Source organism: Heptranchias perlo, chromosome 35 (assembly GCF_035084215.1).
Source record: "Heptranchias perlo isolate sHepPer1 chromosome 35, sHepPer1.hap1, whole genome shotgun sequence".
Taxonomy (NCBI): domain Eukaryota; kingdom Metazoa; phylum Chordata; class Chondrichthyes; order Hexanchiformes; family Hexanchidae; genus Heptranchias; species Heptranchias perlo.
Genome location: NC_090359.1, coordinates 15,977,849 through 16,033,477, shown reverse-complemented (window position 1 = coordinate 16,033,477; position 55,629 = coordinate 15,977,849). Strand labels below are relative to the sequence as shown.

At 48.3% G+C, this 55,629-nt stretch overlaps 1 long non-coding RNA gene and 1 pseudogene across 1 annotated transcript; one reads left to right on the top strand and one right to left on the bottom strand.

The window, feature by feature from the left end:
- Positions 1–7,976: 7,976 nt before the first annotated feature.
- Positions 7,977–45,157, top strand: LOC137302368 (uncharacterized). Its single transcript, XR_010958444.1, has 3 exons — positions 7,977–8,925; positions 14,677–14,766; positions 40,593–45,157. It is a non-coding gene; the product is annotated as an uncharacterized lncRNA (long non-coding RNA).
- Positions 27,724–27,895, bottom strand: LOC137302573 (U2 spliceosomal RNA; annotated as a pseudogene).
- Positions 45,158–55,629: the final 10,472 nt, after the last annotated feature.

Sequence of the window (55,629 nt, the reverse complement as noted above, 5' to 3'; positions counted from 1 at the left end):
TTTATTATCCTCGTCCAGGATGCACTCCAGCCCCTGCGGTGCCCACCGGCCGCGGAAAGCCTCGAGCGTACCGGCAGACACCGCGTGCTCCATCTCCAGGGCCACCCGGGCGCGGAGCATTCCGCGGAAGAGAGGCAGACAGGCCGAGCGACCGCCCCCACGGACCACGATCATCCTAGACCTGTGGATGGCCACCTTGGACAGGCCCAGGAGCAGGCCCACGAGAACGTCCACCGACCTGCCCGCTCCCCTCCTCACCGGGCGGCCAAAGATCAGGAGCGTGGGACTGAAGTGCAGCCAGAACTTGAGGAGCAGCCCCTTCAAATAATGGAACAGGGGCTGCAGTCTCGCACACCCAGTGTACAGATGGAACACGGACTCCTCCAGGCTGCAGAAATCACAAGCGGCCTGGATGTCCGTGAAATGGCGTAACCGCCGGTTGCACGCGACTGCTCCGTGCGCCACCCCCCACCCCAGATCCCCAAAGTAACACGGGAGGACCCCTGTATAGAGAGCCTCCCAATGGGGACCCCCGTCTCCGCCGGACGGCAGGATGGTACGCCAGGGCGTGTCCGGCCGAGAGACGAGGGCGAGGAAGTGGATGGTGTGCAGGAGCAGCCCGTACAGGAAATCCCTCCGCGCGGTGTGAAACGGCACGGAGGGAATTTCCGAGAGATGGCTCAAGTTGTGAGGCGCGGCCCCCCGAGGGAGGTTCCGGGGTTTGGCGCCGAGGAGGAACTCCGTCCGAACGGGGGTCAGGTCGGACGGGATGGCTCCGCACGCCTGAGCCGCCTCCACATCCCGAGTGGAGTCAGGGCCGAGCGCCGATTTCAACGCCTGGATGGCGATGGCCGCGTCCCCGGCACGCCACGAGGACATCCGTGCGGCGAGCGCCCACGGCTCCAACCAACCCGACCCACCGCCATCCAGGACGTCCCTGACTCTGGTCACCCGACCGGCCACGGCCCTCCGCACCGACAGCCGCGAGTGGCCGAAGCCGATATCGCGGAGGAACGGATTCCCGAGCAGCGGCTCCTGCAGGACGGCCGCTACCCCTGACGGGCGAGAGCTCCGACCGGAGGCGACCATGTTCCAGACCCTGAGCAGATCCTGGTAAAAGACAGGCAGCTCCTGCAAAGACGTGCGGCCGTCCACCAGCGAGACGAACAGGAGCTGCGTGTCGTAGTTCAGGCCGTGCACCTGGCGGAAAAAATACGTCGCCAGCGCACGCCATCTAAGAGGACGCTCAACGTACAGGTATCGCCGCAGCGTCCGAAGGCGGAAAGTTGCCACCTGGGTGCGGACGCACACCAGCCCCTGACCGCCCTCCCTAAGCGGGAGACTCAGGACCGCGGCAGCGACCCAGTGTATCCCTCTGGCCCAGAAGAAGTCGACGAACTTCCTCTGAATCTTGGCGACAAACTCGGGGGGTGGGGTCAAAGTGACCAACCGGTACCACAACATGGCGGCCACCAGCTGGTTTATGACCAGCACTCGACCCCTGTAGGATAACACTCGGAGCAGTCCTGTCCAGCGCGCCAGGCGAGCGGCGACTTTGGCCTCCAGCTCTTCCCAGTTCGCCGGCCAGGCTTCCTCGGCAGGGCCGAGGTAGACTCCCAGGTACCGGAGGTGCGTGGTACTCCAGGCGAAAGGCCTGAGCTCCTCCGGCAGGGAGTCCATCCGCCACTGACCCACCAGAAAACTAGACGAAACTGGAGTGCATCCTGGATATCCACAGGTCCAGGATGCTCGCGGTCCGTGGGGGCGGTCGCTCGGCCTGTCTGCCTCTCTTTCGCGGGTTGCTCCGCGCCCGGGTGGCCCTGGAGATGGAGCACGCGGTGTCTGCCGGTACGCTTGAGGCTTTCCGCGACCGGTGGGCACCGCAGGGGCTGGAGTGCATCCTGGACGAGGAAAATAAAATTTTAATTTGATGCCTGGTTTCGTTTTATTTGGTTTTTAGTACTTAAGCACACCCTACACCGCCCCCCCTTCTTATAAAAGGGGGGCCTAAAAAACACAAAAAAAAAGAGGAAAAAAAAGGGTGCTGGTTGGTGGGTAAAGTGATAGTTGAGTTATTTGGTATCATGGGGGATTTTGCAGTGAGAGGTTTGTTCCCGGTGCTGGTGTTAGTTGGAGCGGTTTGTTGCTCTGATATTTGGCAACAGTTTAGAGGCCAGAGATTTCCATGGAGAAGAGTAAAACCCACCCCTGTGCCCCAGAGAGTCCCTCCCCCTGTGCCTCCCTTTGGTTCCCATTTCAGTGTGTCTGAGGGGAGAAGTCTGTCTCCACTGCAGACTGTGATGGTGCAGTGTGGAGAGCAGAACCTGCTGGTGATGGGAGACATGGATTTATTTAGAACCAGGCACCTGATTAAAGCTGCTGACCTGACCCTGGGGACAGCAGGTTGTTGGCCAACTGGGATCTACTCTCAGAACCACACTGTCCTCTTTGACTATGGGCTCCATGAATGTGGCGGCAGATTGCAGGTAATGTGATTCCTCAACTCTTGCTCCAATTTCACTGTGCAGATTACTGCCCACTCTGAACTCATTAACATCGGGTGAAACTCCAGCCACTGAGGAGATCCCTGAATTAAATCTGTGTATAAATTTTTGCCCACTGTGAAGTATCACCCTGTGTGAAACTACTTCTTTATGTTGACATGTCAATCTTCGCTTTATATTTAAAAAGAACTTCAACTTGTCACTGAGGGACTGCATCTTTCTTAAATGGGTCATTGCTACTCTCTAACTCTGAGATTCAATTCTATTGACCTTGAACCTTCACCTGCATTTCTCCAAACCACTCTGTTCTTTTGTGCCTCAATTGATTTATCTTTTCCGTTCCTTCCTGTGGATATTCAGGCCTGTTGCCTCAACTTGTGGTCAATGAATGTTCAGTGTGGAAGTTCCTGTTGAGACTTCCCTTGAAAGATGAAACAAGTGGAACAATAATTGGGATACAGTGTATTAAAGGGGAACTCCACTTTTGGTTGTTACACCTGCCAATACCACTGATTCCACGGACACAGATGAGATTTAAAAGTGATGTTGTGTTTTGTGCTCCATATCAGGGGTAACTTGAGCCCCTTAAGGTGAAAGCTCTAATCTATATGGGAAAGAATGCTCATCAAATCTGGCAGTGCCAATCATTTCAGGGGTTTCTGACTGCAGGCCTGAAGTCCCCTGTAACAGAAGTTGGACTGAGCAGAGTAACAGAGGCTGCTCCAGGCAACTTCCACCAATGGTGGAGCTACTTCAATCATGTGTCATTGAGGAGCAGCTGAAACCCCTTAAACTGCTGCTTAACAGGGCAGGAAAATGACCAGAAATAGCTTTTGTTCAATGAGACCAGCTCTTCATTCCTTCACCTGATGTCTTTCAGATGGCTGGAGATTTCCTGGTCGACACCACCCACCTGAACCACACCCGAAATGCTCGTGGATCTGTTATTGTGAGAACTAATGGAGCAGTCATTCCCATTGAGTGCCACTATTTTAGGTGAGAATCTTTACTCTTTTGCAAATAAGGTCTACAGCAGGTGCAGTTCTGTGAAGTTGTCCTGAAATTACTGTACTGTCCTTTCAGGAAGGGCAATGTGAGCAGTGACCCTATCAAGCCCACCTGGATCCCATTCAGCTCGACCAAGTCTGGAGAAGGGCTTCTGTCATTCTCACTGCGTCTTATGAACGGTATGTGATGGGTGGATGGGGAGTGCTTTTCTGTCGTCTCCCACTGGGAGTTACACCCACTGTCTCCAACCCTTTTCCTCTTGTACTTTAGATGACTGGCTTACAGAGCGCACCTTGACTGTCTACTACCTGGGTGACCTCATTCACATTGAGGCCTCTGTTTCAATGACCAACCACATGCCCTTGAAGCTCTACATTGACAGCTGTGCAGCTACATTGAGCCCAGACAAGGATTCCACCCCAAGATACAACATCATTGACTCCCATGGGTAAGGAGCTCTCTGCTTTCTCCAGCTGGTTCTGTCTCAATCGGTTCACTTAATTCACTTTGTCCCTTTTTAAATCTTTCTTCAGTTGCCTCCTGGACAGCAAAGCTGAGGACTCCTTTTCAACCTTTGTGTTGCCAAGAGGTGAACGTGAGCTGGACAAACTCCAGTTTGACCTGGATGCGTTCCGCTTCTTTGGAGATGACCGTTCCTTGGTAAGAGGAAGCCAAACATTGGGTTCCCCATGTTGGGAGGAGGTCACTAAATAACAACTTGTATTGAATGTGTCCCTCAGATTGTCATCACCTGTCACCTGAAAGTTGCTGCAGTGGATCGGAGAGATTCCATGAACAAAGCTTGTACTTTCCAGAATATGCAAGTTCCCTCTCTCGTTCAGGGATGTGTTGTATTAAAGGGTGATTGACAACCTGGTTGATAAACTGATTCTCTGGTTGAGCTGGACCCCATTGGAAGAATCGACCAATGACGTGTGTGCCTGTTGTCATCTGGGCAACTGCAGTGCCACAAGGGATTTCCTCGTTGATTCCAGAGGAAGGAGGGATCTTGTATCTGGACCTGGTAGGACATTGATCCTCTCTATGTTGGAGGTCACCCTTTACCCTCTAACTGGAATGTTTGATATTGCAGAGAGTGATGCTGAGTTGAAGTGGGAGGGTGAGGCCTCACTTGGACCCTTGGTCATTCTGGATCCTGATGTGACAGACCTGGCATCTGAGCCCCTTAATGATGTTGAGCAAAGGATGCAGGAGAGGTCTCCAGGTGGTGAGTTGGCCGACTGCTAGTTTCCATTTTCCCCTCAGTATTTCCTTCACCAACCATTGGTTTCTTGTTGCTTTTATAGGTGTGGCGTCTGAGGTGGTCCTGATCTTGGCCCTGACTGTGAGCGCTGTCTCTCTGATCTCTGCTTCTTAGATTGCCTTGTTCCTGAACAGGAAACACAAGCAAACCCAGTTTAACTAGTTATCAAATGACCAATAAAGCAGTGACCACTTGTATCTTCTAATGGCTGGTTGCTCATTTCTCACTGTCTCCAGTCAACGACACAATGAGTGCTCAGTACCGTGTTAGTAACACACTGCACTCCTCCGTCAGTTCCTCCTGTTAGTGAAATGGGTTGAAATGGGTCCATGTAACTCGTGGCAGAATGGCTGGTAATAGTGTATCCAGGCCCAGTCCAGGGATGGCTGCAGCAATGGGTGAAGGCTTGCCAGGCCCTCATTGTGCAGGTCAATGAGCTCTGAAGGGACAGTGGGACTGGCCTGAAGTCCTGGTGCCGGGTGGTTGACTGCCCAATCATTCCCTTGGTGCTCTGTGGCCATTGATCACTCGAATCCGCACATGGGCTCCAAACTCCTAAACTTTCCCATTTGGAGCTCATTGTCCAAACACCAATAGGATTGAAAATGGGTGGACTTGAACTCTCTTCCAAGATTGAAGATCTCTGCCCCTGGTGTGAAGATCTTTGTTTTGTTGAGCTGGGGCTCCAAGTAAATTTCCAATGCCCAGTGTAAAGATTAATGTTCACAGGGGGCAATGTTGTGCTCATTGGGTACAGGCACAGAGTGCGAGGGACGGGGAGCCCAGCGGTTGTGATTTAACTCTGTTGGATTTGAATTTCACCTGTCTTCTCGTGAGCACAGACTGAAGTTTCGTTATCCTCAGCTTCCTCTCACGGCAGGCCCTCAGGATTGTATTGTAAGTAGTTAGTCCTATTTTTCAGATTACGTTATTGTTTATCATTCACTATATTTGAGGGGTGGCAATAGGAACAGGAGTTGGCCATTTAGCCCCTCTCGCCTGGTCCACCATTCAATGAGATCATGGTTGATCTGTGACATAACTCCATATACCTGCCTTAGTCATATCCCTTACCTTTTTGATTAACAAAATTTTAACCTGAGATAATAGATTTAACAATTGAGCTAGCATCAACTGCCATTTGTGGAAGAGTGTTCCTAACTTCTCCCACTCTTTGCATGTAGAAGGGTCCCTTAACTTCATTCCTGGAAGTCCTAATTCGAACTTCGAGGTTATGTCCCCTGGTCGTTAAACTGGCTGTGTCTTTATAACTTTACAGTGAATTGGGTACAATCCATGTCTGGGACAACCTTGCCTTTGAAATACTGAAATTTGTTCATAAAATGTTCTTCAGATTTATAAGAGCATATTTGTTTATCTTTACTGAGCTGGGTTTTTCTTTTTGGTAAATCAGACATTCAGAGGGTCTATTCAACAGGATGGGAGCTGTTAGCAGTAAACACCCTCGCTTCAGACAACATTCTTTGGCAGGTGGAAACCACTTCTCCACTTAAATCAAATCATAGTAATATTTTACTTGAGCTATAATCACTGAAGTTTAGTGTTTAAACATAGCAGGAGATCCAGGCTCGTTCTGTTGCAGTAGAATCACAATAAGTTAGTGGGAACTTTTAACAATAGCAATTCATTTCTGCTCACTACACACAAGGTGATTTTTCTTCCAGTGGAAACTGCAGTCAGATGGCCCCTCCTCACTTTCACTGAGCTTCCTCACACTATTGATGAATAATGTTAGGAAACATTAAACCCAATAGATGACAATACATTGCAGTGCAGTGTAGGGCCATCCTACCCTCTTCTGACTCTTGTCTGATTTACATGTAAACATTTCAGGGAGGCTTTACAAACTGGATATACTGGCCAGGACACCAGGTGAACTACTTTGGGGTATTTTTAAAATGTTGCAACAAAATACCATGTAGAAATGCTTCATGAATTCATTCTCAATGAAGCTTAGGATCTTACAGGACAGAAACAGGTGACTTTCCTCTCGCCCCCTCATCCAATTTAATGTTCCTCTGTTCCAAGGTGCCTCCACTATTATTCCCATTTAAAATAATTCATGGAGTCTGTGTGAACAACATTTTCGGGCAGAACTCTACATTGTCCCCTCCCTATAAAGATATTTTTTTGAACCGTAGACATGTATCTTTTGCCATGTTACATTTGAACCTGGGGGTTATAGAATCATAGAAATTTACAGCACAGAAGGAGGCTATTCGGCCCATTGTCTGTGCCAGCTGAAAAAGCTATCCAGCCTGATCGCACTCTTGGTCTTAGTCCGCAGCCTTGCAGGTGACGGGACTTCAAGTGCGCATCGAAGTACTTATAAAAAGCGATGTTGGTTTCTGCCTCGACCACCCTTTCAGCGAGTCAGGTTCAAACCCACACCACCCTCTGGGTGAAAAAAATTATCCCCAGATCCCCTCGAATTCTTCCAATTATTTGAAATATATGCCCCCTGGTTATTGGCCTCTCTGCTAAGGGATATAGGACCTTCATATTCTTTTTTTATTTGTTCATGGGATGTGGGTGTTACTGGCAAGGGCAGCATTTATTGCCCATCCCATTTGCCTTTGAGAAGGTGGGGGTGAGTTGCCGCCTTGAAGTGACGCAGTCCGCGTGGCCCCCAATAATTTTATACACCTCAATTAAATCCCCCCTCAGCCTCCTCTGTTTCAATGAAAACAACTCCAGCCGATCCAATCCTTCCTCACAGCTAAAATTCTCCAGTCCTGGACCATCCTTGTAAATCTCCTCTGGACCCTCTCGGGTGCAATCCCATCTTTCCTGTAATGTGGTGACCTGAACTGGACACGGGTTAAATTTATTAGTCCGCCTGTTCCCACAGGTCCCAGTCGAGTTTCTTCATTCCTCTCCTTGGTTCAATCCGTCATTCACCGATTGGGTTTATGACCGGTCACCACCTCCTGTGATTTCCCCAATTGGCTGCCCCTCTTCTCAGAGATTCTCTCGCTCCACAGACCACCTGCACTCTGTCGGTTCCACCAATCCGGGAAGCTTCACCTGTGATTGGATGAACTCGGTGACCCGGGCTCGTCATGGCGGCCGGATCTCCCACAATGCAGAGCGGCGGAGAAAAGGCCCCATCTGTGAGACGGGCCGCGCTGCACTCTGGGAGAATGTTCGCACATGCGCACATCACCCGCCGGATCAGTGGCCGCTTCCTGTTGTGTCGCGAGACAAACTTTCCGTTTTTTCGGTTGAGAACGAGCGGTTTTTATTGTGACGGAAACTGACGTCACTTTTCCTTTGAATCGCGCGGTTTGATTTAAATAAACGGCGCACATGCGCAGTGTGGCGCGTCCCTCTTAAAGGGCCCTGGACCGGCCGAGAGTCCCCGAGCCCGGGGACAGGACCGAGAGACGGGCAATGGGATTAGAGCGGAGGGCGGCCCCGGGGAGGGGGAACTTGCATTTCTCCAGCGCCTGTCACATCCTCAGGACGACCCAAAGCCTCGCAGCCAATGGGGGGGCTTTTGAAATGAGGTCACTGTTGTCATGTGGGCAGCCATTTTGTGCACAGCAAGATCCCACAAACAGCAATGTGATAAATGACCAGATAATCTGTTTATAGGTGTTGGTGGAGGATTAAATATTGGCCAGGACACCGCGGAGAACTCCCCTGCTCTTCTTCGAATAGTGTCGCGGGATCTTTTACATCCACCTGAGAGGCCAGACTGGTTTAATGGCTCGTGCAAAAGACGGCCCCTCCGACAGTGCAGCATTCCCTCAGTCCTGCACTGGAGTGTGAGCCGAGATTTTGTGCTCAGGTCTCTGGAGGGGAGCTTTAACCCACAACCTTTATGATTCTAGAGGTGAGAGAGTGCGACAAATGAGCCAAGGCCGACACCGAGTACTTCAGAAGGGTCGTTAATTCTTCCGTCCAGTAACACGATGTGACTTTCTTCCAAAGGAGAATTCGTGCCTGAACTTCCAGGAGTTTTGAGGAAAACCACACTGGATTTGAAGCAATCTGCTGGAAAATACTTGAGGCCGACTGGAAACCTCTTTGGATGTTCACACGGCCGGGAGGCACCAAGACAATTCGATGAGACTGTGAAGGATGTCAAGTGAAATCAGGGACATGGCGAGCAACGGTGTGAAGGTAACTGGGGGATCCCCAGGGTAATGTCCAGTCTGTTCAGGTGGGCTGTTTAAAAGGAAATGGAACAGTGCGGGGAGAAAGTTGTCTGGGGACCGGAAACAGAGGGTCCGGGTTAATGGGAGTTGCTGAGATTGGAGAAGGGTTGGAAGTGGTTACCCCAGGGGTCAGTGCTGGGCCTACTTTTATTCGGCTCAACTGGTCTGTGCTGGTGTTTATGCTCCACACGAGCCCCTCTCACACCTCTCTTCATCTGTCCCTATCCGTATATCCTTCTGTTCCTTTCTCCCTCATGTACTTATCTAGCTTCCCCTGAAATACATCTATGCTATTTGCCTCAACTACTTCATGTGTTAGCAAGTTCCACATTCCAAGCACTCCCTGGGTAAATAAGTTCCTCCTGAATTCCTTACTGGATTGATTAATGACTATCTTCCATTCATGGTCCATAGTTCTGGTCTCCCCCACAAGTGGAAACATCTCGATGTCTCATCTATCAAACACCTTCATAATTTTAAAGATCTCCACCAGGTCACCCCTCAGCCTTCTCCTTTCCAGAGAAAAGAGCCCCAGCCTGTTCAGTCTATCCTGATAGTTATAACCTCTCAGTTCTTGTATCATCCTTGTCAATCTTTTTTGCACCTTCTCCAGTGGCTCTACATCCTTTTTGTAACATGGAGACCAGAACTGTGCACAGTACTCAGTGTGGTCTAACCAAGGTTCTATACAAGTTTAACATAACTTCCCTGCTTTTCAGTTCTATTGCTCTGGAAATGAACCCCAGTGCTTTGTTTGCTTTTTTATGGCCTTATGAACCTGAGTCACTACATCTAATGATTTGTGGATCTACCCCGAGACCCCTCTTTGCTCCTCTATCCCATTTGGACTCTTATTATACAGGAAGTATGTGGCCTCCTTGTTCTTCCTACTAAATTTGTACCACCTCACACTTGTCTATATTGAAATTCATTTGCCAATTACACGCCCATTCTGCAAGGTTATTAATGTCTTCCTGTATTTTATCGCAGTCCTCTTCAGTATTAACGATATCCCTCAATTTGTCCGCAAATTTTGAAATTGTTCTTCCGATTCCCAAGTCCAAACCGTTGATGCAAATGGTGAACAACAGTGTTCCCAGCACCGATCCCTGTGGAACACCACTTCCCACCTTTTGCCAGTCTGAGTGACTATCTTTAACCCGTGCTCTCTGTTTTCTGTTTTGTTATCAGCTTGCTATCCATTCTGCTACCTGTCCCCTGACTCCACAAGCTCTGACCTTGGTCATGAACCTACAATGCTGTACCTTATCGAAGGCCTTTCAAGATCTTTCATGATTTCCTTCTTCAGATATTGATTCACTTCCCTTTTAAATTCTGCTTCCCTCATTGTTTCTGGTCGGACATTCCATTGTCCTAACAACCCTCTGCATCAAAAAGAAAACCAACCTCTCTTAATTTTATGGCCTCCAGTTACCGACTCACGAACTGGGATGTGGGCATTGCTGGCAAGGCCAGCATTTATTGCCGTTCCCAGTTGCCCTTGAGAGGGTGGTGGTGTGCCACTTATCTTGAACAATTGAGTGACTTGCTAGGCCATTTCAGAGGGCGATTAAGAATCAGCCACATTGCTGTGGGTCTGGAGTCACATATAGGCCAGACCGGGTAAGGACGGCAGGTTTCCTTCCCTAAAGGACATCAGTGAACCAGATGGGTTTTTACGACAATCCGGTAGTTTCATGGCCACCATTACTGATACTAGTTTTTTTTAAATTCCAGATTTTATTTAATTAATTGAATCTAAATTTCCCAGCTGCCGTGGATTTGATCTCATGACTCCGGAATATTAGTCCGAGCCTCTCGGATTACTAGTCCAGTAACATAACCACTGTGCTCCCGTACCCGTACTAGTGGAAATAGTTTTCCCTCATTTACTTTATCAAAACCCCCTCATAATTTTGATCCCCACTCTCTGATCTTATTTAAACTTCTCTGCTCTCATGAAAAGTTATGTCAAGACTCTCATCCTTGGGATCATCTTAGTGAATCTCTTCTGCCCCTCTCCATGGCCGCGACATTCTTACTAAAGTAATGCACCAAAAACTGGACACAATATTCTGACTGTGGCCTGACCCATGATTTGTCCAGGTGTAGCATTAACTCTTTCCTTTTATACTCTATGCCCCTATTTATAAATCCTAGGATCCCATGGGGGTTTTTGTAAAACAGCTTTATCAACTTGTCCTCCCACTTTTTTAAAGATTTGTGTATCTGAATCCCTAAATCTCTCTGCTCCTCTACTCCTTTTACAGTTTTACAGTATAGTGTCTATTTCCTCTCCTTATTCTTCTCACCTCACATCTCTCCCCATTAAATCCCATCTGACATCTACCTGCCCAATCTGCTCACCTGTCTGCCTCCTCCTGAAGTTGTCGATAATCCTCTTCATGGTTAATCTCACTCCTTATCTTTGTGGCAGCTGAAAATTTTGATATTGTGCCCCCTACACCCAGGTCTAGATCATTTCTATCCACAGATATTGAGAAAAGCACTGGTGCCAACACTGACCCCGGGGATCACCACTGTTTAAATCCTTCCAGTGCAAGAAACATCTGTTAATCACAACTCTCAGTTTTCTGTCCTTTTATCCATGCAATCTCTCATTTCTCTCCAACTTCTCACATTTCTATCCCTTAGTTCTCATGCACAAACAGGCTCTCTTCCCCTTTCCTCTCTCTCTTACACACAGACTGTTTCTCTTTCCTGTCTCCAATATTCTCTCTTGCCCGTTCTCACAAACCCTTTCTCCCTCTCTGTCTCCCTCCCACCCTACCTCTCAGACTCTCCTTCATCCAGATGCAGACTCTCCGAGACACACTCTCAGACTCTCCGAGACTCATTCCCTCTCTCACACAGACTCTCCGAGACTTATTCCCTCTCTCACACAGACTCTCCGAGACTCATTCCCTCTCTCACACAGACTCTCCGAGACTCATTGCCTCTCTCACACAGACTCTCTGTGACTCACTCCCTCTCTCACACAGATTCTCCGAGACTCATTCCCTCTCTCACACTATTTTACCCACTTTTCAGAGAAACTTACAGAACAGAAGGAGGCCATTCATCGTGCCTTTGAAAGAGCTGTCCAATTTAGTCCCACACTCCAGCTCTTTCCCCATAACCCTGCATATTAGTCCTCTTCAAGTATATGTCTAATTGCCCTTTCAAAATTCCCATGGAATCTGATTCCACCACCCTTTCAGGGAGTGCGTTTCAGATCTTAACAACTCTCTGTATGAAGAAAAACTTCTCCTCATTTCCTCTCTAGTTCTTTTGCCAATTATTTTAAATCTACGACCTCTGGTTACCGACCCGCTTGCCAGAGGAAACAGAGCAAGTAGGGAGAAACTATCAAAACCCCTCTTGATTTTGAACACCTCTATTAAATCTCCCCTTATCCCCGGCTCTAAGGTGAACAATCCCAGCTTCTCCAACCTCTCCACATAACTGATGTCCCTCATCCCTGGTACCATACTGGTAAACCTCCTCTGTACCCTCTCCATGACCTTGACATCCTTCCTAAAGTGTGGTGCCCAGAATTGTCCACAATACTCCAGCTGAGGCCGAACCAGTGATTTGTAAAGGTTCAGCATGACTTCCTCGTTTTTGTATTCAATGCCCCTATTTACAAAGCCAAGTTTCCCATACCCTTTCTTAACCATCTTATCAACTTGCCCTGCCACCTTCAAAGATTTGTGACTATGTACCCCAGGTCCCTCTGTTCTTGCACTCCCCTCAAAATAGTCCCATTTAGATTATACTGCCTGTCCGCTTTGTTCCTCCCAAAGTGCATCACTTCACACTTGTCCGTCTTAAATTGCATCTGCCCTGTGTCTGCCCATTTTACCAGTCTGTCTATGTCCTCCTGAAATCTGCTGCTATCCTCCTCACTATTTACTACGTTGCTAAGTCCTGTATCAGTCGCAAACTTTGAAACTGTGCTCCCGAAACCCAAATCCAGGTCATTTTTATATAACAAGAAAAGTAATGGTCCTAATACTGACCCCTGGGGGACCCCACTGCGTACTTCTGTCCAGTCAGAAAAACATCCGTTCACCACGACTCTCTGCTTCCTTTCCCCAAGCCAATTACGTACCCAAGTTACCACCAATTTTTTCCTTTAATCCCATGGGCTTCTGTTTTCCAAATAAGTCTGTTCTGTGATTCTTTATCAAATGCCTTTTGAAAGTCCATACATACAACAGCTACTGCACTACCTCCATCGACCCTCTCTGTTACTTCATCGAAGAATTCAATCAGGTTAGTCAGATATGGTTTGCCTTTAAGAAATCCGTGCTGGCTGTTCCTTCTTAACCCATGCCTCTCCAAGTGAGAATTAATTTAGTCCTTGACAATGGTCTCTCGTAGTTTTCCCACCACTGATATTAGACTGACTGGCCCGTAGTTACCAGTTTTATCCCTCTCTCCTTTTTTGAACAGGGGTGTAACATTTGCAATCCTCCAGTCCTCTGGCACCACTCCCATATCCAAGGAGGATTGAAAGATTGTGGTCAGAGCTTCTGCTATCACCACCCTTGCTTCCCTCAGCAGCCTGGGATGCATCCCACCTGGACCGGGGGACTTGTTAACTTTGAGTGATGCCAACCTATTTAGCACCTCCTTTCTATCTATTTTGATCCTATCCAATATCTCTACTCCCTCCTCCTCTACTGCGACATTAACTTCATCCTCTTCTTTTGTGAAGACAGATGCAAAGTCCTCATTCAGTACCTCAGTCATGCCCTCTGCCTCCACAAGCAGATTTCCTATTTTATCCCTAACCGGCCCCACCATTCCTTTTATCCTTTTCCTTTTTATATTTTTATAAAAGTTTTTGGGTTCCCATTTATGTTACTTGCTAATCTTTTCTCATATTCTCTCTTTGCCCTTCTTATATCCTTTTCAATTTCCCCCTGCACACTCTCCTGGTTGTGTACTGTATTCTGTACCTGACAGTGGTCATAAACCTTTTTCTGTTTTATTTTAAGCTCTATTTCCTTTGTCATCCAGGGAGCTCGAGCTTTGGATGCCATATCTTTGCTCCTTATGGGAAAATCCTTGGTTTATACCCGAACTATCTCCACCTTGAAGACCTGCCATTGCTCATTTACTGTTTTTTGGCCAATATTTGTTTCCAGTCCACCTGTGCTCGATCCCTTCTCAAATCACTGAAATTGGCTCTCTTTCAGTTGGATATTTTCACCTTTGATTTTTCTTTGTCCCTTTCTGTAATTACTTTAAACCTAATTATATTATGATCACTATTACCCAGATGTTCTCTCACTGAAATACACTCCACTTGCCTTACATCATTCACTAAAACTCGATCCAGCACTGCTTCCTTCCTCGTTGGGCTAGAAATATACTAATTAAGAAAGTTCTCCTGTACAAATTTTTCAAATTCTTCACCCTCTCTCCCTTTCAATTACTATAATCCCCTGCGTCTGTCTTTAAGGGACCACATTACTCTGAGTCACCTTCTTTCTCTTAATATACTTGTAAAAACCTTTAGTGTTGTCCTTGATATCCCTCACAAACTGGAGTTGGCAGCTGATATTGTGAGTGAATTTAATCCATGTAAAGAGCGGAAAGAAAAGAACAATTTAATGTTAAAGTAAATCAATCAAATGCCATTAATGACAAATATATTCAAATTAAATATAATCATCGTCTCAAAAATAGTCCTGTTGTATTCCAGTGACAGATTCTGGAATCTAATCAGCCGCGAGGAGATGTCGGACAGCTGCCCAGTGAGACTCGGCCTGTGATGGTTCCTCCCTTCCTCAGGGTAAGCACCTTGGCCAATATCGCCTTTAATGTCGTAAAACACCCTCAGGTGATTCACAGGCGTGATTATCAATCAGAATTTAACACCGAGCCACATAAGGAGGTATTAGGACAGGTGACCAAAAGCTTGACCAAAGAGATAGGCTTAAGGGACGTCTTAGAGGAGGAGAGAAAGAGAAGGAATTCCAGAGCTTAGGATCAATGCAGCTGAAGACACGGCCGCCAATGGTGGAACGATTAAAATCGTCGATGCGCGTGAGGCCAAAATTAGAGGAGCGTGGAGATCTTGGAGGGTTGTAGGGCTGGAGGAGGTCACAGAGATAGGCAGGGGTGAGGCCATGGAGAGATTTGAAAAGAAGGATGAGAATTTTAAAATCAAGGTGTTGCCGGACTGGGAACTAATGTAGGTCAGCGAGCACAGGGGTGATGGGTGAACGGGACTTGGTGCGAGATAAAATACGGGAGTTTTGGACGAGCTGAAGTTTATGGAGGATGGAAGATGGGAGGCCAGCCAGGAGAGTATTGGAACAGTCAAGTCGAGAGATAACAAAGGCATGGATAAGGGTTTCAGCAGCAGATGAGCTGAGGCAGGTGTGGAGACGGGCGATGTTATGGAGGAGGAAGTGGGCGGACTTCGTGATGGAGCGGCTATATGGTCAGAAACTCATCTCAGGGTCAAATAGGACACCAAGGTTGTGAATGGTCTGGTTCAGCCTCAGACAGTGACCGGGGAGAGGGATGGAGTCGGTGACGAGGGAACGGTGTTTTTGGTGGGGACCAATTGAGCCAAGTGTTACTGTGGACGCTGCACGTGATCTGCTACAGAAAATGGATCAACTGATTTAGCAAATGAGATCACCTACAATTCAACATAATAAATGCCCTGAATCTCAATAAAATGAATAATCTGTGAATCAAAATAGCTGAGATAATCTTAAAGAATGGCTGACCTGCAGCATGAACACAGCTGTGTGTGGGCCTGTCTGTCTATCTACCTGTCTGTCTCCCTTTCTGTCTCCAACCTGCCTGTTTGCTTCACTTGCTCACTCACGGTCGGTCTGTCCCTTGACCTCTCTCACTATTCCTGTTTCCCCTGCTTTTGTGCCGCCCAGTCTCTGCATGCTGGTTTCTCTCACTTCCTCCTTGTCCCATTTCACTTGCTCCGCATCCCTCTCCCTTGCTCCCCATCTCCTATTCTCTCCCAACCGAGTTCTCATCTCTGCGTCCACCTTACTCTGTTTCCTTACCCCTCCCTCTCTCCATTCCTTCTCATCCCTCTCTGTCATCCCCATCAATCGCTCTTTACCCTCTCTCTTCCCTCCCACTCCGTCCCCATCCACTTTCTCTCTGTGCCTGACCCTGCTCTCCTTTTAATTTCTCGGACACATTTTCGACACAATCCCCGTGTTTTGCCCCGTCCCTAGATCTCTCTGTCTGCAGTCCATCCCTTTCTGGAGGAGGGCCAATTTCAGTGGGATGAGAACAGATCTGGCCCGGGTTAATTGGAATCATAGATTGGCAGGGAAAACTGTAATTGAACAGTGGGCGGCCTTTAAAGAGGAGATAATTCGGGTACAGACAAAGTACATTCCAATGAGGGAGAAAGGTAGGGCAACTAAAGCCAGAGTTCCCTGGATGACAACGGAGATAGAGAATAAGACGAAGCGGAAAAAAGTGGTGTATGGCAGGTATCAGGTTGATAAAACAAGTGAGAACCAGGCAGAATATAGAAAGTTCAGAGGGGAAGTGAAAAGGAAATAAGAGGAGCAAAGAGAGAGTATGAGAATAGACTAGCGACCAACATAAAAGGGAATCCAAAAGTCTTCTACAGATATGTTAACAGTAAACAGGTAAAACGAGGAGGGGTGGGGCTGATTATGGACCATAACGGAGATCTACTCATGGAGGCAGTGGGCATGGCTGAGGTATTAAATGAATACTTTGCATCTGTCTTTACCAAGGAAGAAGATGCTGCCAGAGTCTCGGTAAAGGAAGATATTGTTAAAATACTGGATGGGCTAAAAATTGATAAAGAAGAGGTACTAGAAAGGCTGGCTGTACTTAAAATAGATAAGTCAACTGGTCTGGATGGGATGCACCCGAGGATGCTGAGGGAAGTAAGGGGGGAAATTGCAGAGGTACTGGCCATAATCTTCCAAACAACCTTGGATACGGGAGTGGTGCCAGAGGATTGGAAAATTGCAAATGTTACACCCTTGTTCAAAAAAGAGTGTAAGGATAAACCCAGCAATAACAGGCCAGTCAGTTTAATCTCGGTGGTGGGGAAACTTCTGGAAACAATAATACTAGACAGAATTAACAGTCACTTCGACGAGTGTGGATTGATCAGAGAAAGCCAACACGGATTTGTTCAAGGCAAATCGTGGTTAACTAACCTAACAGAGAGGGTAGATGAGGGAAATGCGGTTGATTTTGTGTATATGGACTTTCAAAAGGCGTTTGATAAAGTGCCACATGGTAGGCTTGTCATCGAGGTTGTGGCCCATGGAATAAAGGGGGCAATAACAACATGGACACAGAATTGGCTAAGTGACAGGAAACAGAGAGTAGTGGTGACCGGTTGTTTTTCGGGCTGGAGGGAGGTGCATCGTGGTGTTCCCCAGGAGTTGGTTCTGGGACTACTGCTTTTCTTGATATATATTAAGGACTTGGACTCGGATGTACAGGGCACATTTTCAAATTTGCAGATGACACGAGACTTGGAAGGGTAGTGTACAGTGCAGAGGATAGTGATAGACTTCAAGAGGATATAGACAGGCTGGTGGCATGGGCGGAAACGTGGCAGATGAAATTTAACCCAGATAAATGTGAGGTGATACATTTCGGTAGCAACGAGGAGAGGCAATATAAACTAGAGGGCAAAATTCTAAAAGGGGTACAGGAAAAGAGAGATCTGGGGGTATTTGTGCACAAATCGTTGAAGCTGGCAGGGCAGGTTGAGAAAGCGGTTAAAAAAGCAGATGAGCCCTGGGCTTTATAAATAGAGGCTTAGAGTACAAAAGTAAGGAAGTCATGATGAACCTTTATAAAATACTGGTTCGACCACAACTGGAATATTGTGTCCAGTTCTGGGCACTGCACTTTAGTAAAGATGTGAAGGCCTCAGAGAGGGTGCAGAAGAGATTTACTGGAATGATTCCAGGGATGAAAGACTTTAATTATGTGGATAGACTGGAGAAGCTGGGGTTGTTCTCTTTGGAACAGAGAAGGTTGAGAGGAGAGTTGATAGAGGTATTCAAAATCATAAAGGGTCCAGAGAGAAACTGTTCCCATTGGCTGAAGGGTCAAGAACCAGAGGGCATAGATTTAAGGTGATTGGCAAAAGAACCGAAGGTGATATGATGTAAAACGTTTTTACACAGCGAGTGGTTATGATCTGGAATGCGCTGCCTGAGGGGGTGGTGGAGGCAGATTCAATCATGGCCTTTAAAAGGGAACTGGATAAGTAGTTGAAAGTAAAAAATTTTCAGGGCTACGGGGATAGGGCGGGGGAATGGGACTAGCTGGATTGCTCTTGCACAGAGCTGACATGGACTGGATGGGCTGAATGGCCTCCTTCCATGCTGTAATCTTTCTATGACTCGAAGAGTAAACCGTATGACTCTGCCTAATCATATTTTGATTTTCTAGGTGCCCTGTTACTACGTCCTTAATAATAGATTCCAGCATTTTCCCTAACTATTGATGTCAAGCTAACTAGCCTATAGTTCCCTCTTTTCTCTCTCACTCCTTTCTTAAATGGCGCGGTTACATTTGCTGCCTTGCAATCCACGGGGACCATTCTAGAATCTGGGGAATTCTGGAAGATCACAACCAATGCATCCACTATCTCTGCAGTCACCTCTTTTAAAACCCGAGGATGTCGGCCATCAGGTCCAGGGGGTTTCTCGGCTTTTAGTCCCATTAATTTCTCCAGTACTTTTTCTTTACTAATATTAATTACTTTAAGTTCCTCACTCTCATTAGGCCCTTGGTTCCCCACTGTTTCCGGTATGTTTTTTGTGTCATCTGCTGTGACGACAGATACAAAATATTTGTTTCACATCTCTGCCATTTCCTTACTCCCCATTATAATTTCTTCTGTCTCTGCCTCGAAGGGACCCACGATTACTTTCACTCATCTCTTCCTTTTCACATACTTGTGGAAGCTCTTACAATCTGTTTTTATATTTCTTGTTGGTTTACTGTCAGATTCAATTTTCTCCCTCTTTATGAATTTTTGGTCATCCTTTGCTGATTTCTAAAACTCTCCCAATCCTCAGGCTAACTACGCTTTTTGACTACATTGTAAGCCTCTGCTTTTCATCTAATATTATCCTTAAATTCTCTAATTAGCCACAATTGTACCACTTTTCCCGTGGAGTTTTATTCCTCAAGGGAATGTATATTAGTTGAGAATTATGAATCATTTCTTTAAATATTTGCCATTGTTTGTCTGCCGTTATATCTTTTAATCTAATTTCCCAATCTACCTCAGCCAACTCGCCCCTCAAACCTACATAATTGGCTTTGTTTGTTTCAGACCCTAGTTTCGGACTTAACCACATCACTCTCAAACTGAATATGAAATTCTATCGTATTATGTTCACTCTCCCCCAGAGGATCCATTACTATAAGTTTATTAATTAACCCTGTCTCATTACACAATACGAGATCTAAAATAGCCTGTTCCCTGGATGGTTCCTCTACCAATTAAGTACTTTTAAAGTCTAGTTGCTGCTTTACTGTAGGAAACACGGCAGTACATTGAACACAGTAAGGTCCCACAAACAGCAATGTGATAATGACCAGATCATCTGTTTTAGTGATGTTGGTTGAGGGATAAAAATTATAATTGAATTTAAAAGACCGGTCCAGCAGTAAGATACGGGTTTTCACCCACCTGCCATGTTTCTAAACCCGACCTTACCACTGGGGAAGATACCAAGCAAAGGCTGGGCCAGGGAGGCAGGGACTCTCCACAGGTGGTGGGGGGAGATCAAGGGAGAATTGCCCAGGTTGCTCTGACACCCTCTTCTAGTGGCTGGATTCAGACCAGCAATGGTGGAGGTCGAAGACCCAGAGAAGGGGAGAAACGGCCTCAGATATAGAAATGACCGAGGCTCAGTGTTCATCACTGTGGAGTAGTTTACAATTCAGCAAATATATTGTCCATACGGAGAAAATTGTCCACCACAGCCAACTTATCAGGCGGGTAGAAGTGAACTCTTCGAGGAGTCGCGTTTCCCTTAAAAACTCTCCAGCCAAATGGTAATGTCCCTTTAAATTTACAATCCTGTCACACCAGTCATCGCCAGCTTGAATGTGTTGTGTCAGATCCTCTATCCAAGCAGTTTTCTGCTCCTGTCACTGTGACTCATTTCTATTATACACCAGAGAGAGAGAGAGAATGTACTGCAAGTCTATTTATAAATCTCAGCCCATCTCCCCATCACTCACTGAAACATTGTTGGTGCAGAGGGGTGATTAAACAACACATATTTCTCTCTGTACCTTTCTGCCAGCTGAAATGTGTCCATTATAATGAGAACAGGTGATGTGCCACATAAGTACAGTGCCTGGCATGTGATCCTTGGCACATTTATACACAGAGGCACCCTCAGAAAAGGTGGCAAATACCATGGCACTATTTTGGATGGAGAGGGCCTGAAGCTTAATTGCGACAGGCCTTTCCCCACAATATATGTGTGAGTGACAGGAGACACAGACAGAGACACGGGAGAGACAGACGGGGAGAGACAGACGCAGATATTAAAACGTACTCTTGTTTTCGATGGAGTATGACTTAAAAGCAAAGTAATGCATTGTTTCATTGACCAGTAATGTGGTGAATAGTTACTAATAGACCCGAACTCATTCATAACACCTGCAAGAATAACTTGCAGTTATAGCTTTCCCTCCAGTGGCACATGTGGACTATCATGCAATGTGAAACAGGGTGATTTTAACTCTCCCTGATCGCAGGAGCAGTTAAAATGGAGCAGCTCCATTTCCCGCTCCATTCCCATCAATCGGCCGTTTTAACGCCACTCATCTTGGCTTTTAACGAGTCTCCCGCTGGACTCCTCGGTCACATCATAACCCCTGAAATTTAACCCACTTCTGAGCAGGGAGGCCACCCCGCAGGGGGAACCTGTCGAGAAGCCTGCAAGGCACACTGAGGTAAGTTTAAAAAATAAACCGACCTTTGAGTAAATAAGGAGAAATTGTTTCCACTAACAGGAGGGTTGATAACCAGAAAAAAACAGATTGAAGATAATTGACATCTGATCCAAATACATTGGGCCCGGGGTTACCAGGGCTGCGGGTTCTCGGCGGGGGGGCTATCGGGCACGTGGGTAACGCACCCGGCGAAATCAGTCAGCTCCCCGCGCGATCGTAGCATAAATGGATCCACTTACCTGGTCTTCCGGGATCCCCACTGCTGATCTGCCCGTCGGGCGGACTGCGCGTGCGCAGTCAGATCCGTCAGCTGGAGGAGCTCTATTTAAAGGGACAGTCCTCCACTGACAGATGCTGCAACAAATAGAAAAAATTACAGCATGGAGCAGCCCAGGGGGAAGGCTGCTCCCAGTTTAATGTTGCCTCACTCCAGGTATCAATGCATGGGGTGAGGTGGAGGGGGAGGACCGAGATCTTCCCCACCCACCCCCCCCCCCCCCCCCCCGGCGGGTGGGAGGAAGCGGCCTGCCTCTGCCACCAGGAAGGCCTGGCTCGAGGTGGCAGAGGAGGTCACCAGCACCACCAACATATCGCCCACCTGCATACAGTGCAGGAGGCGCTCCAATGACGTCAGTAGGTCAGCCAAAGTGAGTACACTGACTCATTCCCCTACACTCCATCTGCCACATCACTGCCCCCACCCCACATCTCCTTCTGCACTGCCAACACTACTCTGTCACATCACCCCTCATACCCACTCAAACCTCATCCTCATCTTACCTGCACCTACTCACCTCGCCAGTACTCATCCCGCCACTACCACTCAACCCAATCCTCATACAATCTCATGGCTCTATCTCATACTCACCCTCTCATGCATCTCTTTCACAGTCAGCCTCACTCAACCTGCCACTACCTGTGCTGCAGCCACAGGGCATGCATCACATATGTGCAGCAGGAAGCGTAAGGCAAACGTGTCGTGAGCATGAAGGGGATGCACAAGGGTGTTTGAGGGTTTGTCATGGTGTTTACCTGTATTTAATTTCTGAGCAACTCACATCACAGATTATATTGGCACCACTGCTGCCATGTCTTCGCGAATCTTGTCTGGTTTGTGCAATAATGCCCTTTCCTGAGGATCACTATGAAGACCCACAACTGATGCCATCCATTGTGTCACTGCAGAGTGGGTGTAGGTGTATTTGCAGGGCTTTTTTGTGCAGACGGCTGAGAGACGTCGGCGATGTCCCCGGTTGCACCCTGGAAGGATGCGGAGAAGTTGTTGAGGGCAGTGGTGACTTTGACAGCGACAGGTAAGAAGATGGTGCTCGGGCCAGCCAGGAGCAGCTTGGCATGAAGGAGGCTGCAGATGTCCACGACTACATGTCGAGTGACTCTGAGCCTCCGTGTGCACTGCTGCTCAGAGAGGTCCAGGAAGCTGAGCCTCGGTCTGTGGACCCTGTGGCGAGGGTAGTGCCCTCTGCGACGCATCTCTCTCTGCGGTAGCCCTCCCTCCTGCTGTACAGGTGGATGTGTCACAGCGCACTGTTGTGGAGCTCCACGTGTCAGAGGTGGACGGTGAGGCTGGTGATGCTGTTCGCCCTCCGAGGAGGTCATGACTGCAGCTACGGCGGCCCCCATCCGGAAGATGTACATCTGAGGGGGTCCGCAAGGTAGGTACATATCTCTGGACCCCGGGGTAAGTGTGCAAGTTGGTGACTTTGGTTGTCAGGAGGAGGGTGGTGGAGGCCAAACTTTGTCCCAAGTGACTGAGTGGCCTCCTGCAATGGGTGAGGGTCTCCCCCACCCCCAACCTGTCAAATGGACCTTTGCTGCTGCCACAGGCTGACAGCTGCAACAGGTCCATTTGAACTGGGAGTGTTTCCCCCAGTGTGGGAAACAGTCCCAGTTTCCTTTAAAATCCCACCCCTCCTCACATAATCCCTGAATCAGGTCAGTTAATGACCTGAACAAGCAAAATAAATACGTTCAAGTGGCATCCCGCTGGCTATAATTGCCTGTGGGATTCCCACCAGCGGGGGCTGCGCGCGCACGCCGGCGCGTTAGTGGGGAACCCGGAACTGCGTGGTCCCACTCCGGGATTTCCCGATTTTCGGGGCCCCCCCGCCAGGAACGCACCCGATAGCGGGTGCTAAAATGCTGCCCATTATATACAAGATGGGTAAAAAGAGTTAAGATACAGATTAGCCATGATCTAAATGAATGGCAGAACAGAATCGCGGGAATGAATGATCTACTCCTGAGGGTGAGCGTGCAGTTCAATGGGCCCTTCCTCTCACTTGATTCAGTTCTATGGGCGCCTACATTCACAGGGGTACAGTTCCATGGACCCTGACAGTCACTGGGGGACAGTTCCATGGACCCTGACAGTCACTGGGGTACAGTTCCATGGACCCTGACAGTCACTGGGGTACAGTTCCATGGGCGATGATTCTCACTGGGTACATTTCCATGGGCACCTACTCTCACTGAGGTACAGTTCTGTGCACTCTGACTCTCACTGGGGTACAGTTCTGTGCACTCTGGCTCTCACTGGGGTACAGTTCTATGCACCCTGACTCTCACTGGGGAACAGTTCTATGCACCCTGACTTTCACTGGGGAACAGTTCTATGCACCCTGACTCTCACTGGGGAACAGTTCCATGAGGACCTACTCTCTCAGTTCCATGGACATTGTCTGTCACTCGAATACTATTCTGTGGATCCTGACACACTCTGCGAACAGTTCCATGAACACTGACACTGGGATACAGTTTCATGGACACTGACACTCACTGGGATACAGTTCCACGGACACTGACACTCACTGGGATACAGTTTCATGGACACTGACACTCACTGGGATACAGTTCCACGGACACTGACACTCACTGGGATACAGTTCCACGGACACTGACACTCACTGGGATACAGTTTCACGGACACTGACACTCACTGGGATACAGTTCCATGGACACTGACTCTCACTGGGATACAGTTCCATGGACACTGACTCTCACTGGGATACAGTTCCACGGACACTGACACTCACTGGGATACAGTTCCACGGACACTGACTCTCACTGGGATACAGTTCCATGGACACTGACTCTCACTGGGATACAGTTCCACGGACACTGACACTCACTGGGATACTGTTCCACGGACCCTGACACTCACTGGGATACTGTTCCACGGACACGGTCTCTCACTGGGATACTGTTCCACGGACGCTGACACTAATAATGAAATACCATGGATGAATAAAGAGATAAGATCAGAATTGAAACTAAAGAAAAAGGCATACACTCAGCACCTGGACAATAAAGAAGAGGATGACAAAAGGGAATATGAAGAGGTTAGGAAATAAGTTTAAAAAACCTATTCGGAAGGCAAAGAGGAATTACAAAATTAAATTATCAAAAAATACTTTTTAAAAAGTAAAGTATTCTACAGACACATAAATAACAAAAGGAAAATCATGATAGGGGTAGGGCCAGTAAGGGATGCACAAGGTAAACTCACAGGTAACGGCAGAAATGTGGAATCATTACTTTGCCTCAATATTGACACTAAGAAGATGGATAAGACATTAGAAGCAGAAATCAAAAAAGTTGTAAAGACATTTATGATAGAAAAGGGGAGATAATTGATAAACGAGTCAAACATAGCAAAGAATAGAAGGATGTGCTGATAGGTTCAGATGAAGTACCTGAACTATCTCCTCCTTGAAGGCCTCCCTTTGCTCTTTAACTGTTTTACCTGTTAATCTTTGTTCCCATTCCATAAGGGCCAGATCCCTTTTCAACTCACTGAATTTAACCCTCTTCCGGTTAAGTATCTTCAACTTTCATTGTCCTTGTACTTTTCCATAATTACTCTAAACCTAATCATATTGTGATCACTGTTTCCAAAACACTCTCCCATTGAAACTTGCTCCACTTCATTCCCCAGAACTAGATCCAGCACTGCTTCCTTCCTCGTTAGGCTGGAAACATACTGATCAAGAACCTCAGACATTTACAAAAGCTGAAACTATCCCAGCAGCTCAATCTAATACAGCACCTCCAACTAACCCAGTAACTTAAGCTAAAACTGCACTTGCAGTAAATAGATTACCTCAAACTTAAGCTGCTGCCCTAAGTAATCCAGCACCTCAACATAATCTAATACCTCAAGCAAAAACAGCACCTCAGACCAGCCCAGAACCTCAAAATAACCTAATACTTCAAAATAATACAGCCTCCAAACTAATCCAACACCTCAAGCTAACCTAGCACCTCAAGTTAGTCCAGCACCTTAACCTAACCTAGCTCTTCAAGTAGTACAGTACCTCTAACTGGCCCAGCACCTCAAGCTAATACAGCACCTCAAGCTAAGACCATGTATCTCTGAAACTGACCACAGCACCCTGAAACTGACTCTGGTACTGCAAACTGTGTTCAGGGACCATAACTGAGGCAGTGTTCAATGACTGACTATCCCATCTCCCCAAATGAGTCAGCATCCTAAAGCTGTCCACATTACGCCCCAAACCAATCACATCATCTGCAAAAAAACACAATACCCAGAAACTGACCCAGTCCCCACACACTTACCTCACCATCCACACATTGATCAAACACCCAAAGCTAACGATCGCATCACACATTGGGCTTCTGCCTCCTGTAAAATGATAACTGCACTGTCACAGCAAACCACAGCATCTGTAAACGGACCTGAAACAGTGCACATTACCCCAATACTGAGCAGAGAAACCCCAAACCACAACACCCACAAACTGACACAGAACAACAAACATAGACAACGATCTCTGATGACTCAACACGCCCAGACTGATGCCAACACTGAGGGATTGTAGAAATCCCTGACGCTCAGCCTTCGGTCTCAGCCTTGTCATGTGGGTTCATTCTGGGTTCGAGATATGTTTCGTGCGTTGAATATTTTTAGGCTGATGAATCAGTGTAAGACTTTGGTTCAATCTTGGATTCTGGGCTTGTTTTCAGTTTCAACACAAATTTGGGTTCTTGGCTTTTCTTTGTTTATAATTCATTTTACATGAGTTGGTCACTTTAGAATTGGGATTGGTTCAGGGTCCCAGTTCAGTTTTATATTCTGGGTTAGTTTGGTCAATTTGAGATTCTGTGTTGTTTTGAGTTTCTGGCTCAGTATCTGGTTGTAACATACTGCACTCAAACTGACCACAAGAGCTCCAATTAACTCAGGACCCTCAAGACTAACATTCTCCACGCATCCAAAAACACCCAGCACTGCAAAATATTCCACAGGACCCCGGCAAAGACTGATACTCACAGACTGATCTCGATGATCCCTAACATTACATCATATCTCAAAAACAGCAGAAGAGCCTGAAACAAACTACAGAACCAACAAGTGAACCAGTGGAGTCAGCTGGGGTTCTGGGCCAGGTCGGGTTTCCAGGTCTGCTTGGTGTTTCGGGTCTGTTTCGGGTTTGCTGTATTTTAATATTCTGAGTCCGTTTAGGATAATGGATCAGTTTAGGGTTTAGATCAGCCTGTGATTCTGAGTTGGTTGCAGTTTTGCTTTGGTTCAGGGTTCCAGGTCAGTTTAGGATTCTGGAACAGTTTAACGTTCTTCCACTCTGAGAGGGAAATCCAGAGGACCGGAGCTCTTGGATTGACTCGAGTTCCTTTGGAACTGTAACAATTTAGGCTACGGAAAGTGTCAGTATGAGGGTCTGGGTCAGTTTATGTTTCTGTACAGGTTTAGGGATTATCTTCGATTTAGGGCTCTGGATCACTGGGTTTTGGGATGTTTAGGGTATCCAGTCATTTCAATTTACATATTAATTTGGGGCTTAATGTGAGTTTAGAATTGTGGGTTACTTTGTAGTTATGTTGAATGTAAGATTCTGGATCATTTTCAGGTTCTGATTCAGTATTTCGTTGATGGTCAGTTTAGGGTACCTGTCACTTTTGGGATTCTGGATCAGTTTGGGGTTCCAGGTCAGTTTAAGTTTCTGGGTCACCAGGGGTTCGTGAGCTGATTTAGGGTTTTGTGCAGCTTAGTGTTTTTGGTCTCTAAAGTACTTTGGATCAGAGGGTCTCAAGAAGGGCAGAGGGCTCTTGTTCACAGGGAATTCTGTGTATGTTCAGGATTCCAGGGCACTTTTATGTTCCAGATCAAATTGAGGTTGTTCAGAAGTTTGGGCATTCATGTTCAATTCAGTTTAGTTTGGGTTCAGGTAGGGTTGTGTCTCTGGGTCATTTTACAGTTCCTGGTTTATTTGAGGTTTGTATGTGAGTTTAGGGTCTTCCAGTGTTGGGCACCGTGTTGTTTCGGTTTGAGGATCTGATTGAGAGTTGTTGCTTGTTTTGTTCAGAGTCATTGTTGGGTTCTGGTTAAGTTTAGGTTTGTGACTCGCTCTGGTTCTGCTTCAGTTTGGGGAAATGGTTCAGCGTCTGATTAAGGGTTAGTTTGGGGATTTAGGTCAAGTTATGTTTCAGTGTCAGTTTTGGATTGTAACATTGTGTGTTTGCCTTGTCGTGCAAGTGTCTGCAGGAGATTGGGGTTCTGGGTCACTTTGTAATTCTGGTCAGTTTAGGTTTCAGGTCCAGTTTGGAAATCTTCAACATCATTTCCACCTCAATATTTATCTAATTAATCTTCACAGCTTTAATTGAGGATTTATTCCACATTTTTTTTAAGTACAAAATATCAACTTTATTCTCAGTAATAATACATACAGAGACACTGGAAAAACCTGTTTTTCATTTTGAATATCTCCCCACAGGGAGGTGCACCGTTCCCAGAGACACTGCAATACTGGGTCGGTGCGTGGAGTGGACGGAGCAAGCCCCTATTCCATCTCCCTGTTCCAAAAATCAAATTAATATACGGTCCCCAGATAGGGGACGTATCAGATATTAAACTGATAAGAACAGATTTTTTTTTCAAAAAATATACTTTATTCATAAAATTTGTCACAATACATACAATACAGTTGTCATATCACATTTCAAACATACACAATACAGAATATACTTTTTGCAAGATACATAAAGTACAGTTCAATTATGATTCCAACAATACAGTTACACATTGTTCATAATTACAGTTCATGACACTCGAGGGTGCCTTATTGCATTACAATCAATAAGCTTATTGATTACAGATTAATTACAGGTACATTACATTTTATTACATAAATTTGTATTTTACATTCTGCCCGAGGTGGGTTTTCCCTGATTGCAGCCCCTCGGTTTACAATGGCGGGAGAGCTCTAAACGATAGCCTTTCCCCACAGAGCCTTTGCGGCGGCCGCACCCAGCTTCAGTGCATCCCTGAGCACGTAGTCCTGGACCTTGGAATGTGCCAGTCTGCAACACTCGGTCGAGGACAGCTCCTTGCGCTGGAAGACCAGCAAATTTCGGGCAGACCAAAAGGCGTATTTCACCGAGTTGATGGTCTTCCGGCAGCAGTTGATATCTGTCTCAGAGTGCTTCCCTGGTAACAGCCCATAAAGCACAGATTCATGTGTTACAGAACTGCTCCCTTGTGGGAGAAACTCGAACCAGTTTAAAAATAAGGGGTCTCCCATTTAAGATGGAGATGAGGAGAAATTTTTCTCTCAGAGGGTCGTGAGTCTGTGGAACTCCCTTCTCCAGAGAGCAGCGGAAGCAGGGTCATTGAATATTTTTATGGCTAAGTTATATAGATTCCTGATTAACAAGGGAGTCAAAGGTTATCGTCGGTACATGGGAAAGTAGGGTTGTGGTCACAATCAGATCAGCCATGATCTTATCAAATGGCAGAGCAGGGCTCGAGGGGCCGAATGGCCTACTCCTGCTCTTAATTAGTATGTATGAACCTGGACAGATACCACTGCATCTCTCTCCAGATCTTCTTTGCAAAGGGACATTCCAGGAGGAGATGGGTGACGGTCTCGTCCCCATCGCAACTTCGTAGTGGCACTGAGAGGTCAGGAGTGCATGAAGGATCTGGCGGGAAGGGCCCTTCTCACCACCAGCTAAGCTACGTCTTGGTGCTTGTTTGAAAGCTCTGGTGATGAGGTGTTCTGTCAAATGACTTTGGCAGAAAGCCTCATCGCCACACAATGGGGGAATCCTTCCAATCGAACACGAAGGATTGTTAATGTTGTATCCACATCACGTACTTCTGTGCCCCAATAGTTTGTTGTGACACGCAATCCATTTCTCTTGTTGTATTTTATACGATTACTGTGCGCGTTTCTGTTCTTATGGAGGTGTCTGTGGGTTCCTGTGGGCTTGATGTTGGTAATTTCAGCCTCTAATGCCTGTGTTTGAATACAGCCCACACTGACAGGAGGTAAATCTGTTCTACCTGCTGCTTGTAAGGATCCCACATTAAATCAGTCTGGGCAGCATCAATCCATTACTTACTGGGAATGGGCCCACTGCAAAAATTGTATTTAATTAATGATCTCACTCAGATAAGATCAGAGCAGGTGGAGTCGGGACAAAGAGCAGAATTATTAGCAAGCTGGGTACAAAACAGAAAATAGAGAGTAAGTGTTAAAGGTAGTTACTCAGACTGGCAAAAGGTCTGAGTGGTGAACCACAGGGATTGGTGCTGGGACCACTGTTCTTCACCATTTATATAAACGATTTGGACTTGGAAATTGGAAGTATAATTTCAAAATTTGCGGACAACACCAAACTGGGGGGTATAGTTAATACTGAGGAGGAGTGCGACACAATACAGGAAGATATAAATAAATTTGCACAATGGGCGTGTAACTGGCAAATGAATCTCAATATAGATAAGTGTGAGGTTTTAAATTATGATGGGAAGAATAAGTGGGCCACTACTTCAATAATGGGGTAAAGGAGCAGAGGCGTCTCGGGGTACAGATACACAAATCACTAAAAGTAATGACACAGGTTAATAAGGCCATTAAAAAAGCAAACCAACACTGGGGTTCATTTCCAGAGGGATAGAATTGAAAAGCAGAGAAGTTATGTTAAACTTGTATAGAACCTTGGTTAGACCACACTTGGAGTACTGTGAACAGTTCTGGTCTCCATATTATAAAAAGAATATAGAGGCACTCTATAGAGTAGGTGAAAAAAAGATTTACGAGGATGATACCAAAACCGAGAGGTTATGCTGAACAGGAAAGATTGAACAGGCTGGGGCTCTTTTCTCTAGAAAAGAGAAGACTGAGAGGTGACCTGATGGAGATCTTTAAGATTATGAGAGGGTTTGATAGAGGAGTCATAGAGAAGATATTTCCACTTGCGGGGGAGACCAGAACTAGGGGCCATAAATATAATATAGTCACTAATAAATCCAATAGGGAATTCAGGAGAAACCTATTTACCCAGAGAGTGATTAGAATGTGGAACTCGCTGCCACAAGGAGTAGTTGAGGCGAATAGCAGAGATGCATTTAAGGAGAAGCCAGATCAGCAGATGAGGGAGAGAAGAATAGAAGAATATGCTGATAGGGTTCGATGAAGCAGGGAGGGAGGGGGCTTGTGTGGAGCATAAACTCCGGCATAGACCTGTTGTGGGGAATGGCCTATTTCTGTGCCGGACATTCTATGTAAGATAGGCTGCAGCATGGCTGGTGTTAAAAGTGAATCAGTGTCAAACTGGTGAAAATGTCGGTGCTATTGGGGTGTTGGGGCCGCATCACCTTCCTTAGAATTAATAATAATAGTAACAAAACTTCACTCATTTAATCTTCTAATATGCAGAGCATATCTTTGCTTCGTTCGTGAATAATGAACCTCGGCCCTGCGAGTACAATTGCAACTGACTGTCCATAAAGTTTAATGGAAACTGAGCAACTTGTGTTGATGTATCACCAGCCTGAAAATATAGGGCTCGATTTTAAAAGTAAAGAACAGGTGGGTTGGGGGTGGGGGTGCATTGAAAATTGTCACCATTTCAGACCCGCCTCCAACCCGCTCATTTCCGGTTTTCACGGGGGTGGGCGAGGGGCGGGCGACCAACCCGCTCCCAGGGGGCAGGGCGGGCCTTAAAACCTTTCATGGAGGCTTCAGGCATCCAATTTTTACTAATTCCAGATTTGAACCCCGGGGGGCTCATTCAGGATTCCTGGGCCTTCTATTTTACTCCTTGTGAAAGGAGGTGAGAAGGCCCGAGAGTAACAGGTAGGTGCCTAGAAAGGCACAGTTTGTGGGTCCTGAGGAGCAGGAGTGCTTCCCCTAGGCCCAACAAGCCTAACTGCACCGACACCCCACCCCCCCGCCGATCACTGATCCCCGACCCTGATCCTCCCCCTCCGACCCCGATCCTTCCCCTCCAACCCCCGACCCTTTCCCTCAACAATCGCTGACCCCTGCAATGACCCTTGATCCCGCACCCCCCCCACCATCACTGACCCCCGATCCCATCCCACATGACTTGCGACCCCCGTGCCCACCCATGCCCATCCGTGCCCTCCCATCCATGCAAACAAAGATGTACCTGGAGACGTCCTCTCCTTGGCTGGTTTCCTGTCCCACAAAGACCAGCCTGTCAATCAACCGATCAGTCAGACAGGAAACTGACAAAAAAAAATAAAAGATGTCCTTCCGTCAAAATCGTAAGGACATCCGGGAAACCCGTCCTCATGGGTTTCCTGACCTCAAATTGACCCCCGCCCCTTTCCCGGCTCCGTTTTAAAATCACCCTCATAATCTCTGAACATCAACCATGGAGTGGAGTGAACAAATAGGTGGCAGCTGCAGTTAAAGGCAGAGAAATGGAATATATAGAGAGAGACGGGTAGGGAGAGGGAGGGATGTGGAGAGAGAGAGAAAAGTAAATTCCGAAAGAGGGAGGGTGGATAAAGAAAAGGAGCGACTTAAACAGAGAGGGGTGGACGGCAGACAGAGAGATCCAGGAACGGGGCAAAATGTGGGGATTGTGTAGAAAATGGGTCTTCAAAATTGCAGAGAACAGAGCCAGGCACAGAGAGAAAGTGGATAGGGACAGAGTGGGAGGGAAGAGAGAGGGTAAAGAGTGATTGATGGGGATGATAGAGAGGGACGAAAAGGAAGTGAGAGAGTGAGGGGTAGGGAAACAGTGAGGTGGACTCAGAGGTGAGAACTCTGTTGGGAGAGAATGGGAGATGGGGAGCAAGGTAGGGAGGGGTGCGGATCGAGTGAAAGGGACAGGGAGGAAGAGAGATACACTAGTGTGCAAGGAGTTGGAGGCAAATAAGCAGGGCAACAGGAATAGTGAGATAGGCAATGGGAGATGGAGAGGGATGAAGACAGATACAGACCGTGTCAGAGAGAGAGAGAGAGAGAGAGAGACTCGAACGGGAAGGGGGAGACAGGCCCACGGACAGCTGTGTTCGTGCTGCAGGTCAGCCATTCTTTAAGATTATCTCAGCTATTTAGATTCACAGATTATTCATTTAATGGAGATTTCTTACAGTAAAGAGAGAGCAGGTCCCCAGTGACACCAGGACCTGAGTTTTATTAACACAGCACATGGAGATTTCTTACACAGTCCAACCACTTACTGGCAAAGTCACACATTGTACAAAAGGGATCCAACAAACTCCTGAAATTTGTCACAGTTACAAAGAAGGTGATTCATATATTAGTGATAACACCCTGTGTACAACTTGCTGTCTACAGGAACTGAGCTAACTGGAGCTATGTTTACTTTTTAAAAAAACTGTGTCCCCGACCCTGTCTCCCCGTGTGTCCCCGACCCTGTCTCCCCGTGTGTCCCCGACCCTGTCTCCCCGTGTGTCCCCGACCCTGTCTCCCCGTGTGTCCCCGACCCTGTCTCCCCGTGTGTCCCCGACCCTGTCTCCCCGTGTGTCCCCGACCCTGTCTCCCCGTGTGTCCCCGACCCTGTCTCCCCGTGTGTCCCCGACCCTGTCTCCCCGTGTGTCCCCGACCCTGTCTCCCCGTGTGTCCCCGACCCTGTCTCCCCGTGTGTCCCCGACCCTGTCTCCCCGTGTGTCCCCGACCCTGTCTCCCCGTGTGTCCCCGACCCTGTCTCCCCGTGTGTCCCCGACCCTGTCTCCCCGTGTGTCCCCGACCCTGTCTCCCCGTGTGTCCCCGACCCTGTCTCCCCGTGTGTCCCCGACCCTGTCTCCCCGTGTGTCCCCGACCCTGTCTCCCCGTGTGTCCCCGACCCTGTCTCCCCGTGTGTCCCCGACCCTGTCTCCCCGTGTGTCCCCGACCCTGTCTCCCCGTGTGTCCCCGACCCTGTCTCCCCGTGTGTCCCCGACCCTGTCTCCCCGTGTGTCCCCGACCCTGTCTCCCCGTGTGTCCCCGACCCTGTCTCCCCGTGTGTCCCCGACCCTGTCTCCCCGTGTGTCCCCGACCCTGTCTCCCCGTGTGTCCCCGACCCTGTCTCCCCGTGTGTCCCCGACCCTGTCTCCCCGTGTGTCCCCGACCCTGTCTCCCCGTGTGTCCCCGACCCTGTCTCCCCGTGTGTCCCCGACCCTGTCTCCCCGTGTGTCCCCGACCCTGTCTCCCCGTGTGTCCCCGACCCTGTCTCCCCGTGTGTCCCCGACCCTGTCTCCCCGTGTGTCCCCGACCCTGTCTCCCCGTGTGTCCCCGACCCTGTCTCCCCGTGTGTCCCCGACCCTGTCTCCCCGTGTGTCCCCGACCCTGTCTCCCCGTGTGTCCCCGACCCTGTCTCCCCGTGTGTCCCCGACCCTGTCTCCCCGTGTGTCCCCGACCCTGTCTCCCCGTGTGTCCCCGACCCTGTCTCCCCGTGTGTCCCCGACCCTGTCTCCCCGTGTGTCCCCGACCCTGTCTCCCCGTGTGTCCCCGACCCTGTCTCCCCGTGTGTCCCCGACCCTGTCTCCCCGTGTGTCCCCGACCCTGTCTCCCCGTGTGTCCCCGACCCTGTCTCCCCGTGTGTCCCCGACCCTGTCTCCCCGTGTGTCCCCGACCCTGTCTCCCCGTGTGTCCCCGACCCTGTCTCCCCGTGTGTCCCCGACCCTGTCTCCCCGTGTGTCCCCGACCCTGTCTCCCCGTGTGTCCCCGACCCTGTCTCCCCGTGTGTCCCCGACCCTGTCTCCCCGTGTGTCCCCGACCCTGTCTCCCCGTGTGTCCCCGACCCTGTCTCCCCGTGTGTCCCCGACCCTGTCTCCCCGTGTGTCCCCGACCCTGTCTCCCCGTGTGTCCCCGACCCTGTCTCCCCGTGTGTCCCCGACCCTGTCTCCCCGTGTGTCCCCGACCCTGTCTCCCCGTGTGTCCCCGACCCTGTCTCCCCGTGTGTCCCCGACCCTGTCTCCCCGTGTGTCCCCGACCCTGTCTCCCCGTGTGTCCCCGACCCTGTCTCCCCGTGTGTCCCCGACCCTGTCTCCCCGTGTGTCCCCGACCCTGTCTCCCCGTGTGTCCCCGACCCTGTCTCCCCGTGTGTCCCCGACCCTGTCTCCCCGTGTGTCCCCGACCCTGTCTCCCCGTGTGTCCCCGACCCTGTCTCCCCGTGTGTCCCCGACCCTGTCTCCCCGTGTGTCCCCGACCCTGTCTCCCCGTGTGTCCCCGACCCTGTCTCCCCGTGTGTCCCCGACCCTGTCTCCCCGTGTGTCCCCGACCCTGTCTCCCCGTGTGTCCCCGACCCTGTCTCCCCGTGTGTCCCCGACCCTGTCTCCCCGTGTGTCCCCGACCCTGTCTCCCCGTGTGTCCCCGACCCTGTCTCCCCGTGTGTCCCCGACCCTGTCTCCCCGTGTGTCCCCGACCCTGTCTCCCCGTGTGCCCCCGACCCTGTCTCCCCGTGTGCCCCCGACCCTGTCTCCCCGTGTGCCCCCGACCCTGTCTCCCCGTGTGCCCCCGACCCTGTCTCCCCGTGTGCCCCCGACCCTGTCTCCCCGTGTGCCCCCGACCCTGTCTCCCCGTGTGCCCCCGACCCTGTCTCCCCGTGTGCCCCCGACCCTGTCTCCCCGTGTGCCCCCGACCCTGTCTCCCCGTGTGCCCCCGACCCTGTCTCCCCGTGTGCCCCCGACCCTGTCTCCCCGTGTGCCCCCGACCCTGTCTCCCCGTGTGCCCCCGACCCTGTCTCCCCGTGTGCCCCCGACCCTGTCTCCCCGTGTGCCCCCGACCCTGTCTCCCCGTGTGCCCCCGACCCTGTCTCCCCGTGTGCCCCCGACCCTGTCTCCCCGTGTGCCCCCGACCCTGTCTCCCCGTGTGCCCCCGACCCTGTCTCCCCGTGTGCCCCCGACCCTGTCTCCCCGTGTGCCCCCGACCCTGTCTCCCCGTGTGCCCCCGACCCTGTCTCCCCGTGTGTCCCCGACCCTGTCTCCCCGTGTGTCCCCGACCCTGTCTCCCCGTGTGTCCCCGACCCTGTCTCCCCGTGTGTCCCCGACCCTGTATTTGGCGTTTTCTCCCTTTCCCTGTCTCCTTCTCTTTCTCTGACTGAAACTTGTCTGATGAGTGGTAACACTGTCATACAAGGTACTTTCTGAATCCTCACTGCCTGTCTGTACAATTCACCTTCTCCCCCTAACCTCTGTGGTGTTGCCGTGGATTTCTTCCAAACACACATTTGCCTCACCCCTTTCTGCTTTGTCAACATCTCTTCCTTTGAGCATTATCTCTGGACTCCTCCCCTTCGATCACCTCCCTGCCGATCCCCATACCCCGCCCTCCCATTGCTCCACTGATCAGATCTCATTGACCTCCATTGGTTTCCTGACCCTCAACACATTCCCTATAAGTCCCTCCAAGGTTTGCCTGTCCGACCTCTGCAAACGCCTCCATCTCCATGTCCCACACTCTTTGATCCTCCAACACTGGCCTTCTGTGTATTCACTCATTCCTCAGTTCTCCTTCTGCGGCAGTGTCTCCAGCTAACCCGGCTTTACTCTCTGTTAATCCCTTCTGACTGACGGAAACTTCATCTACTCCTGTTAAATTCCTCCATTGACTATTCTAACTGAGTCATAAGTCATTATTAAAAAAATATCAGGCTAATCGGCCGTTTTAAAACAGCAACGGACCTTCTGCGGCCTGGATGAGTCCGTGTTTCATGTCTACAAGGAGTGTGAGAGGTTGCAGCCCCTGTTCCACTATTTAAAGGGGCTACTCCTCAACTTCTGGTTGCGCTTCAGTCCCACGCTCCTCATCTTTGGCCACCGGGTGAGGAGGAGGGCGGGTCAGTCGGAGGATCTGTTCCCGGGCCCGGCCAAGGTGGCCATCCACAGGTCCAGGTTAGGCCTGGCCCGAGGGGGTGGTAGCTCCGACTGCCGGCCTCTCTTCCGTGGCCTTGTCCGCCCCAGGGGGCCCTGGAGAAGGAGCACTCGGTGTCCGCCGGTTGCTTGAGGCGACCGGTGGGCACCGCAGGGTTTGGACCGTACAGTCAACATCAGCAACAACTTAATGATTTAATTAAATTAGTTTCTTTTGTCCTTCTTTGTACGATTTGGGTTTAATTAGTTGTGCCCCTTAAAAAAAACAGCGACTGAATGTGGAAACATTCCTTCACTGTGATCAACACCAGTCATTCCCAGACTATTGAGGACCAACGGCTGTTAAAATATCAGACACGGAGTTACAGGAATGTTTTAAGGGGGCCCAGAAATAGTTAAAAGAGAGAATTAACCCCACAGATGCTGTAGGCGGGCTCGATTATTAGTCCAGTCCAGTCCCCGACCCTGTCTCCCTGTGTGTCCCCGACCCTGTCCCCCCCGTGTGTCCCCGACCCTGTCCCCCCCGTGTGTCCCCGACCCTGTCCCCCCCGTGTGTCCCCGACCCTGTCCCCCCCGTGTGTCCCCGACCCTGTCCCCCCCGTGTGTCCCCGACCCTGTCCCCCCCGTGTGTCCCCGACCCTGTCCCCCCCGTGTGTCCCCGACCCTGTCCCCCCCGTGTGTCCCCGACCCTGTCCCCCCCGTGTGTCCCCGACCCTGTCCCCCCCGTGTGTCCCCGACCCTGTCCCCCCCGTGTGTCCCCGACCCTGTCCCCCCCGTGTGTCCCCGACCCTGTCCCCCCCGTGTGTCCCCGACCCTGTCCCCCCCGTGTGTCCCCGACCCTGTCCCCACCGTGTGTCCCCGACCCTGTCCCCCCCCGTGTGGAAACTAATATCCAGTCGCTAATTCACAGCCCTTCCTCCGGACAATTACATTTCGGGTCAGACTCCCTGAGGACGTGTTTAAAAAATGATCTGAATACAGAACATGTTTTGATAATGTTACTGTCTGTTGCTTTTGCTCATTTTATGTCGGGTGCTATTAAATTTAATTTTGATCTAACTTATGACAACAAATTAATTTAAAGGAGATATCGATGGCCCTGATGCTGAGTCCCTTTGGTAAATTGAGGTGATAATTGTGATCTGGAATTGAGTTGTGATGTTGGGAAGTCAGTTCCCGCTTCACTTCAGCCGTTTTCCTCATTTGACCAATTTACCAATTAGAGTAAACGGATATTTAATCACATTGAGCAGATCCTCTCTGAACTTACTCTGGGTCACTGTGTAAATGGCCGTGTTCGTGCAGGAACTCAGAAGCTGAAGCAGAATTCCCGCTTGTTCGAAGGTTGCAAAAGGGTTATAGAAAGATCTGTGTTTAAAGATGCTTTTAATTCGATAACATAAAAAATATACGACCGTTGTCATCCAGAGCAGGATAAAACTGCCGGATATGGCAAAAAGTAAAACGATGGACCTTCTGCGGTTCTTCATCTCAGGGTCCTTGTCATTCTCACCATTGCTGAGGTCCCGGAGGCTCCTTCGGGCCCGACTGGCCACTAAAATGCGTCTGACGGTGAGAGCATTAAACAATAAAATCAAACAGAATGGAAGCAACGGGGTTAACAGCTGTTCAATCCAAGAAAATGCGATCCATGTGGGTAGATTATAAAACTGTGATGATACAAGGCAACCCCACGGTATATTGTTAATTGTTACATACGGATACGAATTATACACGAAGGGCCGGGGAATGTTCTTTAAACCGAACAGCGCGCTCAAAGTCACGATAATCACAAGTGAAGTTTTCTCGGTGCAATATTTTGTTTTCAGCTTCTGACAACTAATGGCTACAAAACGATCAAAGGTAAAAGCGACCGTTAACCAAACAGAACTGTCTGTGGCAGTCGGAGCCAGGAAGAGAATGAATCTGCAAACAGGAGTGTAGAGCAGGAAAGTGTCCCGCCAATAAAGATGAGCAATCCGATATAAGATCACATTACAGGCAATCACCAGGAGATCCGCCGTCGCCATGGCCACCAGGTAGCGAGTGATACATTTGGAGAGACCGCACTTTCCACGGGACAGGATCACAATCGCCAGCAAGTTCACTGAGAGAAAGAGAGAAACAGAAACAGTGAAATCACTAACCGGGCTGATCAATGAGCTCTCAGTTTAACTGATGTACATGGGCTATGATTGTGTTTATTTATTGGTTTTGCCCCTTGGCTTCTGCCTTCTGTTCCGAAGGAGCAGCTCATTCTGGGAGGTTCCTTTTGGGTGACGGTGGCCCCGGGATCCCTCACCCGACAGCTGAGTCCTCACTTGTGACCCTTGAGATTAAGTTTATTCAGTCGATTCCGACACTGGGAGGTCCACGGGGCAGGACGTCACCAAATTTGAAAGCAAATGCGACAAGATAATTTCCCGTAAATTAGGCAGACAGGCAGGTGGAATGGGCGGGACATGGCAGATGAAATTTAATGCAGAGAATTGTGAAGTGATACATTTTGGCAGGAAGCATAAGGAGAGGAAATATAAGCTAAATGGTACAATTCTAAAGGTGGTGCAGGAACGGAGAGATCTGGGGATATATGTGCACAATTCTTTCAAAAAGGAATTGGATAAATACTTGAAAGGAAAGAAAATTGCAGGGCTGCGGGGAAATGGGACTAACTGGATTGCTCTGACAAAGAGCCGGCACCGGCTCGATGGGCCGAATGGCCGCCTCTGTGCTGTAACAACTCTATGATTCTCAGAGATGGATCCCAGAAGCCGCGCTATATAAGAACAAATGACCGCCAACTCTCATTCATGTTCTCCAGCTAAACCCCTCTTGAATTAATGCCAAGTCTGGTTTCCCCCACTCTCCACAATAACATACATGGGCAGCAGCATGCAGTCATTAGTACATAAGTACATAAGAACATAAGCAATAGAAGCAGGAGTCGGCCATCCAGCCCCTCGATCCTGCTCCGACATTCAATAAGATCATGGCTGATCTTCGACCTCAACTCCACTTTCCCGCCCGGTTCATTCTCTTGGAATCTAAAAATCTATCGATCTCAGTTTTGAATATATTCAATGACTCAGCATCCACAGCCGACTGGGGTGGAAAATTCCAAAGATTCACAACCCTTGGAGTGAAGAAATTCCTCCTCATCTCAGTCTTAAATGTCTGACTCCTTATCCTGAGTCAATTATCTCTAGTTCTGGACTCTTCAGCCAGGGGAAACAGCCTCACAGCATCTACCCTGTCAAGCCCTCTCAGAATCTTACATATTTCAATGAGATCACCTCTCAATCTTCTAAACTCCAGAGAGTATAGGTCCATTCTACTCAATCGCTCCTCACAACCCTCTCATCCCAGGAATTAATCGAGCGAACCTTCTATTTATAAGCTATAGTTCAATTGGGAGCACTCTCGCCTCTGAGTCAAATGGTGGTGGGTTCAAAGCCCCATTCCACGAAAGTTGCACCAACAATCTCGGCCGATCTTCCAGTGTCGGACTGAGGGTGTTGCTCTGTCAGTAGATACTGTCTTTCAACCAACATCACTAAGAAATCAAATTATTTGGTGATTATCACATGGCTATTTGTGGGACTGTACTATGAGCAAATGAGCTGCTGTGGTTCCTACATTACAACAGCAGCTACACTTCAAAAGTACTTTATTGGTTGTAAAGCGCTTTGGCAGGTCGGGAAAGGTGTTAGGTAAATGCAAGACTTTCTTTCTTTTCTTCATTGCATCCCCTCGAAGACAAGTAAGGAGACCAAAACTGTACACAGTATCCAGGTGTGGTCTCACCAAAGCCATGCACAATTGCAGCAAGACTTCCTTACTCTTGTACTCCAACCCCTTGCAATAAAGGCCAACATTCCATTTGCCTTCCCAATTGCTTGCTGTAACTGCATGTTAACTTTCTGTGTTTTGTGTACAAGGACACACAAATCCCTCTGAACATCTACATTTAATAGTTTCTTATCATTTAAAAAAAATCTGTTTTTCTATTCTTCCTACCAAAGTGAATAACCTCACATTTCCCCACATTATACTCCATCTGCCACCTTCTTGCCCACTCACTTAACCTGTCCATCTCCCTTTGCTCACTCTTTGTGTCCTCCTCACAGCTTACTTTCCCACCTAGCTTTGTATCGTCAGCAAACTTGGATACATTACACTCGGTCCCTTATCTAAGTCATTCATATAGATTGAAAATAGCTGTGGCCCAAGCACTGATCCTTGTGACACCCTACAAGTTACAGCCTGCTAACCTGAGAATGATCCGTTTATTCCTACAGTCACCTTTTTTCACCAAGCCCTTACAATACTTTAAACATCAAATGCATAAAAGTCCTGTAAAGTCATTGCAGGAATATAATTATGATCTGAGAGGAACATTTGATGGGAATACAAGATTGTACCTTCAACTCAGGAGGACAGTTTCTGTCACATGTTTTATTTATCTGATGCGTATTCCATTTGTTCCCTGTCCTTCTATCCTGAAGACACTGAATCATGCCGGGATACACAGCCGCAATCTGCTCTCCGGAACCCCAGGCGATCGGTCCTCGGGAAACACGACAATCTCACCCGGTCCTTCCTCACCCGATCTCCACAACAGGCGCGCTTTCCACCAGGAGGTAGTGGATTGCACTCAGGACTGTGCGCCCTGCCTGTTTTACCCCTGCCTGGCCAGGGAGCACCAAGGACACATTTAGACCCCAGACTCGACAGGTCAGCACAGAGCGAGGGTGAGTTACTCGGTGCATTGACCAATGGGATAAGAATGAAAGTTTTAGCTGTATCACAAAACTTTGCAAAATAACATTCTATGTTTACCAGACTCAGCGTTGAAATAGTTCAATGTTCTGTTACTTACACCATACGTGCTGATAATGACCTACCAGGTAACCCAATTGCTGCGAGAATAGGGTAATAAACTGCTTCTGTCTCCGCAATTGCAGGCACATGCATTTCTCTGTGGAGACGATTAATTTCGATGCTGTAAAGAGGTATGCGGACTTCAATGTCAGGTAACGAAGTTAAAGCAGCGAGATACTTATAGTTTAAGTAAACCTCTCATGAGACAATTAGATCGCATATCTGCTGATATTACTTACAGACTCTTGAACAAACAGGTTTTGGTCCCATCTGACCTTTGACTATCACAATCATTAAGGTGACGGAACATTACACATCGACCAGCTGAGTAACCTTTTGGAACAATGAATTGTACAAAGGCAGAGCCACAATTTCTAAGTTAAATATATTAAATGAAGATTCAAACCACAAGCACACCGTGCAAGAAATATCGAAACTCAGTTCACCAATGTGAAAGTTCCACTTGAATTTTCTGTACTCCCATTGCCAGCCTGGTCCGACTATTCCCTCTATCGCCACCGGTAGTTTGTGAATTGTAATTCAGTTTAAATGGAAAAAAACAAAATTAACCTGGAACAAAAAGTGACCACGAAGCTGTCAGGTTATCCTAAGTGGTTCACTATTGTCGTTTAGGGCAGGAAACCTGCCGTGCTTACCGGTCTGGCCTATACGTGATGATGAACTGCCCTCTGAAATGGCCAAGCAAGACACTCAGTTGAATCAAACCGCTATAAAAAAAGGTTAAGGAGAATAAAATCGGACGGACCACTTGGCTGCCTCCCAAGCATCGAATTCGGACATGACAAAGGCACACCCAGCGCAGTCGAGCATGAAAACTCTTCCAACATCTGGGGACTGGCGCCAAAGTTGGGACAGCAGTCCCACATTCTAGTCAATCTTACAGAATCAAAGCTATCAGCAAAAGTCCCACCATCATCCTTGGGTACATCCTCCCCCACCGGCAGGCCTGACCCACCTGAAGTGGATATACAGTGTGGTGCGAGTGACCCTGGAATTCTTCAACATTGACTCTGGACCACATGAAGTCTCAAGGCCTCAGGTCAAACATGGGCAAGAAAACCTCTTGCTGATTATCACCTATCACCTCGCCTCAACTGATGAATCAGTTCTCCTCCATGTTGAACACCACTTGGAGGAAGCACAGAATATACTTTGGGTGGGGATTTCAATGTCAGTCACCAAAAGTGGCTCAGTAAAACCACCATTGACAGAGCTGGCAGAATCCTGAAGGATATAGCTACTAGACTGGGCTTGTGACAGATAGTGACAGAAACAACACGAGGTAACAATCTACTTGACACCGTCCTCACCAATCCACCTGTCGCCAATGCATCTGTTCATGACAGTATTGGTGGGAGTGACCACCGCACAGTCCTTGTGGAGACCAGGTCCCAACGAGGAAGCCCTCTATCGTGTCATGTGACATTCTCAACTTGCTAAATAGGAAAGATTAAGAACAGATCTAGCAGCTCATAACTGGGCATTCACGAGGCACTGTTTTGCCATTGGCAGCAGCAGAATTTTAATCCACCACAATCCGTAACCTCATGTCCCGGCATATCTCTCACTCCTCCATCACCATCAAGCCAACCCTGGTTCAATGAGTAGTGTAGAAGTGCATCTCTGGATCAGCATCAGGTGTAGCTGAAAATGAGATGTCAACCTGGTGAAGCTTCAACACAGGACTACATGCTAAACAGCGGAATCAGTAGGCGATAGACAGAGCTAAATGATCCCATAACCAACGTATCTGGTCCAAATTCTGCAGTCCTGCCATATCCAGTCAAAAATGGTGGCGGAGAATTAAGAAATTAACGGGACGCAGAGGCTCCCTGAACATCCCCATCCTCAAAGGTGGTGGAGCGCAGTATGTGAGTGCAAAAGACAAGGCTGAAGTGTTCGCAGCCATCTTCAGCAAGAAGCACCAAAGGGATGATCCTTCTCGGCCTCCTCCTGAGGTCCCCACCATCACAAATGCCAGTCTTCAGCCAATTCGATTCACTCAACAAGATATCAAGTCACGGATGAACGCACTAGACACAGTAAAACTATGTGCCCCAACAACATCCCAGCTGTAGTGCTGAAAACATATGTTGCAGAACCAGCCAAGCTGTTCCACTACATCGACAACACTGGCATCTACCAGTAGGAAGAATAAGGAGGCCTCACACTACTTGGATAATAAAAGTCCAAATTGGATGGAGGACCAAATGGTCGAGGGGGACAGATACACAAATGACTAAAAGTAGCGACGCAGATTAATAAGGCCATAAAAAGGCAAATCAAGCACTGGGGTTCATCTCTAGAGGGAAAGAATTCAAAAGCTGAGAAGTTATGTTAAACGCTTATAGAACACATGGAGTACTGGTCACAGTTCTGGTCTCCATATTATAGAAAGGATATAGAGGCATTGGAGAGGATGCAAAAAAGATTCACAAGTATGATACCAGAACTGAAAGAATATATGATGTGGAGATGCCGGTGATGGACTGGGGTGGACAAATGTAAGGAATCTTACAACACCAGATTATAGTCCAACAGTTTTAATTGAATATCACAAGCTTTCGGAGCTTTCCTCCTTCGTCAGGTGTGTGAAGGTTTCCATAAAAGCTCCGCATATATAGTAACAGAACAATGCCTGGTGATTACAGATAATCTTTCCAACTGCCTGTTATCACACCTCTGCATGGATGGTGTTCAGACAGGGGAACATTACACCCAAGACCACTGAATACGCAAGCGGTCAGATTACAAAGACATAAGAACATAAGAAATAGGAGCAGGAGTAGGCCAATCGGCCCCTCGAGCCTGCTCCGCCATTCAATAAGATCATGGCTGATCTGATCCTAACCTCAAATCTAAATTCATATCCAATTTCCTGTCCGCTCCCCATAACCCCTAATTCCCTTTACTTCTGGGAAACTCTCTATTTCTGTTTTAAATTTATTTAATGATGTAGCTTCCACAGCTTCCTGGGGCAGCAAATTCCACAGACCTACTACCCTCTGAGTGAAGAAGTTTCTCCTCATCTCAGTTTTGAAAGAGCAGCCCCTTATGCTAAGATTGTGCCCCCTCGTTCTAGTTTCACCCATCCTTGGGAACATCCCTACCGCATCCACCCGATCAAGCCCCTTCACAATCTTATATGTTTCAATAAGATCGCCTCTCATTCTTCTGAACTCCAATGAGTAGAGTCCCAATCTACTCAACCTCTCCTCATATGTCCGCCCCCTCATCCCCGGGAAAAAAAGAGACAGAGAGAGAGACAAAGAATGGCCAGTTGTATTAAAAACAGATAAGTTTTTTTTTTCCTCTCCCCCCCCCGCCCGCGGTGGGGTTACATGTAGCGCGACATGAACCCAAGATCCCGGTTGAGGCCGTCCTCATGGGTGCGGAACTTGGCTATCAATTTCTGCTCGACGATTTTGCGTTGTCGTGTGTCTCGAAGGCCGCCTTGGAGAACGCTTACCCGAAGATTGGAGGCTGAATGTCCTTGACTGCTGAAGTGTTCCCCGACTGGGAGGGAACCTTCCTGTCTGGCGATTGTTGTGCGGTGTCCGTTCATCAGTTGTCGCAGTGTCTGCATGGTCTCGCCAATGTACCATGCTCCGGGGCATCCTTTCCTGCAACGTATGAGATAGACAGGCACCTTAGCCAGTGGGTGAAGTTTCTCCTTATTTACTCGATCAAAACCCCTCTTAATTTTGAACACGTGGATTACTTCTACCCTTAACCTTCATTGCTCGAAGCAGAACAATCCCAGGTTCTCGATTCTCTCCCATCCCTGGTATAATTCTGAAAATCTCCTCTCCATCCTCTCCAAGACCTTGACCTCCTTAATAAATTATAGTGAGATGAACTAACATATCACAGGCCGGGGATCCAACTTGCCCTGTGGGGCTCAGTACCACACGGGTGAATCCAGGTAACTTAGCTCAGGCCGAGGACTGAGCCTCGGCTTTTCTTGCTCCGGGGCTCAGTAGCACACCTCGTGAGATCAGCTAACTCAGTACAGGCTGGAGATTGAACATGTGCCCATCCTGCTCTGTGTGGGACTCAGTACCACACCAGTTGAGATCAGCTCACTCAGCACAGGCCGGGATGGTGGAGAGAGACAGAGACACGTGTTGTGATCTGTAACTTTTTATAAACACTTCAGTTTATTTCACTCCGTGTCCAACACCGTGCGATCTCCCCTGGTGTGTCAGCTTTCTGTGTTCATACAGTGTAATGTATTGAATTGTCTCTTGGATCACACGGGGTGGTAGACGGGGGTCTGTGTTCAAGGGGTGAGCTCTGATTCCCGCCCTCTTCTGGATTGAAAGGAGAAAAGAATGAATGAGAGAGAGAAGCGATGTGGGAGAATGGATGATGGAAGAATTTGTCCGTGAACCTGATTAAAGTGGCCCAAAAACAAGATAATATTAAGATATCATCAGCAGAACATTAATACAAGCTGTAAAACAAAAGCAAAATGCTGCAGATGCTGGAAATCTGAAGTAAAAACAGAAAATGCTGGAAATACTCAGCAGGTCAGACAGCATCTGTGGAGAGAGTTCTGATGAAAGGTCATCGGCCTGAAAGGATGTTTCTCTCTCCACAGATGCTGCCTGACCTGCTGAGTGTTTCCCGCATTTTCTGTTTTTATTATTAATATAACCTGAGCTCTCTCGAGCGTTTGTTGTTCGATTCACTGATAAAGCTGGGAATTGAGGGGAAGCTGGTTCATGGCGAACCCCAGCTCTGAATCCCCCCCGGCAGAGAGTTCAAGGAATGTTTAATATAAATGAGATTCAACGACAGGATCAGAAAATCTCTCCTTGATGGTCGGTCTCATTCTCCCGAAGTGAGGAATGGGCGGGAGGGGCAATTCCACTCGGGGTTATATTTTATTCCAAGAGGATGACCCAAAGACCAGTTTGATGTGGGGCCGAAACAGCTCAGTTGGGAGAGCGTTAGACTGAAGATCCAAAGGTCCCTCATTCGATCTTGGGTTTTGGCATTCTTTGGGTTATTTTGTTTCTTCTTCTTTGGGTCGATTCTCGAACATTTATTTGCACTGACATTTTTAACCGACACTGAACGGTTGGGGATGGAATGGAGAGACATCAAGGATGTCTGTATTTCGCTTTTATTTCTCTATTTCCTTCTGCCTTTCTCTCTGGTTTTTGTCTCTCTCGGTGCCCGATGAACATTTGATTTGATGCATTTGTCCTAAACTGATGCCTTTTCCACATCTCAGGCGGTCAGACACGCTCTGTCTGTCTGTTACTGCTTGTGACCATTAACGGGAACAGGCCGCGAGTTAAACATTTATCAGCAAACCGCCAGAGAGATAACACAGCGGGAATAAAACACATTGCCTCACATTGTTAGACACCGAGTGACACAGATTGTAATGTGTGTCAGTAAACAGACCCGGAAAACAGAGTCCGAGAAAGGAAAGAAATAGAGAGATAGAAAAGAGTCATAAAAAGAAAGAAAAACCTTTCTCCACCCCAACAACAACAACAACTTGCATTTTTATCGCGCCTTTAACGGAGTAAAACGTCCCAAGGCGCTTCACAGGAGCGATTATCAAACAAAATGTGACATGGAGCCACATAAGGAGATATTGGGACAGGTGAGGTAGGTTTTAAGTGTCTTAAGGGAGGAGAGAGAGGTCGAGAGGCGGGGAGGTTTAGGGAGGGAAATCCAGAGCTTTGGGCCCAGTCGGTTGAAGGCACGGCCGCCAATGGTGGAGCGATGAAAATCGTGGATGCGCAAGAGGCCTGAATTGGAGGAGCTCAGAGATATCGGAGAGTTGGAGAGGTGGAGGAGGTTGCAGAGATAGGGAGGGGCGAGGTCATGGAGGGATTTGAACACGAGGATGAGAATTTAACATTTGAGATGTTGGTGGACTGGGAGCCAATGTCGGTCAGCGAGCAGAGGGGTTCTCCTCCTGAACGGTGGTTTGAATGTTTGAGGGGCGGGGCTGTGATAAATATCTCGATTTGATATAATGATCCCACTTTTCAACTCCCCCGAATTATTACAATGCTGACCTGGAACAATCTAGAACATACCGCAAAAGAAGACATTAAGATCAATGCTTATTTTAGCAAGGAGTTTAGAAGATCCATCTGAAGAGGAGAACAAGACTTAGTGTCAGTTCGGATATGGGCAGCAGAGTTTTGGATTCAACAAATGGACTGTGAACATTTCAGGATAGCCTATTGTCTTTTCAGAAAACATGGGACAGAAATTGATCTTGGGCAATATTGGATCAGTCAAGAGCTTAGGGCCTTGGCAGCTGAAGGCACGGCCGCCAATAGTGGAGTGGTGAAACTTGGGGATGCGCAAGAAGCAACAACTGGAGGAGCGCAGAGATCTCGGAGGGGTGTCGGGCGGAGGAGGTTACAGAGATAGGGAGAGGGGGGAGGTTACAGAGATAGGGAGAGGGAGGATGTTACAGAGAAACGGAGAGGGAGGAGGTTACAGAGATAGGGAGAGGCGAGGCCATGGAGAGTTTTGAAAACAAGGATGAGAATTTTACGATCAGGAGCCAATGTAGCTCAGCGAGCACAAGGGTGATGAGTGAACAGGACTTGTTGTGAATTTGGATGTGGGCAGCAGAGTTTTGGATGAGCTCAAGTTTATAGAGGGTGGAAGATGGGAGGCTGCCCTGGAGAGCTTTGGAGTAGTCGAGCCTAGTGAAACAAAGGCATGGATGTGGATTTCAGCAGCAGATGAGCTGAGGTGGGGCGGAGGCATGCGATATTATAGAGGTGGAAGTAGGCGGTACTGGTGATGGAGGGGATATGGTGTCGGAAACTCATCTCAGGATCAAATAGGACGCCAAGGTTGCGGTCTGGTTCAGCCTCAGACAGTGGCCAGGGAGAGGGATGGAGTCGGTGGCTCGGGAACAGAGCTTGTGGTGGGGACCGAACGCAATGGCTTCACTTTTCCCAATTATTATTTGGAGGAATGTTTTGTTCATCCATTACTGGATGTTGGACAAGCAGTGTGACAAATCAGAGACAGTGGAGGGGTCGAGACTCGTGGCGAGATAGAGGTGGGTGTTGTCAGCGTACATGTGGAACCTGACGTTGTGTTTTCGGATGATATCGCAAGGGGCAACATGTCGATGAAAAATAGGCGGGGGCCAAGGATAGATCCTTGGGGGACTCCAGAGGTAATGTTGCAGGAATGGGAAGAAAAGCGATTGCAGGTGTTTCCCTGGCTCCAACTGGATAGATAGGAATGGAACCAGGCGAGCTCAGTCCCACCCAGCTGGACTACGGAGGAGAAGCTTTGGAGGAGAATGGTCAACCGTGTCAAAGGCTGCAGACAGGTCGAGAAGGATGAGGAGGGATAGCTCACCACGGTCACAGAGGATGTCATTTGTGACTTTGATAAGGGCCGTTTCACTCCGGTGGCAGGGGCCGAAACCTTATTGGAGGGATTCAAACATAATTTTGCAGGAAAGATGGGCACGGATTTGGGAGGCGACAACACGTTGAAGGACTTTGGAGAGGAAAGGGAGGTTGGAGATGGGGTGATAGTTTGCAATGATAGAGGGTCAATGATGGATTTTTTGAGGAGGAGGGTGATGATGGCAGATTTGAAGGGGAAGGGGACAGAACTTGAGTCGAGGGAACCATTAACAATATCAGATAACATGAGAGCCAGGAAGGGAAGTTGGGGTTCAGCAGTTTGGTGGGAATAGGGCTGACGGAGTAGCGGGTGGGTCTCATGGTCAAGATAATAAAGAGGGAGAAAATAAATTATGAGAGTAAACTAGCAAGATATATAAAAACTGACAGTAAAAGCTTCTACAAGTATATAAAAAGGAAGAGGGTAGCTAAAGCAAACATTGGTCCCATAGAGGATGAGACCGGGGAAATAATAATTGAAAACAAGGAAATGGCAGAGGAATTGAACAGATATTTTGTATCTGTCTTCACAGTAGAAGACACTAATAATACACCAATAATAGTAGAAAATCAAGGGACAAAGGGGAGGGAGGAACTAAAAACAATCACTATCACTAGAGAAAAAGTACTAGGTAAACTAATGGGTCTAAAGGCTGACAAGTCCCCTGGACCTGATGGCTTGCAGCCAAGGGTCTTAAAGGAAGTGGCTACAGAGATAGTGGATGCATTGGTTGTAATCTTCCAGAATTCACTTGATTCTAGTCAGGTCCCAGCAGATGGGAAAACCGCAAACGTAACAACCCTATTCAAGAAGGGAGTGAGACAGAAAGCAGGTAACTATAGACCAGTTAGCCTAACATCTGTCATTGGGAAAATGCTAGAATCCATTATTAAGGAAGTAGTAGCAGGACATTTGGAGATACATGATACAATCCAGGAGAGACAACATGGTTTTACGAAGGGGAAATCATGTCTGACAAATTTATCACAGTTCTTTGAGGAAGTAACGGGCAGGATGGATAAAGGGGAACCAATGGATGCAGTATATTTGGATTTCCAAAAGGCATTCGATAATGTATCACATAAAAGATTACTGCACAAGATAAGAGCTCATGGTGTTGGGGGTAATAAACTGGCATCTATAGAGGATTGGCTAACTAACAGAAAACAAAGAGTCGGGATAAAAGGGTCATTTTCAAAATGGCAATTTGTAACCAGTGGGGTGCTGCAGTGCTTAGTGCTGGGGCCTCAACTATTTACAATATATATCAATGACTTGGATGAAGGAACAGAGTGTCTTGTGGACAAATTTGCTGATGATACAAAGATAGGTGGAAAAGCAAGTTGCGATGAGGACACAAAGTGTCTGCAAAGAGATATTAACAGGTTAAGCCAATGGGCAAAAATTTGGCAGATGGAATATAATGTGGGAAAATGTGAAGTCATCCACTTTGGGAGGAAAAATACAAAAGCAAAATATTATTTGAATGGAGAAATACTACAAAATGCTGCGGTACAGAGGGATCTGGGTGTCCTCGTACATGAAACATAAAAAGTCACATACAGGTGCAGCAGGTAATCTGGAAGGCAAACGGAATATTGGCCTTTGTTTCTAGGGGGATGGAGTATAAAAACAAGGAAGTCATGCTTCAACTGTACAGGGTGCTGGTGAGACCACACCAAGAGTACTGCGTACAGTTCTGGTGCCCTTATTTAAGGAAGGACATACTTGCATTGGAGGCAGTTCAGAGAAGGTTCACTCGGTTGATTCCGGGTATGGAAGGGTTGTGTTATGAGGAAAGACTGAACAGGTTGGGTCTATACTCATTGGAGTTTAGAAGAATGAGAGGAGATCTTATTGAAACATACAAGATTCTGAGGGGACTCGATAGGGTAGATGCTGAGAGGATGTTACCCTCATGGGGGAATCTAAAACTGGGGGACATAGTCTCAGAATAAGGGGTCGCCCGTTTAAGACGGAAATGAGGAGGAATTTTTCCTCCCAGAGGGTCGTGAATCTTTGGAATTCTTTACCCCAAGAAGCTGTGGAGGCTGAGTCATTGAATACATTCAAGGCTGAGTTAGACAAACTTTTGATCAGCAAGGGAGACAAAGGATATGGGGAAAGGGCAGGAAAGTGGAGTTGAAGTAAAAATTAGATCAGCCATGATCTCATTGAATGGCGGAGCAGGCTCGAGGGGCCGAATGGACTACTCCTGCTCCTATCTCTTATGGTCTTATGGTCTTATGAGCGCGCGGAGAGGGCATGAGGGGAGATAGGAAAGAAAGGAGAGAAAGTTGCGAGTTCAGGGCTAGGCAGGGGGGAACCTTAGGGAAAGTTTGGCTCGGTGGACTAGGGGAAGGGAGGGAAGCAGCAGAGACAACTGAACGGATGGTCTCAACCTTAGTGACAAAGAAATCCATGAGTTCCTCGCACTTGTTGTTGGAGGTGAGGGTGGCCGGGGGAGGGGAGAGGGGTTTAAGAAGCCTGTTCGTAGTGAGGAGAAGCCGGGGTTATCTTTAAATTCCAGGATGATCCTGGAATAATGAGCAGTTTTGGCAGAGAGCAGGACCTGATGGAGCTTTAAGTGTTGCCTGATCTGGCGATGAAAGGCTGAACCAATTACCCGCCATAAACTTTCAAGTCTGCGACCTTGGACTTAAAGGATGGGAGATGAGGCTGCACATCACATCCCTTAAACATTGTTACCCGTTTCTGTCTGAAACTGGTGAGTGTGTAAATAGAAAGTAACAGAAAAAACATTTTAATCCATCAAACTTAATTCTGATCATTATTATAGTATGAAACCTGAACAGCCCATCCCTCAAACACTGATATAAAACCAGTCCCAGGACCCTGAGCCGCTGTGAAAATGCTGTGATCCCGACCTGATTCGAACTGATCGGGAGTCATAAGCTGTTAATTGCGGCACGAGGTGGATCCGGATCCAGAGGAGGGAGATCGGTACCGACCGCCGCCGGGACTCTCGGAGGGCGAGAGGCGGAAGCAGCAGCAGCCAGACCGCCTCAACAATGGGCTCGATTTTATAAGTAAAGAACAGGTGGGTTGGGGGCGGGGGTGCATTGAAAATTGCCACCATTTCAGACCCGCCTCTAACCTGCCAATTTCCCGTTTTCACGGGGGCCTGACGAAGGGCGGGCGAACAGCCCGCTCCCAGGGGGCGGGTCGGGCCTTAAAACCTTTCAAGGAGGCTTCAGGCATCCAATTTTACTAATTCCCGATTTCAACCCTTGGGGGCCAGGATTCCTGGGCCTTCTGTTTTACTCCTCGTGAAAGGAGGTGAGAAGGTCTGAGAGGAACAGGTAGGTGCCTAGAAAGGCACAGCTTGTGGGCCTTGAGGAGCAGGAGTGCTTCCCCCAGACCCAACAAACCTTCCTGCACAGACACCCAGCTCCCCCTCTGACCAGCCGATCCTGATCCTCCCCCTCCGACCCCCGACGCCCCCCCTTCCGATCCCGGATCCTGCCCCTCAACGATTGCTCACCCTTGCAATGACCACTCATCCCAGCCCCCACCCCATGACTGACCCCGGATCCCATCCCACATGACTTGTGACCCCCGTGACCACCTATACCCGTCCATGCCTCGTGCCGACCCATGCCCCCCCCCCCACCCCATCGATGCAAACAAAGACTTACCTGCAGACTTACCTGAAGACATTCTCTCCTTGGCTGGTCGACCGTCCCACAGATACCAGCCTGTCAATCAACCGGTCAGTCACACGGGAGACCGACAAAAAAAAATAAAAGACGTCCTTACGTCAAAATCGTAAGGATGTCCGGGAAACCCGTACTAATGTGTTTCCTGACCTCAAATTGACCCCCGCCCCTTTCCCGGCTCCGTTTTAAAATCACCCTCATAATCTCTGAACATCAACCATGGAGTGGAGTGAACAAATAGGTGGCAGCTGCAGTTAAAGGCAGAGAAATGGAATATGTAGAGAGAGATGGGTAGGGAGAGGGAGGGATGTGGAGTGAGAGAAAAGGAAATTCAGAAAGAGGGAGGGTGGATAAAGAAAGGGAGCAACTTAAACAGAGAGGAATGAACGGCAGGCAGAGAGATCCAGGAACGGGGCAAAATGTGGGGATTGTGCAGAAAACGGGTCAGCAAAATTGCAGAGAACAGAGCCAGGCACAGAGAGAAAGTGGATAGGGACAGAGTGGGAGGGAAGAGAGAGAGTAAAGAGCGATTGGTGGGGATGATAGAGAGGGATGAAAAGGAAGTGAGAGAGTGAGGGGTAGGGAAACAGTGAGGTGGACTCAGAGGTGAGAACTCGGTTGGGAGAGAATGGGAGATGGGGAGCAAGGTAGAGAGGGATGCGGATCGAGTGAAAGGGACAGGGAGGAAGAGAGATACACTAGTGTGCAAGGAGTTGGAGGCAAATAAGCAGCGCAGCAGGAATAGTGAGATAGGCAATGGGAGATAGAGAGGGATGAAGACAGATACAGACCGTGTCAGAGAGAGAGGGAGATAGAGACGTGAACGGGAAGGTGGGAGACAGAGAGACAGGCCCACGGACAGCTGTGTTCGTGCTGCAGGTCAGCCATTCTTTAAGGTGATCTCAGCTATTTAGATTCACAGATTATTCATTTAATGGAGATTTCTTACAGTAAAGAGAGAGCAGGTCCCCAGTGACACCGGGACCAGAGTTTTATTAACACAGTACATGGAGATTTCTTACACAGTCCAACCCTTACTGGCAAAGTCACACATTGTACAAAAGGGATCCAACAAACTCGTGAAATTTGTCACTTAGTTACAAAGAGGGTTATTCATATGTCAGTGATGACGCCCTGTGTACAACTTGCTGTCTACAGGAACTGAGCTAACTGGAGCAATGTTAACTTTTAAAAAAAATTCTGTGTCCCTGACCCTGTCTCCCCGTGTGTACCTGACCCTGTCTCCCCGTATGTCCCTGACCCTGTCTCCCCGTGTGTCCCTGATCCTGTCTCCCTGTGTGTCCCTCACCCTGTATTTGGTGTTTTCCCCTTTCCCTGTCTCCTTCTCTTTCTTTGACTGAAACTTGGCTGATGAGTGGTAACACTGTCATACAAGGTACTTTCTGAATCCTCACTGCCTGTCTGTACAATTCACCTTCTCCCCCTAACCTCTGTGGTGTTGCCGTGGATTTCTTCCAAACACACATTGGCCTCACCCCTTCCTGCTTTGTCAACTTCTCTTCCTTTGAGCATTATCTCTGGACTCCTCCTCTTCGATCACCTCCCTGCCGATCCCCATACCCCGCCCTCCCATTCCTCCATTTATCAGATCTCATAGGTAATATGTTGAGGGACAGGAAACAAATCAGTCCCTCCAAGGTTTGCCCTATCCTACCTCTGCAAACGCCTCCATCTCCATGTCCCACACTCTTTGGCCCTCCAACACTGGCCTTCTGTGCATTCACTCGTTCCTCGGTTCCCCTTCTGCGGCAGTGCCTGCAGCTAACCCGGCTTTACTCTCTGTTAAACCTTTCCGCCTGGCGGCCTCTCTCCTCCCATTATAGAAAATAAATATACTGACTGATGGAAATTGCATCTCCTCCTGTGAAATTCCTCTATCGACTATTCTAACTGAGTCATCAGCCTGATAATTTTGTTTAAAAGACTTAACGGCCGTTTTAAAACAGCAACGGACCTTCTGCGACCTGGAGGAGTCTGTGTTTCATGTCTACAAGGAGTGTGAGAGGTTGCAGCCCCTGTTCCACTATTTAAAGGGGCTGCTCCTCAACTTCTGGCTGCGCTTCAGTCCCACGCTCCTCGTCTATGGCCACCGACTGAGGAGGAGGGCGGGTCAGTCGAAAGATCTCCTCCTGGGTCTGGCCAAGGTGGCCATCCACAGGTCCAGGTTCGACCTGGCCCGAGGGGGTGGTAGCTCCGACTGCCGGCCTCTCTTCCGTGGCGTTGTCCGCCCCAGGGGGCCCTGGAGAAGGAGCACTCGGTGTCCGCCGGTTGCTGGAGGCTTTCCGCGACCAGTGGGCACCGTCGGGGCTGGACCGTACAGTCGACATCAGCAACAACTTAATGATTCAATTAAATAAGTTTCTTTTGTCCTTCTTTGTACGATTTGGGTTTAATTAGTTGTGCCCCTTCAAAAAAACCGCGGCTGAATGTGGAAACATTCCTTCACTGTGATCAACACCAGTCATTCCCAGACTATTGAGGACGACCGGCTGTTAAAATATCACAGACACGGAGTTACAGGAATGTTTTCAGGGGGCCCAGAAATAGTTAAAAGAGAGAATTAACCCCACAGATGCTGTAGGCGGGGCTCGATTATTAGTCCGGTCCGGTGGAAACTAATATCCAGTCGCTAATTCACAGCCCTTCCTCCGGACAATTACATTTCGGGTCAGACTCCCTGAGGACGTGTTTAAAAAATGATCTGAATACAGGAACATGTTTTGATAATGTTACTGTCTGTTGCTTTTGCTCATTTTATGTCGGGTGCTGTCAAATTTAACTTTGATCTAACTTTTGACAACAAATGTCTTTAAAGGAGATATCGATGGCCCTGATGCTGAGTCCCTTTGGTAAATTGAGGTGATAATTGTGATCTGGAATTGAGTTGTGATGTTGGGAGTCCATTCCTGCTTCATTCAACCGTTTTCCTCATTTGACCAATTTACCAATTAGAGTAAACGGATATTTAATCGCATTGAGCAGCTCCTCTCTGAACTTACTCTGGGTCACTGTGTAAATGGCCGTGTTCGTACAGGAACTCAGAAGCTGAAGCATAATTCCCGCTTGTTCGAAGTTTGCGAAAGGATTATGGAAAGATCTGCGATTAAAGATGCTTTTGATTCGATAATATAAAAAATATACGACCGTTGTCATCCAGAGCAGGATAAAACTGCCGGATATGGCAAAAAGTAAAACGATGGACCTTCTGCGGTTCTTCATCTCAGGGTCCTTGTCATTCTCACCATTGCTGAGGTCCCGGAGGCTCCTTCGGGCCCGACTGGCCACTAAAATGCGTCTGACGGTGAGAGCGTTAAACAATAAAATCAAACAGAATGGAAGCAACGGGGTTAACAGCTGTTCAATCCAAGAAAATGCGATCCATGTGGGTAGAATATAAAACTGTGATGATACACGACAACCCCACGGTATATTGTGAATTGTTACATCCGGATACGTAACATACACGAAGGGCCGGGGAATATTCTTTAAACCGAACAGCGCGCTCAAAGTCACGATAATCACA